General features: G+C 48.1%; 1 protein-coding gene across 1 annotated transcript; it reads right to left on the bottom strand.

The window, feature by feature from the left end:
• Window positions 1-469: 469 nt before the first annotated feature.
• On the bottom strand, window positions 470-51,744 carry ARMH4 (armadillo like helical domain containing 4). The gene is made up of 8 exons (XM_058850770.1): window positions 51,698-51,744; window positions 44,478-45,846; window positions 43,402-43,614; window positions 41,968-42,186; window positions 31,582-31,836; window positions 5,318-5,349; window positions 1,439-1,573; window positions 470-1,247 (listed from the first exon to the last, which is right to left on the bottom strand). Exons 2-8 carry the CDS (start codon window positions 45,811-45,813, stop codon window positions 1,179-1,181), a joined length of 2,259 nt encoding a protein of 752 aa, XP_058706753.1. The 5' UTR covers window positions 45,814-45,846; window positions 51,698-51,744; the 3' UTR covers window positions 470-1,178.
• Between the last annotated feature and the right edge of the window lie 287 nt (window positions 51,745-52,031).

Genomic DNA, 52,031 nt, shown 5'->3' with positions numbered 1-52,031 from the left:
CATGAATCCCTCAACAGTGACTGCCACCTGCTCCCCAGCCTTTAGTGCCTTTCTCTGTTCCATGACCTGGAGACCGGTTGTCCAGGGAATCTGTGGCTCCCTGGAAGTTTTCCAGGCCAGACTGGATGAGGCTTGGAGCAACCTGGTCTAGTGGAAGGTGTGAGAATTGGAACCAGGTCCCTTGAGAGTCCCTTCCAACCCAAACCATCCTGTGAAACAAGACCCATCCAGACTCCCCAGAGCCGCTGCTGTTCACGCAGCTGTCAGGGGCTGAAAATGCATTTTCCAGCGGGGTAAAGGGGTACAGAGGCTCCACTCTCATCCCTATGGGAATGCAGCCTTGGTAAGAGATGAACCTGGAGCTAGTGTCCTTCCAACAGGAGGCAGAAGCTGGGGAAGTCTCTGACCTGCCTCTTCTCTCACTTCCTTGCACACAAAAGCCAAGAGATCCAGGCAAGACCACCTGTCAGTAGGTGAGCGCTGGTATTTATTGTGCTGTAACAGACAGTGCTGGTTGGACATGGACAAGGAATTTCATGGTGGAATCAGGTGCTGAGGCCATTCCTGCGTCTCCAAGCAGCGTGGAGCAGAGCTGAAGGAAGAAAGGGGTGACAGTGGGGGCACCCAAGGGCAGAAATGTGCTTCAAACTGTATCAAGAGCCCTGAACACGGGCACTTCTCGGGCAGCCAGGGATACAGTTCAGGCTTACAACTCATTAATTAAGCAGAGCAGCTAATCTTAGCACTAATGAACTCTAGCTCAGGTAATGTAACATTTAAAATGAATTGGACAGAAGTCATTCACAGTAAAGATTTCCATTCCTGGGATGGGTGAGAGCAATTGTTATGATTAGATTACTGCCAGCCAGGACCAAAACAGTACACCAGGGCAAGAGGAAAATAATCATCCACGTGGATCAGCTCCAGCTGTGGCTCTGAATGAGGCGCCGGGGGCGAGTGTGAGATCTCCACTACTGTATCAAAACAAACATCACGGGTGGCACACGTAGAGCATAGCATTGTCATTGTCATTCGGCTGGGGACACCACCCCTGCCTGGGGCAGCCGAGGGAGCAGCGCTGCAGCAGAAAAATCATCGCTCGTTCTTCGTCTCCCCCTCTCTCCCTCCCTCCCTCCTCTGAAAAGTCACCGGCTCTCCCAAGGACACCGCAGCTCCACTCAAAATTCGTCTTCAGAGCTGTCGGCCAAGAGCATGACTCGGTCCTGCATGCTGTTAAATTCCCTCTGCTGGGGGAGGAAAACAAACATCAGAGAGGTCCACGTGCGAGAAGGAACAGAATGAAGAGAATTCGGATGCCCCCATCCTGTAGCAGAGGCACCCCGGACACTCCAGCTCAGACAGACCCTGCCCAGGCTGTGTTATCTTTACAGCCAGAAGGGTTCACAGTTTCCATACCTTTTCCTGGCAGTTTCCATACCTTCCTTTTATGTCTCTTTGAGCCGTTTCTCCTCCGGCGATTCATAATCTTAATGCTGTAGAGCGCTCCCAGGATGAAGAGGGCTCCGGCTATTCCAACTCCCACAGGAACCAGCATCCCCGACATGTATCCTGCCTAAATGGAAAAGAGAGGAGCAGAGCAACACTCCCAAAGCCATCCTTTCAGTCATTTCCACCAGCCAAGGGCTGCAATATATCCCTACGGTGATTTCCTCAAAGTTTATTGGATTTGAGTCCCCATCACCTGCCTGCATGGGATGATTCCTGCTTCCAGAGACTAAGCTTCACTCCAGGAGCCAGATGGTCACCACCACAACTCAGCTTTTCCTGACAGAAACTGTCAGCTGAGACCCTGCAGCGCTTGCCTGCCTTCAGGAGAGGGAATAATTTGGGTGAGTGCTGGGGTGAAGTGTCTCAATAGGGATGCAGGTGTGAAGGAAAAGCCTGGCTGCCAAAGGAAGGTGATCTCGAGCCACTCCAAGGCCTCCTCGGCTTTGTGCTCCAAATCTTTGAGCCAAACACTGGCTTTGCATGGGAAGGGGTCCCCTGCATGGCAGCAGGATGATGACACAGAGGGAGGGCACACACCTTCAGCTGGCCTTAAGGGGAGCACAGAAAAATTAACCAGGCCTAATTCAATCGCTGGGATCTGTGTGTTTGCACTGCCCATTAAAAAAATAAAATACAGACAGCATGACTAATCTAAAACTACACATCTAAACACTTTAAATCCTTAGGAAAATATTCCCAAGTGCCTGTTATTTTATATTTTACTGCTTGAAATGAAAATGAACATAAGCTTTAAAATGCCAGATTGCTCAGAATCCTCACCTAATTTGGGCTGGTGGGCTCAGTGCTGCAAGGGAGGCAGGTACAGCCTGCTCCCCCCTCTGCAGCCCTGCCTCTCCTCACTGCACCAGAATCCTCTGCTGTGCCACTACAGCTTCACCCTTTGCCTGCTACACCCCCCAGAAGAGATTTTACACCTGCCAAGGGACACAGGCACCAGTGCTGGACCATCAGACAGCTCCTAGCAAGCCTCAGTCCTTTACTTACAACCACTTGTCTTCATCTGTGCCTTTAAAATACAACACAGCACACACCACTGTAACCTCTCTTCCATAACCCACTGACTGGGAGGAAATAAAAAAGCTATTCAGGTGCAGTACCCTGCCTTCATACACTTACCTGGAGAATGAAAATATCTGCCTTCATCTGGGGCAGGCACAATGCCAAGGAAGGCTGGTCTGCTCCCCCAAGATCCTACTCAGTGCTTTTTACATAGTTAACAGCTCTGTGTCTGGATCCCAAAGCTTGAGGGATCTTAAACTGCATTCCCATGCATTCCCATTCCCTGAACACCCTCCCAGAAAACCCAGCCCTGTTCAGCTCAGGTGCTGGGAAGGGGCTGCATCCCTGAGCCCAGCTCCTGAAAAAAGAGGTTAGTGAGGACACAGCTGAAGGCTGTGTCTCCATGAGGCAATTAAGATGCCTTAATTGGGTGACCTAATTAGTGCAGCGTGAGGTTTTCTATTTCTGGAACTTTGCTGCTGGCATGGGCAGTGAGGGGAGGCTGCAAATGGCTTTTAGCTGCTGCCCAGTTGAGTTTCCATGTCAGAAATCACAATGAGATCCTCAGCCTGTCTGTGAGCCTTTATCACGCCTGACCAGCCCATGGCCTTTGACAGGTTCCCCCCAGCCCCCAGATCAATGTTTTATGCCCCAAAACCCTGTGATGTGATGCAAACCCAACCCTTCTGTGTCTTGAAGCCCAATTTCTGAGAGCTTCTGCACTTTCTTGGTAGAAAACCCCCTTTCACAGGCCAAAGCCACATTTTTACCCCTTTATGGGGAAGATTAACTTCTTTAGGGGTGCTTTAAATACACCCAGTCCATGCTTGTGACCTTCCTGGCCCTGCTGGGCTTTGAGATAACACCATGAGAATTTCAGAGGAACTTCATGTCCATTATTTGCCACACCAAATGCAGCATTTGCACAGACTGCAGGAGACCAGACATGAATCTGTCCCTGACCCACAGTCCTGGTCCCACAGCCTCCACTCCTGAGGGACAGGGAAGGACATATCTCTCAAATATGGGCTGGAATCCTCTTCTGGATGGAGGGCTGATAAAACAGAGGCAAATGAGAGGGGCAAAAAACACTGGTGCTGATAAACTCAACTAGGAAGAGGAGGGAATGGGGTGAACAGGCTCATTTGCAAGTGATTCACTACACCAGCAACTGTTTAGGAGTGGGAGTGTTTTTTGTTGGGATTTTCTAAGGAAAAATGTGAGCCAGGTGAAAGCTTTGCTGTTCCCCAAGGGAGGGAGGTGGCTCAGGAGTCTCTCCCTGAAGTGGACACCAGTGGATCCTCAGATACACCAGGGTCTGCCTGGACGAGTTCAGACTCTCCAGAGCTCTGCTGGAGACAGGAACATGCAGCCCCTCTGCCACAGGGAAGGGCAGAGGTGGCCAACAAGGTGACAAGAGGAAAGATGTGAGAGCTACAGCTTCAGTGAGAAGACACCGATGTCCCCAAGCTCGTGCTGTGCCACGTGTTGGCATGAGCAGGTGAGCTGTGCATGCTGCAATCCCTCCAGACACACAGCCAGCCTCTGGCTGCTCTTTACCTTCACTGGGAAAACCATTCTCTGTCCTTTCAGCCTCTGCTCTGGATGAATCCCAGGCCAAGGAGCTCTGCTGTGAGCAGAGCTTGCTCTAGGCTTGCCTCCCTCCTAGTGCAGGCAGAAAGGCAACTCAACAAGGGCTGGGCAGAACCTGCCTTAAACCCTCCCACTCCCCAGCATTAGGAAACAGACACCCAGACCCTGTTTCTCTGCTCTGACTTGATGGTGAAAGTGCTGCTGAAATTTGGTGTGGACCACGTGGGAAGGCTGGGCTGGTTGGGTGAGTTTGCCCAAGCTCAGAGTTGTGTTTTCAGAGATCACTCTCCCTCCTTGGGATGGTTTTTGTTTCTACTGGCTCTGATCCTGTTCAAGAATTCCCAAGGCCTTTTGAGTCACGAAATGTTCCTGCTGTCACCTCATTTCCAGCTTCATGGCTCTGCTGTCAGCAGCACAACACTTGGAAGGCTTCACAACCATTCTGAAATGTCAATATTTGCTCCTGGGCAGCAGAGCTTAAAAAGCCATCACTGCCTGTGGCTGGCACAGCTCTTGATCCCATGGACCAGCCCCCTGTGATGGCAGGGAGGAACGATCAGGGTCTGTTACCTTGCCAGTTTTACTGTGTTTGATCATTGTCCTTCCAGGGATTTGCAGCACGTGGAGGTAGGAAAGGCCTGATCCAGAGGCACTGGCATGGCATGCAGCCTCTCACCAGAGAGCAGCACCAGACCCTCCTGATTTGGATCCAGAACTGAGCTCAGCACTTAGGGAAAAGGGGTGGAATGAAATTCTTTACCCTGGAAACATTCCAGGTCAGGTTGGACAGGGTCCTAAGCAACCTGATCCTGATCTGGTGGAAGATATCCCTGCTCAGTGCAGAGGGGTTGGACTAGATGGACTTCCAAAAGTCCTTTCCAACCAAAACTATTCTATGGTAAATTAAGGGGGAATAAAAGAAAGTAACTCAAGTTATCTGACAAGGTCATTTTCTGGTGCAGAGAAATCAATCAAACACTTCTGTCCCTCCTGCCCTTAGTTACAACCCATCAGGGATTTATTGTGGATCCACTCTATACCAGCAGCATCTGGTTCATTTGCCTCCCAGAGAAAATTTTAAGCCCTTTCTCAACTGTCTGTGTAGAGATAAAGAAGTGCACTGACAAGAACTTATTTATTCCTGCAAGTAAAAGTGGTTTTGCTTTGAAAGGAACTGAAACTCTCAGCTTCCTACCTTATCTTTCAGCTTCTCCATCCAGCTTCTCACTGAAAAATAAGGAAAAATAAAAGCTGTAATCATGTTACTTCTATTAATTTGTAATGAACAATAGTGGTAACATTAAAATAGACAGCAATTAAATTGACAAGCTGGTAAGGCTGAACCTCAGATTTCCTCTTTTCTCATTCATGAGAAAAAGCAAATGCAGCAAATCAATGCAAGAAACTCTTGGAGTGAGTTGGCAGGCAAGTAGCTCACCTTTGCCTGAGCAATTCACATCTTCAGAGTGATTGAAAAAGGAAGATAAAAACCAGAATTTCAGGTTGTGGGTTTTTGACCATCACTTCTCATACACACACTGGGGTGTGTGACGAGGAGAAAACCTCACAGTGCAGTTATCCCCTCCTCTGTGTGGATATTCTTCCCTGTACTTTGTGTAGCTTGTAATGATGGCTAAAAATCTATTATTCACTGCCTTTTATTCCCCTGCTTTTCTGGAAAAGCCACTGCCTGCTCTGAGAAGCCTCCAGAGGGCTGGGATAGCACTGGAGGTGCTAAATCACTAAACCAAGCAAATTTATACCGCCAGCAGTGTGACTTTCTTCTCCTAACAGTTAAATAAGTCCCGTGAAATATGACAGCTGAGAATTAAAATTCTGTAATGTGCTTTGGGATGAAATATTCACTGATCTCAAAGAGCTGCAAGGGCTCAGCAGTGGGTGCAGGAGTCATTGACACCACAGGGCACTGGGGTGTCGAGCGCAGAACACCCACAGGGATCCACCAGGATTTTAACAAATTCCTGCTCAGAGGTAAGAAGCAATAAACAGTTAAATGTTGGGGGTTTTTTAGGGCTCAGCAACTGTGTTTTTTCAAGGATTCCCATCTCTCCAGGAGGACAATGCTAAAGGCACAGGGGACTCTTGGATGCAGCAATGTCCTTCTGAGGGATATTTCTTCCAGGGTGCATTAAATCCCAAATGTAACACACAGTTTATGGACTTAGACCTGATTTCCAAGCCTGCTTTGTTATAAAACGTCCCTTCAAAGCTTGAATTAGCAATATCAGTGCCTGCATGTGCACCTTCAGCACTCAGAGCACCCTTCTGAAAGGAGCCTTGGGGAGGGGAAACGGGAAGGCCAGCAGCAAATGGCTATTTTATGTCTCAAATAGAACAATAAATATAAATAAATAAAATATCAAAGGGCTATTTTATGCCTCAGGACAATAGATATAAATAAATAAAATAGCAAATTGCTATTTTATGTCTCAGATAGAACACAAGTTCAAAGAGATTTGAATACTCCCTTTGAAGTGTTAGCAACACAACACCTTCCAATCAGAAGGATCCCAAATTGGCTGAAGGTGAACACGTGTGGAAGAGGCACAGGTACACTTATCTCTGATGGAAAGCTGAGAAAAAAGATGAATTATCCAGGAGAGGGACACACAGAGCACTAGAAGAGGACAAGAGGTCTTGTTTTATCAGCTCTTCCCACCATTACTCCTGGCCTGCATAGACTAAGCTATGAAAAACTCAATTTATAAAAGTGCCACCACAATCCCTCTCTGCCAGCCCAAGCCTGCATGGCCTGGAGGTGGCTCCCAGCGGAATCCCAGAGAGGAAGGAAACCCATGGCTGCCCTGGGCTGGCTTTGCAGGTGTGACAGTGCCAGGAGGTGACAGTGGCACAGCCACAGAGCTGCAGACCCAGGGCTGGGGGACACCTGCAGTGTGTGCACGCTGTGCTCGGCTGCCCCAAGCTCCAGCTGAGCACAAAGCCTATTTTTACATCTTTCCCAACAATTATATGGGATCAGTGATCTCATCAATAGCCGACCCACTTTCCTGCAGCTGAACAACGGCAGCAATTAACTCCGGAGTATTTCTGCCGAGGCAGAGGCAGGGGCTGAGCTAAGAATATCCTATCACCTATTTTTAATGAACACAGATTCTGCCTTTGCTCCCCTCTGCTCCACACAACAGCAGCAGCATGCCTGCTGGGGTCCACCAGCTCAGGAGTACAAATCTTTATTTGCTATTACACATTTGTTTGCCATCAAACACAGCCTTGTTTTCAGGCGTGCAGAACACGTCAGGTGCCTCTGGGAATCAACCCAGGCCACGGGAAAAACAAGCCAAGGTGATTTCTCCCTGACTAGGCACCTCTCCAGGGGATGCTCTAATGCAGCCACAGCCTCTGACCTCTGCTAGTGGAAGACACTGGCCCCACATTAATGAGATTCAGGCAGCAGGAGATCAGAAACCCTTCAGGGTCCTGGCAGGGCTGCACCAGGAAGGAGCAGAGAGCATGGAGCTGTCACAGCCAAGGTCCCAGACCTGTCAGGCTGGGGCCAGGACAAGTCAAGGAGCACTGGATTACCATGAATTACAAGCACTTCTCACATCTCACCAATGCACAACACTGTTCTAACACCTGGGAGGAAATCACAAGCCACCGTGTCACCAAAACCGAGCTGCTCCAATGATTTACCCATCTGAGGACACCACATGTGTGTGGGGGCAGGAGACAGAGCATCATTTCAAGGTAGAATTGATAGCTATGCTAAGCAGCTACCATCAATTAACTCTGGGCTTCAGACTCTAATTATGCAACAGAATCCATAATTAATATTCTGGCTTGGTCTTGGGAGAGGAACTTTGTGGCTGGCACCTTCCCATGAAAATGCAGCACTCTCCAAGAACACCAGGTGACTTGCCAATGAGGCCAAGCAAATAATTAGTAAGAAATACTCTAGCCCATGTATTTTTCATCATCCCCTTTATTCCTCCTTTCTCTGATCGCTGAATGTCCTGAAGAAATAGCAAGAATCTCTGGGTGTGAATTAGTAACAAGTGTCTGCAGTGCTGGCTCATTTTCCATGGCACTTTCAGGATGGTGACTGCTCCAAACTCTCTGCCTCAGCTTAGTTTTGATCCCTTGGTTTCATGGGGAGCTAAGTAAGATGAGTGTGGAGCACTTCTGCAAATTACATACATAATCTGACATTCCCTCAGTGATTTATATAATGTCTGCATCTCTGCAAATTAATTTTAAATAACATATAGCTTAGGGTTAAGCCAGTCAGGAGCACAGAGGAGGAGCACGGTCCTCTGGCATCAGCCTCAGAGCAGCCCAGGATGAATTCAGACAGTTACAGATGCAATGTGCTATTTTTAGTCAGTTTTACCCAGCTTTCCCCTTTAAAATGTGCAGCTATTCAGATGCTCTGGTGCCAGCTAAAGAAGTGAGGCTCATTTGCAGAGCTAAGCAACAGCCTGTGGCCCTTTCTGGAGGGACCTGGCCCAAAGGGACAGTCACAATTCCCTGTGAGCAAAACCCTTTGGAAAGTTCAGGTTTTGGCAGATGCAGGTGGGAGGCTCAGGAGGGGACAGCAGTGGGAATATAGCCCTGGATGCCCAAAATCAGAAGGTGCTCTGAGGTCACCCCAGAGCCTTCTCTTCTCCAGGCTGAATGCTCCCATCTCTCCCAGCCTGTCTCCAGCCCTCACAGCATCTTTGTGGTCTCCTCTGGACTCACCTGGGTCCAGACCCTTTTTATGCTGAGGCCTTGGCTCCTGCTCTCCCTCCCTGCTGCTGTTCCAAGGATTGTCCATCTTCAGATGAGCTCCTTTTCATTATCCAGGTCTCCTGTGCCCCCTCTGTCCTGGCAGCTGCAGGGGACTGGGTGCCAGAGCCTGGCTCTGCCTTTCAGCCTCACCACAAGGCTCCATCTCATCTCTCACCAAAGGCTTTTCCCTCTCCACCCTCCTCTGAAATCAGGAGCACAAGTCCTCAGGGCCTCCTGCTTTGCCAACTTTTAGTAATCCTAATTGCTTAATTATCCACTCCAATGCAATGATAAAGCTGCTTAATAATTCTGTTCGCTTCTCATTCATTCTTTCCCTTCCCAGATAAGAAAATGCAAAGACTTCTGGTGGAGATTTCAATCAATAATTCATGCCCTACTGCCATCAGTTGTGCCTCCCCCTCCCCTCTTGGATGGCCTGCTGCTTTGTCTTGTCACTTTGGTTTCATCTAATCAGCTTGTTTTAATCATATCCTGGTTTTAATCATCAGTTAAAGCAATTCTGTTTTGCCATGGCACATTATCACTCGTCCCTGCAGATGTTGCCTGGTTTTCAAATCCAGCACTTACAGCTTCATTCCAGAACTCCATCCTGCTACTGATGAAGGTTCATCCATGACTTTTCCTTTTAATAACTCTCCACCACGACCCCCAGGTGAAAATGTGGCACTGCCAGGGGTGGGGGATCCTCAGCTTCTCTGGACAACCTGTGCCAGGGCCTCACCACCCTCACAGTCAAGGATTTTCTCCTAATATCTAATCCAAACCTGCACTCTTTCAGCAAAGGAGAGCTGGTCAAAGTGTAAAAAATAAGGAAAAGATTGATTACTTTCAATCAGTCTGTATATACCAAGCAACCTGCACTGCTCCATTACAGATTTCATCCCTTTCTCTCACAGGTTGAACTTTTTTCCCAAATGAGACTTGTGAGAACAATTTTGCAGAAATGCTTCGTGCTTCATCTGCTCAGCTCTGACAACTTAATGGCACAAGGGTGCATCAGCTCCTTTCCCTTAAAAAAGCACAATTTTCAATTTACTTACTAGCACAAATAAATAATAAAGAAAATGGCATCTGGCTGGAAAGCAGCATATTTTTAATTCCAGAACAACTACACCTACCTGATGGGAATGTTGATTCATGAATTACCCAACTCAAGAAGACTTGAACAGCTGGGATAATCAAACAAATGTCAAACTGACAATTACCATTCATGTTTTCAGATAAAAACTTTGCTTGGGTGAGCTTTGAATTAACCCAGTGACCTTTAATAGCAACCATGGCACTGTCTGGTCCCTGAACTGTTCCATTTCACCCTTTTCCCTGCCTGTCCAAGCCTGGTTGCAACCCAAGACTGCCACAAATCTCTTGGAAAAGAAATGGAGATGGGGAGACAACTCACCACGCTCACCCAGAAAGCAGGACCTAAAATGGGCTTCTCAACTCCTTCCCTGACCTTACCAACCCTTTTGACACTCTGTTCCCTGTGGCATTAGGTCTGGTTCTTCCTTTTCCTTTTCCCTTGCACTTTTTAAGCTGTCTTCCACTTTTTCTGTCCACAGTGAGCAGCCCCTTGCTGAGGCTGGCAAAGGCACTGCCCTTGTGCCTTGGCATTTCTCTGTGAACTCAGCTCTTCTGTGGGGCCTTCAGAACACATATTGACATCTACATATTATTTGTTTCTCCCTCAATTGCCCCAGACAGGCACAAGATGTTAAAACCAAGCCAAGGTACAAAACCTCTTATTATCCTAAAAGGCATCAGCAGGACGCTGCTGAGAACTGGCCGTCACAATTTGTTGTATGATTAAATATTTACTGGATCACACTGCACTCAAAAGCTGTGTCTGCTCTGGGAGAGGAAATGCAAACTTTGTTTATGGAAATGGCAATTTCCATGCTGGAGCACACGTGGGATCAGTTTCTCCCTCCCTCTGCCCTGGCACAGCTCCTGGAGCAACACAGGCGTCACCAGCAGAGAGAATCCACCCTGCCTCAGCTCATGGCGTTCTCCTGTGCTGAAAATGTCCAGATTCACCCGTTTTCAGAGAACCACAGCCTGGGCTGGGTTAAAGGGAACTTAAAACCCATCTGGTTCCAAGCCCCTGCCATGAGCAGAGACAGCTTCCACTATCCCAGGTTGTGCCAAACCCCCTCCAACGTGGCCTTGGGCACTGCCAGGGATCCAGGGGCAGCCACAGCTTCTCTGGGCACCCTGTGCCAGGACCTCCCCACTCTCACAGCTATGAATTCCTTCCCAATATCCCATCTAACTCTGCCCTCTGGCAGTTTGAAGCCATTCCCTCCTGTCCTGTCACTTCATGCCCATGTCTGAAGTCCTTCTCCATCTCTCCTGGAGCCCCTGGAAGGGGCTCTAAGGTCCCCCTGGAGGCTCCTCATCATCAAAGCTGTATCCTGCTGAAGATGAAAAATATGAGCATTGACTTTTCAGCTTTAATAACCTTTTTAAGGTGGCATCTGTGTGCTGTTTATTTACCTACCACTATCCAAACAGAACTACCTAGAAGCAGCAGCTGAAGAGCCAAATTCTATTAAAGAATGCTTTCCAGGCTTTTCCAGCACTTTTTCCAAAGCCCTGATAGACCTCTCACCAGAGTTTTTCTGATCCCTGCACTCTCAATTCTAAATTTTGCTGTACAAATATTTTTTTTTCAGACGTCTCCAATAGAAAATTTATTCATGGTTTATTCTTCCCATGATTTATCCACTGGAGCAGGTGGATTTCTTCAGCCAAAGTGTTTTTTAAAAGGTCTGGGACAAGCACTGTGGAATAATCTTGGTCCAAACACTTACAATTTGGTAAAGTTATCAAGAAGTAGAATAGAACAGACTATAAATCCAACAGATTTAATGGCTCTGCCAATTTACAGGGTGATGCCTTGAGGGGAAACATTTCCTTCCCCAGCAAGTGCAGCCAAGGCCAGGTTGGATGGGGCTTGGGGCAACCTGGGCTAGTGGAAGATGTCCCTGCCCACCCTGCAGAGGTGTGAACAGAGAGGGTCTGCAAGGTCACTTCCAGTCCCAACCCTTCTGTGATTCCATGATTCCCTACTGGATGATTTCTTGGAGCAGCTTTGAGGCCACTGCAATCCTCAGTTTGTCACCTCCCAGTTCACAGCAGCCAAGTATGCTGCCCTGGAAGAGAAATCCTTCCTTGCTCCTGCCAGCAGGCTCCATGGTAAATATAAATATAAATATAAATATAAATATAAATATAAATATAAATATAAATATAAATATAAATATAAATATAAATATAAATATAAATATAAAGTTAGGGTTATAACTATGTTTATAGTTATAGTTATATTTACAGTTATAGTTTAAAAAAATTATTCTATATATTATAACCTCCATTTGGAGGTTCTCTCCCAAATTTGCCCTAAGCTAGGACAAATACAATATATATTCCATATAATATATATATTATATATATATAATATAGATATATATTATTTATTAAAAATTATTTTATATTTATTAAAAAGCACAAGATGGAATTTGGTCCCATGCTACCTTATAATGCCCATTTTTCACCAAGCCTGTTTTTTGCTCCATAGCCCAGCAGCCCCTCCCACAATAGATTTTTTGCAAATTAAAACTAAATGTCAGGTCTCAGTGATAGGAGGAGTGGAAAAGGTGGAGAAGCTGCAGGTGGAGAACACCTCATGGATCCCTCTGCTCCAACAGCATCTCACAGCAGCAAAACGGTGGTGGCTGTAATTTGATTAAATATCTTCCAAATCTCCAGCTGAAGCCACGTGACACTCCCCTATACTGAGAGGAGAGGGCATTTCTCACTCAGCCCTCTCCAAATGCAAACCAGAGAGATCTTCCCACCCTCCTGACAGAGCCCATGGCCTTATCTACTTTAAGGGATCAGCAGCTACGCTGCAAAATTTCTTTTTGTGCTTCAGTTTATGTCTGATATTAATCAGGATTGGAAAAGAATCTTGGTTTGCTTTTTTTCCTTCCATAAAGAACAAAAGTAGTTTTCAGAATCCTATTTCCTGGAGACACTGTATGAAGGATTTGCCAGCAGCAAGGGCTGAAATAGGGGATTTTCTATTTTTGTGTTTAAGAAAAAGATTTTATTTCTCTTATTTCAAGTTTTGGCCTTTATTTCCTCTGTCAAGACGCAGCACTCCCCATGAAATGACATAAAGATCAATAAAGGACTAAATGGTTGGAAACAAAAATGATGGAGTTGACCTTTGAAGGAAAAAACAGGTATTAGACTGTGTTTTCAGCAAACAATTATTCCAGTAATTAAACCACAAAGCCCTGAGCATCGATTAGATGCTAAAAATAAAGTCTGATTATCACAGAGACTCATTTTCCTGCAAATACTTGGGAAGAGCAGCTTATCCAGTGTTAGTCCCAAAAGGAAAATGAACTTGCTTATGTTTGCTAACAGGACAAGTTTTATCCCACATTCCCCCTGCATCCAGAACTGAGCATCAATTCCCACTGTGATTCAATTCTCTTGTGATCAAACACCAAATGGGGCCTTAAAGTTCCTGACAGCTGTCCCTGACTTCTTGTATAACTATGGGCAAATAAATTGATCTCTTACTCCATTTTCCATCCTTACTGTGGGAATATTAAAGATACAATAGATCATGGCTTAGTTGGTCACTTGTGTTTCTTTTCCTTGTGTGACAGCCTCTTCCTTCATAGTTTAATAGTCCCTACTGTAACACCTCCATCTGTGTGGGATCTTCTGGGAGCTAAGACAGTACAAATAATAAATCACAGTAGAATGGGATTTTTGGGGAACAAATGTTCTTTAGGATGCCATTATTTAAAGCATCCTGTTCCAACCCCCTGCCATGGACACCTTCCACTTTCCCAGGTGGCTCCAAGCCCCATTCAGCCTGGCCTTGGACACTTCCAGGTATCCAGGGGCAGCCACAGCTCCTCTGGGCACCCAGGACCTCCCCATCCACACAGGGGAGAATTTCTTCCAAATATCCCATCTAACCCTGCCCTCTGGCAGTTTTGCCAAAACTATTCCCAACTACTTTAAACATTCCAGGTACATCTATGGGAATGGGCCCTCAGAAAATGACAGAGGTAGAAGGGAATGAGCAAAGGGCAAAACAATCCATGAGGAGAGAACATGGACACAGCAGGATCTCAGGAGCTGCACAGTGATTTTACAGTGGGTTTACACTGCCAGCGATTTATTCCTCTGTCTACAAATGGCTGAGTCAGTGGCAGATTTTATCCCCTAAGAAGCCTGGAAAACTCCAGGAATTCCAGCACTCCTTGGAGGGCAGGGAGGTCACAGGAGAGCCAGGAACCTGCAGGCTGCTGCTGAGGCTCTGAGCTCCAGGAAACACTCTGGAAGCCAGGCAGACAGGGAGGTGACGGCACAGGGCACGGAGCCAAAGTGCTGGGAATGAGAATTCCCTGGCAGCAAAGCTCCTGGAAGGAACAGTGGCACCCTGCAGCATGGGCACTGCCGAGGCAGGCCCTGGCATGGCCCTGAGGCCATCATTTAAGAGCAGGCCCCAGCATGTGCCAAGCACCAGGATCTGATGCATCAGGAAGCGCTCCTACAGCACTGGCTGAAATGAAACATCAATCAGACATCCTTCTTGTCCTTCCAGGCTGCTTGGTGCCTACAGGAATCATCCCTCCACAAGCACCAGGGTGATGGATCCATTCCCAGGAGGAAACAGCCCCTCCAGGGGACACGTGCTCACTCCCTGCTGCTGGCAGGCCCCACACAGAATCTGGCAGCTGCCTTAAAATGATTTCCCAGAGGAAAAGGCTCAGGGGAATATTTTGAGGTGGTTTTGGAGTCACCTCTCAGGCAAAGGCTTTGGCCTCACTGCATGCTGTGCCCAACACTGGCAGCAGCCTGGTGCCAGAGGAGCAGAGGGCCTGGGATGGGATGGAACCCAGCAGGACAATCCTCATATTTTGTCACTGTGACATCCTGCAGCCCTTTCCTGACTGGGGACTGCCATCTCCATGGGACATTACACTCTCTGGGCTTGTGTCACAACGAGGCCTTTGTGGAGGAAGGTCACACAGATGTGGGCTCATCCCAAGCCCGTGGTGTGGGGTCAGGTCAGTGATGCTGCACAGCCTCCCATGGTCAGAAGCCTCAGCACTCTGATTTATGACTGCACACACTGGGAACTGTGCAAAGGAAAAGGCAGATTCTGGTGGAGCAGAGAATCACCAGAGTCACACAATGGTTTGGCCTGCAAGGAACCTTAAAGATCATCTTGTTCCACCCTCCTGCCATGGGCAGGGACAGCTTCCACTATCCCAGGGTGCTCCAAGCCCCAATGTCCAACCTGGCCTGGAACACTGCCAGGGATGGGGCAGCCACAGCTGCTCTGAACTGGGATAACTGGGACAAACCAGGAAATCCAGTGCCAACCAAAACAATGGCTCTGCTATCTTTTGTGTTGTGACACTGAAGACAAGAAGATGCTGTCCAGAGGGATCTGGGCAGCTGGAGCATTGCTGAGTGCACTGGGAAAGTCACTTCATGTCTCTGAGTTGGCTCCCCAAATATAGAAGAGGGTTAATGGCATCAGCTGCCTTTGTGCAAGACCTGTTTGGCACACAGAGCTGGATACAGTGACTTGTAGACCCCTCCCTAGAGCTGCACAAGGGGGATAATTATTCAGTTCTTCTATTTCTAAACATGCCAGTGCTTCGTGAGCATTGGAAAATGATAGTATCTTGTTTGCCATAAATGTGGTAATTATAGCTAAGACTCTTCATTTACATGGAAATGACAAACAACAAATTAGAATCAAGCATCTACAATTAGGGTAAAAAGCCACGGCAATTTGTTATTCTTTGCAAGAAATCATTTTTCACATCATTTACTAGGAAGGAGGTCTCATTATATAATGATATTTAGCTCTTCAACTACTTTTCAGCTTCGCAGCTTTATTAATTGCACTCACAACAGTTCTCTAATATAAACAAGCATCTTCATCTGCTGACTGGGAATTCAAAGCTGACAGCAGTGACAGGATGTGTTGTATCCAGCTCTGGGGTGTACAGGAGGGACATTGACCTGCTGGAGTCCAGAGGAGGCCACCAAGATGATTTGGGGGCTGGAGCCCCTCTGCTGAGAGGAAAGCCTGGGAGAGCTGGGCTTGTTCAGCCTGGAAAAGAGAAGGCTCTGGGGTGACCTCACTGTGGCCTTCCAGTGCCTGAAGGGAGCTGACAGCAAAGGTGGAAAGAGACTTTTTACAAGGGCCTGGAGGGACAGGACAAGGGGGAATGGCTTCACACTGACAGACAGCAGGGCTAAATTAGATATTAGGAGGAAATTGTTCCCTGTGAGGGTGGCAAGGCCCTGGCACGGGGTGCCCAGAGAAGCTGGGGCTGCCCCATCCCTGGCAGTGTCCAAGGCCAGGTTGGATGGGGCTTGGAGCAACCTGGGATAGTGGAAGGTGTCCCTGGGCATGGCAGGGGGTGGAACTGATGCTCTTCAGGGTCCCCTCCCAGCAAAACCATCCTGTGATTCTCTGATTCTATTTACAGCCAAATGGAGACCCAAAGCCAGCAAAGAAAACAGAGGGAAAAGCTGCAAACATCTTCAGCACAGGTGTAATTCTGTGGGTATTCCTCAGTAATAATGACCCAGACACCTGATGATGGCAATCAAACAAAAAGGTTTCACTGAGCCTATGCTGGATGAGAAGAAAGCAAGTTTGACAGACAAAAACTCTTGCAGGAGGCAGAACGTGGCTTACCCTGGTCTGTCCAAATGAAGGAGCTACAAATAAACTGGGCAGACCAAAAGGTGGAGAAGGCAGCTCCATTTTTAGCTTGCATGGGGGAAACTGGCTGATTTCAAACACTTTAAAAAACTGAAGGGAAATTCTTTGGAGAGGAGCAATTTTGATTTATGTCTAGATAGGCAGCTTCAAGGTGTGGGCTGTGGTAGGACCTGGCCTCTTCTGATCTGCTTTTCAAAAGGGCACAAGACCAAATTCAACCCCCAGACAAACAAATCCGGTTTCATGGGGCTGATGGTGCAAAACTGCACTGGTGGGACCCAGCAGCAAACTGGAGCAGTGCCTGGCCATCACCTGGAGCCTGCAGCTCCTGGTTCTCCTTCAGATTTTATCTACACCTGAGAGAGGTGCCCTGGCTTGAGAGGGTTAACACCAAACTAAGCACTAGCTCTACCTCCACATCCCTCTGGTCTTGCACCCAAGGTCCTCACATATTGTTTGATTGCAGTGGAGAGGCCGTTCCAGGGGCTGCTGTGAAGCAAAACCTCTCTTTTCTCTGCAGCACCTATTAACAATTACAGGTGAGGATTTGCAGACAAATTAATATCCTAAAATCTTGGTGAAATTTGCTGCCACCCACTGAACTTTATAAAATCATCACCACCTCCCAGAGAAGCTTTGCATGGCCCTGCAGTGAAAGGGTTGATTTACCCTTGGATCCTCTGCTATCCACACTTCCCATTTGCTTCACACTTGGCACAGAGCACTGTTCCTGTGTGCCTCCAGTGCCCGTGGGGTTTGCTGCTGTCCCAAACACACACCCAGCACTGGGGCATTCTCCCTTCCTTCTGCTCAGAAATGAAGAGATCTGGAGCTTCTCCAAGCAGATTAAGATAATCAGTAACAATTTACTTACCCTGAAAGGGCATTACTCTGATTGGAACAGCTCAGAGCCCACTCTCTGATTAGGACAGTGATATGATGTGGCTCTAGGAAGGTATTTTGAGTATCTCTGAGTCAACTCCTGATTTTGCTGCCATCATCTGTTCAAATAATGAAGAAACAATTTGATGCAAGAGAACCTTCACAACATTATCTGGATAAAGCCTCAGAGGTCAATCTGCCTTCAAAGTAGCAGCAAGTGTTTATGGTCTAAGTGCTGAAGGTCACTTGGTACTGCTTGCTTTCCAAGGACCACCAAATGGGCCAGAAAATTTTCTGTTGGCTTGACAAGGGTGCTCTCAACCCTCTAGGAAGATAAACTCTGCAGAGAGACACAGAAGGAAGTCACTGACAAACCATAAGGAAGAAATAAGCAGAGGACACTTTTTTAACTTATTTTTTGTAGTGGCCTGATCACACTGTGGTTTTAAGGGACAAGATACTTAGATGAGATGTCAGGGGAAAATTCTTGATGCTGAGGGTGGTGTGGGACTGGTAGAGCTTGCCCAGAGAAGCTGTGGTTGCCCCACTCCTGGAATGTTCAAATCCAGCTTGGACAGGGCTTGGAGCAACCTGGTCTAACGGAAGGTGTCCCTGCCCATGGGTTGAAACAAGATGAGATTCTATAATTCACAGGTGAACTGCTCTTACCTTAGCTGCAAGAATAACAAAATATTAGTAAGGAAAGAGGTTGGGGTTGTCAAAATCTCTCCTTAATCTTCTGAACAAGTAGCTGCAATTTTTCTGTTTTTAACTGCAAATACTGTGCACAGGGAGTTCCCAAGGGAAAAGCTGCCTTTTCCACAGCACAAACAAAACCTTTATGGGCCACCTGAAATCTGAAATTCTCTGTAGGTACAGAAAACAATGAAACTGCAGAGCACTTCTGATTAAGTCCCAAACATGAAAAGTCGTTTACTGGCCTTACCCTGTAATATTGTGAATATGTTTGACAGCCTTGGGCAATTACTGATCCAGCCTAGTTAAAGGTTTGACTGACAGGCCTAAAGAGCTGTTGACTCAAACCAGTTCATCACAACATCCTGATTTATCAATCTCTCCAGACTGAGAAATGCTTTTTGTCCACATTTCCTTGAACCCAAAGGGGTGCAGGAGCTGAAGTCTCATTTTTAAAGTCCATTTCAAAGAGATAAACAGAACTACCAAAACCAAAGGAGCAACGGTCGATGCATTTCCATGTGAGCTGTGGGACCCATAACCAGCTTTGGGAATCCACAGATAATTTATACATTCAGGAAAGTTCCCATTTGGTATCTGGGAATAGCAAGCAAGACCCTGGGAAGCTGAGCAAAGCAAACCTGGTGCCTTGCTGGAAATGCCACGACTTTCTGTGCTATTGCACCAGCTTTTCTGCCTTGAAGACATGAGATAAGATCATGCAAGAGAGATATTAACTCAGTGCAACAGTGACAGCAACTGCAGGGCAGCCTGATCACAAAAGAAAACAGGCAAAGTTCTCATCCAGGGAAGGGGATGACACAGATTTAAACTGCACTCAGCTGCCTGTCTTTGGTCCCTCAGTTAAGTTATTGACAAGGTCCATCTCTGATTTCAGTATAAAAATGTTTTATGTGGAGCCTGGTGAATTTGGAAGACACTGAAAGTGCTTTGGAAGGTCCCTTCCCTTCCTGAGTCACAGCTCCCTGCCAGAGAGTTTTTGGGTTTTCTGTCCCCAGCACGTGGTTAAGGGCTGTAGGAGGAACCTCGTGCCAAAGGAAGGAAATATAAGGATGGTTGTACTGCATCAGCTGAGCCCCACATCCCATCTCTGAAGGCTCCCAGAGAAAGGCAAACACAGATCTGATACTTCCCTTCCTCACTCTCCTGCCTGCACCAATTCACTGCTGATCCAGCCCCAGCCTTTCACTTACCCAGCTTTTGTCCCAGCAACTGTGAACATTTAATGAGCAAAATCTAATACAGGAGGAAGAGACTGAATTTCTTGTTATTAATTTCTATTATTGTGAGAGCTGAAAGGCCACCTGAGATCACACACACACAAACACTCTACAAACATGCAAAGAAGAGTCAGTATCTGCCCAAAAGAACCTAAAAGAATGAGCCCCCAGAGAGCACTGGAATTGTCCCATCTGTGAACACCAGCACTCAGGCACGGCATGGGGAAGTGATTTGCTCAAGGACTCATGAAAAAGCAACACTTTTCACTGTAATCAGGTGAGGCAGCTTGGGCCAGACCAAAGGTCAGGCTGGCTCTGTGAAGCTGGCAGTGACCAAGAACATTTTTCTAGGAAAAGTTTACAGATGGCACAGATCACACAGCAACACTCCTCCAGCACATCTTCCTGGGGCTCTGGACGAGATCTCTGCCATCATTCCTTGCAAAGAATCCCATTTATCCTTTTATCCTCTGGTTATCCATGTTAATTTATCCTTTTGGTGATCCTCCTTCTTCCTCATACTCTTTCCATCTCTGCTGTTTCCCTTTCCAGAGGAAAAGAGGAAACACTGCACCTCTTGCACAGAGGGGCAGAATGGCACAGAGTATTCAGAGTTAAAATGCTGGCTGTTATTTTTCTCTCTGTTCCTTTATCCCCCACATCCCTCCAGGATCCTACTATATCATCCTCTCCATTCTCTCATACAGAGAGGCTTTAATTTCTACTCTTTGCCAAGAGTCCCCAGTTTGCCATTCAGATTCACTCTCTTGTGGTTACAGGACTAACAATAAAAACAACTCTCAGCCTCAATTTCCCCCTGGAACTTGACTGTCCCTAGGATTTTCTCCAGGATTTCAGAAACACTACTATTTTCAGAAACACTTACCCAGGCAAAATAAGCCCTGTTTTTCCCCATGTATTTACCCTGAACATTAACACCCACACATCCCAAGCCCAGAGTGACTCTGGGGAGCATCTTAGATGGGGAACATCTCTGCCTCCCTGCTCAGGGCTGGGGACAGGGCAGGATGAGTCCAACACTCATCACCTGGGAACCCTGTTAGTGAAATCTGCTTTTAGAATCACACAACTATAGAACTGCTTAGGTTGGAAAAGCCATCTAAGATCATCAAGGCCACCACTCACCCATGTCTCCAAGTGCCACATCCACAGCTTTTAAATCCCTCCAGGAATTCACCCTTTCCCTGGGCAGCTGTGCCAGTGCTGGACAATACCTTGATTAAAGAATTTTTTCATAATATCCAATCTAATTTCTATGCAGTGAAGAGCAGAGGAGGGAAACACCTGAGCTGCAAGGCCATCAGAGGGGACTCCAGCACTCTCAGGAGCAATCCAGGTAGCTGCAGACCTCTCCTGGCTCATCCCAGGGAGATGAGGACAAGGGAACTCTCCTGCCCACCCACACTATATAATTTATCCATGGGAACTGCTGGCAGGAGCTTGAAGCACATCCAGATTATATTAAGAAAACGGAAAGTCCCACTTCTTTAAACCCTCATATTCATTTTCAGAGCCCACACAGTAGTGACTAAGCAAACCTTAATAACTAATCACTGCTGCTGTCAATTAGTACCTCTGAATGTGCTTTTCCTCCTGCAGATGACTCCGACTGGGGTTGCCTGCTCTGGTTTGAGGGGTGGTGCTGCAGCATCTCATGGAACCATTAGGGCTGGGAAAGACCTCTAAGATCATCAAGTCCCACTGTCTGTGCCAGGCTATGTCCATGCACTGTCCCAGGAGCTCCCACCAGCTGCAGTCACAGCTCCAGGGACATCCCTGGGGACAGAATCCCCTGCAGTGCCTTTGGAAGGAGTCACGGAGCTGCACCCCAAGCCCTGCATTTCTGTCCTCCTGCAGCCAGGCAGGGGTGATCTGCCACGGTTTGAGACATTGAAGCTGGGCCAAACAACCACTGTGGCTCCTGCTCTGAGCTTGTCAGGATGCAGAGGCTGAGGTCAGACACAAGGAGACAGTGATGCAGCCTTGCTAAGCCCAAAGCACAACAGCTCCCAGTCCCAGAGAATCCCCCTGCAGCCCCAAGGCTGTGGGACCAGAGCATTCACCAGAGCAATGCTGAGTTTTGCCAGCTTTTGTCTGCTCCATTAAGACATGCACCTTAACAAAATGTGCTCCTGGCTGCCTCAGTCTACCAAAAGTTAATTTAACTCCCTGCCTCTCCTGCTCCAGACTGCAATTAAAGAATCACAGGATTATTTAGGTTGGAAAAGTCCATCCAGCTGTACTGGAGCAGGGTTGATTCACCACAGAGTCACTGCAAACTGTGACTTAAGAGGTGAAACAGCACTCACAGGAACATATTCTGGCTATGGGAGAGCAGACATAACCAGAAAGCTCTGCTTCCCTCAGGACACTCACCAGGTCTGACATGGCACTTGGCCCTCTACCCAACACTCCCTAAAACCAAAAAATCAAATGAGGCTGTATTTCACCAGTCCCAACACATACAGAAAATTACAAAAGCCACGAGGAAGTTATTTTCCTGGATATTTGTACTGAACCCCATCTTACCATTTTCCTGAATTTGCTTATGGGTAAAGAATGCCAGGATTGAGCAGGGCAAAGTAACTCCCTCATTCACAGGAAGAAACAGCTTCTGGTGGGACTGGAAGAGCAGACACTGAGATCCCTCCTCAGTCCTAAACCAAAGCACACACCAAAGCCATTGAGGGGTCTTGGAAATCCTCTGCTGGAGTTAGACCTGTCCCAAAGTGTGCAGAAGGAAATGCTGGAATAACTGGCACCCACAGCAGAAGCACAGGACCAAGATGCCACAAGTGCCAGGGGTGGCTTCCTGGGCTGTGTTCCTGACAGGGACTTTGGGGCATTCTCTGGATCACCTCAGCTTGGGCATCCCTAAGCTGCTTTGAGGGTGCAACAGCACATCCAGCTTCAGGGGACAGTGACAGCAGCACAGCATGTGCTAAACAAAACAGGGACAAGAAACAGAAGGCTGAGCAGCCCCTCCTGTAAAACCAGTCCATTCACACACCCGAGTGAGAAAGGCAGCCTGAGCAGTCAGAGGGGAAAGAGGGATTTGGGAAAAACAGCCTCAAAAAGGACTCAGGCTGGAGAACCTCTCAGCCTCACTTCACATTAATAAAGCCTCAAGCACAGATGGTGCTGCTGGTATATTAAAATAAATGATAGGCTATCAGGGAGCAGCCTGGCTGAAACCCTTTATTACAGCCCAGGCTCGGATGAGGCTGTGATTAGAATTACTCAAAAACAAGGGGGGGAAAAAAGAAAAAAGAAAGCAAAAGCCTCCAGTAATTCTCACCATATCGACCCCTGTCTGTGATTGATGTTGATACTCAGCATCTCTGCAAAACAACAACCGCTGGAGGTCTGAGGTAATTATTTTATTTGTCAGACAAAAATCTGAGCAATTTGCTTATTTCCAATATATGTTCCTAACTCACTCTCAGGCAGAGAATAACTTCTACATATTTATGTATAACTATGTTTACAGAGAGAGAGAGAGCATCCTTCCAGGAAATACCTTGAATCTCCTTTGATTCTCAAGGGGTCTTAATCCGAGTGAACACCAGAGGGGAGACAAGTTTAGCATCAGTCATTTCTGGTTTGCACTGTCCAAGTTGAAAATGCATCTACAGTCTCATTAGGAAGGAACATTTTAAAATTACCCTCTGTCTCCCTGCTACTTGTTGCAAAAAGCTCTTTTGCTCCATTTTTCTCTGACCAGCTCTGCCACGGGGCCAACATTTTAACCCCAAAGATCAGCCTCTGACATAAATCCCCAGAAGGACAGAGGCAATTCAAGGCTGATGAACCTCCACAATCCCCTCTCCATTTTCTGAATGCCATGAAAACAGACAGATTTTTGCACTGCAGTATAGATCACTATTAGGAAATAAATGTGATTCCTCCAACGTAAGGACAAGCCTCTTTTTACACAGCAAAGGCCACCCAGACAGGCACACAAAGGAAAAATGAGCAACTCTCACCCAGGGATGGCACAGCCCTGCCTGTGTTCTTCAATCAAGCTAAGTGACTGCCAAAATCCACAGGGAGAGAGGGGCTCCAAACCAGCTCCTGTGTCTAGATGGAGCCAAGTTTTCTGACATGTAGAAACTGAAGGGTGGGAGAAGAGGCAAAGCACACTGAGAAGTGACACGTGTGTACACTGAAACTGCAGGGGTGGGAAAGGACAAGGATTACTGCAGATTAAAGAGAGAGCAAAGACACTTTGATTTACATTCCAGCAGGGCTGACAGGCCAGGGGACAGGCAACTCAAGGCAGCTGACTGCCCAGAAGGATTCCTGCCTCACCGTGCTGGAGGAAGCCAGATGGAGCTTGGGCAGCAGATGCAGCCCAGCCTTCAGAGCACAGAGCAGGCTAATGGACCCTATCCTTGAATCCAGGTAAAAAAATAACCCAAGATAAATTACCTGGAGCAGTAAATGCAAAGTCATGTTCCAAGGCAGACATATCCTAACTTTAAAGGATGTGTCAAACAGATGGATAGAGGCAGACAGCTGGGGAAGGTCAGAAATGCTCAGACACGTGCCTGAGTTTTCCAACTTGGCTTTCTTGGGCTGACGAGCAACTGGAGCTGCAGCAGAAAGGCTTTTGGAAGGAGTCTTCCTGTGCTGGGAAAGTCCAGGAGCCTGGTGCTGCTGCAGCTGCCCTTCTGTGCTGCCCAGCAAGCCAAGGAGGGAGAATTTCATAGAATCATTAACGCTGGAAAAGATGGCAAAGATCATCAAGTCCAACCACTGTTTTCATCACTAAATCATATCCATGTTTTTTGAGCACTTCCAGGGCTGGTGACACAATCATTTCCCTGGGCAACCTGTTTCAGATCTTGAAAGCCCTTTTGGTGAAGGGTTCCCTTTAGTAAACCTTCCCTAATGCTCTGTGTGCACAGACATCACCCAAGACCCCCCCACCTGAGCCGTGCAGGGGAGTCTTCCACAGATGTTTCCACCAGAGAAGCTGCTGAATCCTCCTTGCAGATACTTCAGGGAATATTTGCCTAGCAGGGTAGTGGGGATTAGGGCAGGCAGGATTGGCAGCAGCCCTCAGACCTGGATTCATCCACGTATTCCTGCATCCATTAGAAACTTTCCCCAGTCACTGGGACCTCTCACACCAACCATGTCAGCCATGGTGACCAAAATTCCTTCTCCTCCCACAACCAGGCAGATGATTTGGATGATTGGAGATGATTTCTCCATGCCTCCATGCCAACTCTCTCCAAACTGAAGAAAAAGAAGCAGAAATGCCGTGGATGGACAGGATCTCTTCACTCCTCCCTGCAACTTCAGTTTAATACTTTGTCTGATGGGGTTCCAACCTCTCCATGGGCAGGGAGAGGGAAGGCAGAGCCAAAACTGAGAAAATGCCTCTAAATCCTCCCCTAGCCCCTGGAGGCAGCACTTAAGGGCTGGTAACAAATGGGCTTAGTCTTCCTCTGACACAGGATGCATAAACTTTGTGGAAGGGCTGGTATTTCAAAGTAATGTATCCAAGGATGTTTTAATGCTGCTGTTTCCTGATACACTCCAACAAAAATGTCAGGGTTAAATATCAGCCTGATTATTGTGAGCAACAGTTTTGTGTCACCTGCTTCTGACAGCAGAGCTGGGAATCACCAAGACACCCTCCAATCTTCTGATTTACTCATCAGATCATAGGACTGTTTACTCTGAAAAGCCCCTCAAAGATCAAGACCGACCATTCCCCCAGCACTAACTGTAGTCAGTGCTACTACTAACTACTAGCCACCACTAACCCATGTCCCCAAGTGCCACACCATAAAGCTTTTAAATCCCTCCAGGGGTGGTGACTGAACCACTGCCCTCATCTCTGTTCCCTTCCCTTAGCCATGATCTCTGCTTTGAGAACAAGAACTGAGGTGGCTCCAGCTCATCAGGGGCTCATGCTCTGTGGTTGGAATCTCCTCATCCCAGTTCACGGAGCAGACACACTGTTCCTGTCCTCCCTTTGAAACACACTGGCCTCATTGCAGTCTTGTGCTGGATGGAAAAGGGAAGAGCACAAAAGGTCAGGGCCACAGGGCTCAGACTTGTCCAAGGTTTGTGTCTCCTGGAAGGTCCCACTGACCAAGATCACAGGGCTGAGCAAGGAGCAAGCAGGCTGAAGAAAGAAGGAATGTTAGAGAGACACACTGCCCAAAACACCTTGGAATTAGATGTGATGAGGAGCAAAAGCCATCTCTGATGTGAATTGTCCCCTCTTGGGAGCTGCTCTGCTGTTGTAACAGCAAATGTCACCCTGAGCTGGCAGAGAGGATCACCACTGCTCACAGACAGGATGCAGAATTCCCTCTGACAAGACAAACCTGATTAAATATGAGTCTGCTCCAGGATTAAGATGCAACCATGAACAATCTCTTAGGTAAAAAAGAAGCAATTCCAACGGGAGTGCACATCCCTCACGAGGGACAGAAACCTGAGTTAGGCACAGATTGATGGTGGGAGCTTCACTGCTGCTTGGGAGAGGGAAGGGGAGTTAGCAAGGAACATATGGAACTGTATAAATTACTTGGGCACCCAGAAAGACAGGAAAAATAATCATCTCTGCTCCTGAGACTGCTCATTTCTGTCTGCAGCTGTCTGGAACCCAGGCCTGGCATGGCCAGTGCTTGGTGCCACACAAATACCTATGATGGGGCAGGATTGCTGCAGGCAGCTGCACTTGGAACATGTGGAAAAGGAAAATTTGCTGGTTATGCTCCTCATCCTGGCTCCTGCCAGCCTCTCCCACCTGGGATTCCTATGGACTGTCAGGATGGTGACTCTCTGAGTGATCCTTTGCTTCCACCCCAGGGAGAAATGCAGGTGTGCCCATCCTGCCTCCAGCAGGGAAAGGCAATGCCCAAGCACTGATTCAATTCCCCTCCTTCAAATCCCCACTCTGCCAAAGGCTCCCTGGTGAAACCAGAGGGCTCACAGGGCCCCTCCGTGGTTTTGCTCACCACCTTTAAAACACAGATGAGCCTTTCCAGGGTGATTAAGGAGATAAATGCATTAAAGATTAAAAGGCACTCCAATGTTCCAATGCCACGAGCTGTAAGAGTACTTAAAATAGATCCATTTGGGGCAGCAATTAAAGAACATATTACTAATTTCTGAGTCTCAGCTCCTGCCTTCCTAATGCTGGTTATTTTTGCCCATAAAAGCATTAATCCTATCTTCCTGTAAAAATGACATTTCAAACATTCATCATCTTCCACTACTGTCCTTCTGCTCCTCTGCCTCACCATCATTAACCAGAGGCATCTGTTCTATGGTTTATGCAGTGTAATTTGTGACCACAGATCTGCAATACAACGAGAGCTATTTTCTCTGTAAGTAGCTGCTCAGAGCTGCAAAAATTTTTTATCCATTATAAAAAAAAAAAAAAAACAACCACATTCCAAAAGTGTGTTTATTATGCAAGTACCTTGTCATTACCTGAGAGAGTTATACGACCTTCCATTATGGTAAGAACCAATGTCCTACCCACAAAAATACATGAAACACAGACATGGTTTATGTTTTGGAAACTACATGTTGAGAATTATATTGTCACACTTCATAACTTCTTCCTAAATTGCTGTTTGTTTGGTTTGTTGTTTTTTTTTAATCTCTAAATCCTATCCACAGGGAAGGTCCAAAATCCCCTGTGTACAATTCCTCCATGGGCAGATGGAAATCAAAAACAAATGCTGTGGAACCAGGCAATTCAGGTGACTTCTCACAAGCTAAAACCCTGTATTTTATATATATATATATAATATATATACCCTCTGGTATTGCCTTAAACAGGTGGGTGCAAGAAACACATCAATGGGTCAGCTATGGGCAAAAATGGATTTAGGTTAAAACAGAGAATAAAAAATTGTACCTTGCATACACACAAGCCACCACAGCCAGTAAATTCAGATGTAATATGGAACTGCAGTTTGATGAAGACAAAGGTGAAAAATCATGTTAGCAAACATACAAAAATTACATCAAGTGGACCCCAAATGGAGAAAACACCAACTCCCTACATTTTAAATGCACAAAGCAAACTACTGCATGGCCCAGTGTGGTAAAATGAAAGGCTTGGTAAATTGCCCTAGACCTCCTGCTGTTACCTACTGTGGATAGCAGGAGTTACTCACCCTAGGATGTGGGTGATAGGCAAGCACTAAGGCATCAGGAAATAGCTTGGAAGTCTGAGGCCATTTTCCTCTGGGCTCATTCTTGTTAAATTAAGAATTCTCACAGAACTGGGAGAAGAAGCCACCACCAACAGAAGCAGAGGGGTTTGATCTCCTTGGAGCTGCAGAGCAAAGACCACCTGCTCTAAGATGCATGAGGAGTAACTAAAGGACCATGAACTGTTCACCAGGTTTGAACCCACCTCAACCAGCTGCAGCTCTCCTGGTAACGCAACACAAAAGAGGGAGCAGGGGAAAATCAGGTATTTTTATCTATTTCCTGAAAATCCGAGTTATACACCTGGTCTTTGTGTTCCTCTGACGCTCTCCAGGCGTTCAGTGTTTGCCTACCACACACCACCTACACACAAATCAAAAAACAAGTACAGAGACACCAAAGTCACCTCACAGAGAATGCAGACAGGTCCAAAAGTGCTGCTCTCTCCTTCACTGGCAACCTGTGAAAGAAAAGCACTTGAACTGGACACCAAACCAAACCCAAATCATATTCAGACCTTGCTTCCCCAGAGCTGCAAGCCTCCAGGACAGCTTTTGGAGGGTCAAATTCTATTTTATAAATGCCCAGGTTTTCTCATTTTCTGCTTTACTCTTTGTCTATATATTGCTGGTTAGAGAGCCAGTTGATGGGCTGTAAAACTGTCAGTCTCGTTACTGGTGCTTATAAATGACTTTTGCTCAGCTGGAGTTAATGTAAGACCATCTGACTGCCCAGAACTGACATTTTTAATGATTCTGTTCCTCCAGCGCCTTCTCACTGACCACTACAAAAATCCAAACTGTCTCTTGCTCTGCCAAGCTGTTTTGTGGATCAAATTCCTTGTTCTCCAGGGATTTGCAGCATGTCAGCCATCAGAACAAGCAAACTCAATAATAACTGAGCTGAGAACAGCAATTCCAACACTTCTGGGCTCTTCTGCACTATAGATTTTAGCATTAAATGTCAAAATTCTGAAGGCTAGAGGACAGAAGCATCCCTGGAAGGAAGACACAAGTGCAAAGTATTTTAAGAATGGAAAAATGTCAACTGTAAAAGTTTGGTGCTTGGATGTTGTCCCCTCACTCTGTTCTGTGTTGGGTAGTGTCACCTTCCTTCAGGTCTCACTCTCCAATGCTGTATCCCAGGTGAAATAGAACAACTTCCCCTCCCAAACCCTGCTTAATTTACACAATAAGGGAAATTCTTCACATCTCAGCACTATTTAGGGAAGGAAGAGACACACAGAGCTTTTCTGGGGATGTCCAGCAGTTACAAAGCTGTCCCCAAATTAAAAGAACAGGATTTTCAAAGACAAAAATCACCTAGAGAAAAAAGGTCTCGAAGAAAAATAGCCTGTGTACCCATCCAGCAGATCTAAAGCTTATCAAGTATTTTACAGTGAGTTTGGTCTCTCCAGGTGCTCCAGCAGAACAATGGGAGCAGCTCCTCCAGCTTCCTGACAGGTTTGGGGGATTTCTTGTGTTCTTAACCACCACTTCCTGCTGACACAAGCTGTGTGCTTTTTCCACCTCTCCTGCTCTCCCAAGTACACTCCATAAAGAAGAACACAGGACTAGGAATGGACACAGATGTAGCCTGATGTGTGCCCATCAATCCAGAGCTGGGAACCAGGGCAGAAATCCTCACCTGGCACAAATGAGGAGGGGAAGGGCTACACTCCTGCAGAAGCATCTCCCATTCCTCACTACTCCCAGGAAATCAGCTCTCTCATCCCCTGGATTCAGCTCCTTCCATGGTCTTAGCTTATCAGTGTGAGTTCATGCAAGTCCTTGGTTTTCACAGAATCACAGAATGTCTTGGTTTGGAAGGGATCTTAAAGATCATTTAGCTCCAATCTCCTCATCTATTTCCATTTTCTTTGTGCCTCTAAAACATAAATAATTTCCCTTTCTCTTAGGAGTAGCACACTGCAGATGGGGAAGGAGCAGTGTCACAGAGCCACTGAGGTCATCTAGACAGGCAAAGAATAAATGGCTCTTTACATAAGTGTGTGCCTGCTGGAATCAGAGGGGTGAGTCACAAGCAGAGAGGCTGATCCCACTGCATCCCCTCCTTTTTTTTTTGTCAGCACAGCACTGCACAAAAGTCCCATCCAATTCCTAAAAATGAACTCAGCTCTGCCACAGCCTCATCCTCTCCCTCATGGATGCTTGCACTGACTGCAACAGCCTAAAAACAAAAGACAATCCAAACAACCTGGATCTGGTGACTTCCAGAGAACACCAAAATCCTCGTCTGCCCAGTCCTTCAGGTGCTCAGACCCATCTCTCTGATGCTGACCCAACTCACACTTCACAGGGGCTCCTCCAATGTGCACAGAAGTCAATAAAACATAAGCTGGGGAGAAGAATCCTGCCTTTTACCACATAGTCTGTTTATTGCTTGTCTGAAACTTTTGGAAAGCCGCCCTTTCCAGGCTCTGAGGAACAGCATCTGCTGCTGGTCACTGCTTTCTCACCTGCCTGCTGCAGCAGATATGAAATTCCTACCCTGAGCTGGAAATGCAGCTGTGGCTCCAGTCCAGACCTGCATAAACCCTGAGCTGAGTGTGACACAGAAGCTCCTCTGTAACCCCAAAGGTCATGGCAAACATTGTCCTGTACAACAGCACCACAAACTTCCTTCACCCAGCTTGCCAAAGACAACCAGACACCCTTGTGGACTCGGAATTATTCCTCTCCCACAGCTCCTGTGGGACAGCAGGACATGTGAAACAGGCCTGACACAGCCACCACACAACAATCCTGTGTTTTTCAAGCAGGATTTAGTGTGACAGGGAGGAATCAGTCCTGCTGCAAACTCAATCTCCCCTCAAAGGCCAACCCTCCCACAGAGTTCTGGAAACACAACCTTTGATTCAATTCAGGAAGCCAACATCACTAAAGCAGGCTGGAAACAGCATCACAGAGGAGAACCTCCAGGTTAAATCAGAATTACACAGTCAGGGGAAGTGATGGAAATCACACAGATATATGTAACAGACAACATACAAAAGACTTTGGGTTTTTTTAATTTGATGAGCTTCTCAGAACAGCTAACTCTAACAGTCAGATATAAGGACCTTCTGTCTAGATGTGGTTCAGCTTCCACAAAATCACCTGAAACGTTCCCACTGCATTTGACTGGGCTTGGCTTGGGAACTGGGTATGCTGGGAAATTACTCCAGAGCCTTTTGCCAAGCTGCACAAGTTCCCTTCTAAGATCCCCCTTGTCCCATACCAGTTTTGGCTTGCATCACATGGACTCCACACATATAAGCACTGACTCTTGGGTGAAGTAATTAAACACAGTCATTAAACACAGGGCCTATACAAACAGCAGGAATAAATTGTTTAAAGCTCTATAGAGGCTTTGCAGGTTTGTCTTCACACTGCCAGCACAGGCTCCCCTGGCTGGACCACACACCTCTCAAAAGGTCACAAAAGTGGAACTCAGACAAATGCTGCTGCAGTAACAAACGGGCTGATGAGCAAAAACCCCACTCACTTTGTCCCCACGGGACAAATATCCCTGCACCAACCCATCTTAGGCAAAGGGAACTGAAATTTCCCCAGGAATCTCATCTTAGGAGTCATTTTTTTGTCCATCCCTGGAGCAAGACAACACTAAGCTCTGGGAATGAAGGAGCAGGTTTGGAATATCCATATTCTCCCCAAAATGCCAAGTCAGGTCACACTGCCTGGGACACATCCCAGTGGCACCAGTAACCACTGGTGAACTGGGTTTCCTCATGAATGGACCTGCTTTGTGTTTAGCTTGAGAGCCAACCCATGGCTGGTAGGAGGGACTGTCTCACACAGAGTGAAGAGCAGGAGATGTGAAAGGCAAAGGAAGAAGGGGCTTTTCTCTTACCCAGACCCTGGTTCTGCTGCTCCCACTCAATGGTGTCAGGAACCTGGTAGGATACCCCAGCCAGCTGGGCCACAGGGTTTTCCAGGCCAGCCAGGGGCTCCTGGGAGGTCTCTCCTGGAAGTGTGAAGCCTGGCAGCTCCGTGTCACCCTCCATGCTTTCATCCATCAGGTCAATGTCTTTGTCCTCCTCGTCTTCCTCCTCCTCCTCTTCTTCTTCCTCCTCCTCCTCTTCATCCTCTTCCTCTTCCTCACCCTCTGGCCAGGGAGACAGAAAAGGAACATCAGCAACCATCCCACCAGGCAGAAGGTTCACAGATCCCCCTAGGTGAGCACCAGGCAGTGCAGCTGAACACACTTGTGCTGTTCTCTGACACCAAAAACACCCACAGGGCTTGGTTTGAAGGAGCTCATCACCACTGGGAGCTGCTGGGGGACAAGGAGATGTTGTCTCAGACCCTCAAATTAGTAGGAAATACAGAAATTTTTGGCTTCCTAGCAGCAGGGTGCAAACAAGGATGTGGATGTTTACCAACACATCTGTAACTGCAGAGCTCGCTGCTCAAGCAGTTCCAGCTCAAGTGAGAGCTCCTTCCCTGATTGCATCTCTTGGAGGCAGCTCTAAGTAACCCTTAACTCTTACTGAGGCTTTCCCAGCTCTGGAAAGGGCTTGGCTTTCAAGACCAGCTTGCTCCAAGTCCTATCCCACCTGGCCTTGGGAAGTGTTGGAAAGAAGGCAGCACAGCCAACGCTTCACAGGAGAGGTGATATTTTAATTTGAGGAAATTTCTATTAATTTAGTGCAAGGTCTCCCCACCCATTGAAGGAGGGGGTTGAAACAAGATGATGCTTAAAGTCCCTTTCAATCAAAACCATTCTGTGACTCCATGAATTCTCTGCTACAGCAGAGAGCCATTTATTCCAAAACTGTCTGTAACTGTTAACACATGGAAAAATAAATATTTAAGCTGTATTTCATCACTAGAATCTAAAATGGCAACACAGGAACCACTGTACTGGATCAAACCAAAGGTTTTTTTCTGTCCACATCCTATTTCCAGCCACAACTGGAAAATTTCAGATGCTGAAAGAAGTCTAGAGCAGGGCAAATACAGAGCCAATCTTCCCACATTTTCCCAAGTTACCAAAGTCTCAGGGACATCCTATGCCAGAATTTGCACTGGAGCTATTTAATAGCTACTGATGGAGCCACCCACCAGGGAAAGGTAATATCTGGAACAATGGCATGCTTTGAATTTCTCACAGTTAGTTTTTCAAGGCTAAGAATCAAAACATTATATTTATGCACTTTTATGTAATTTACACCAACTCTGCTCAGCCCTGTAGAAAAATTCCCCGCTGGTGTAGTCAGACTGGGAGAACCCATCACCCTGCATCCAGGCATTAAAAACCAACAATCCAGCCAAATCACCCTTTGTTATCCAAATATCCCTGTAGTTGTACCTCATGCAGGCTGGTGGCAATCCATCCTGGATTAAATGCCCCCCACAGACTGGAATATCATATGAGGTGAGAATAAGAGAAATCAGAGCATGTTATAAACCCACTGATCCACTGTGCTGTGCCATGGCATCTCCTTCCCCTGTAACTCAGGGATTTGCTTCCAAACACTGCACGTTTTCCTCAGCTCAGCAGACAAGACAATCCTGGTCACTGCCTTTCAGTCCTAGCCCTGTGTTCCATACAAATGAGCTGCTGTTGGGATTTAGCTGCATCATGCTGCTAGAGCATGCCTTTTGGTACCTGGAAAGATCATTCCTGCCTCAATGACACCATACAGGGCATCTAATGGAGCTCACAGGGATGCAGTTAGCCCCTTAAATTCCCACTGCATTTTACAGGCAGTTTCTGTATTATAATGTGCCTGTCATTTAGAGCTGAGATCAGAATTTTCTCTGTTAAAATGCATGTTTGCATATAAAACACACAGCTGTGGAGCTGAGAGTGGAGCCTGGAGAGTGCTCACAGGAAACCTGCAAAGAAAAGTTAATGTAGGTCTTTTCCCTCTGCTCAGAGCAAGACAGCTATCAACAATCCCAAAATTTAACAGCAGAGACTCTGAGCAGCCAGAACACCAGAGAAGAGGAACACAAACAGAGCTTTTCCCTAGACTGGGTGGAAAAGCCAGCCAAGAGAGAACAGGCATCGGATTTTTATCTCTGTAAAACTACTCTGGGACAAGGGTTTTAGAAGCTTCTCGTGATTTTTAGCAATCCAAGTGACACACACCTGCCAGATCCAGCTCTGAAGCCACAGATAGCCATCTCCCTGTCTCCAAAGGCTCGAAGGCAGCCAAGCTGAACACCCAAATTGAAAGTGCTGAGACTACTTATCACATCTGATGATCACCAAGCTCCATCCATCACCACGCAGCCACAGCAGAAAGCTGTGAATAATGAGATCCTGGCAGCACAGCCGCTGCAAGGGGGAAGGAAAAGACTCCCAAGCTTCTTTCCTTCTCCTCTCTGGCTCATTCCCACAACTGAAAACAGCTTTTTAAACCCCATCCCAAAATGCCAAGAGCTTGCCTTGCTGCAAGGTGCAGCGCAGAGCACCACTTGGTGGTGACAAGGAGGAATCTGCATTCCAAAAAAATAAACCCCACAAAGTTGTCAAGTGTGGGATTTCAGGAGCAGAGGCACAACAGGCAGCCGTGGGCAGGCTGTGCATAAGGCTTGGCAGTCTCAGAAGGTGGAAAATGGAAGTGAGCAGCACACAGCTGAACCTCAAGCTGGAGGTTTGTGCTTCACACAACAGACTTCTACAAAAGTCATGTTTCCCCGTTTAATTCTCCTCCTTTTGGCCTTCAAAAGACCTCAGCAGCAGATTGAAAGAGAACTATTGGGAAAGACTGAATGCAGCAAGGAGGGAAAGTGTAAAGCCCAGCAGATTCAGAAATAATCCAGAGTTTTATGGGCATTTGCAGCTCAATGTGAGCTATTTTTGTGTATCATGGAATGGTTTAGGTTGGAAAAACCCTGTAGGATTACTGAGTCCATCTGTTAATCCAGTTAAACCACATCCCCAAGTGCCACATTCACACATCTTGGAGATCTCTCCAGGGATGGGGACTGGGCAGCCTGGCACAATGCCTCACCATCCTTTTGTTAAAGAAATATTTCCTGATGTCAAATCTACACAGCCCCTGGTGCAGCTTGAGGCTGTTTTTTCTTGGCCTATCATTTGTTTTTGTAGTTATTAATATATGTTATTGTATCATTGTAGGGGAGGCCCAAGGGAACAAATCTGAGATAAAATAACAAGTTTTAAGCAGAGCTTGTGGGGGATTCCAACTTTATTAGTAGAAACAGGCAGCACTGGGCTTTATCATGGGACTCTGAATGGATGCACAAGTGACACAGATGAGATCCAGAGGTTGGGATTTGCTGTTTCAGGGGGGTAAAAGCACCTTGTTCTTGCTCCAAATGTGAGGTTTTTCACCACAAAACTACACATGATGACATCTGTGGCTTAGGCAGGAGAAATGAAACCACCTCACACCTCCCTTGTGAGGCACTTCCCTGACCCAGCAGGAACCCACAATCTGTGGAATCTGAAGGAATTGGACAACTCCCAGCAGCCAGCAGCTGAAAGCCTCAGACTCAAGTTTTGGGGGTGTGATGGCTTGAAAGAAGCTGTAGCTGAAGCCCCTGGGCTCATAACCTTGCTGAAGGTAAATGGGACTACACCAGGCTTCAGCTGAAGAAAACTTCACTGCAGAATGATGTTTCTACATTTAGATATTTTCCATTAATGTTTGCAAGCACTTGTATTCCTCAGGAGAGCCAGGAAACCATCAGGTTTGTCAGGCTGAACACACAGGAGAAAGATCTTGCTGTGCCCTGAGCAGCGAGAGGCTGGCAGTGGAAGGTGACAGATTCACTCACAGGCACAAAATGAATTCAAAGCACCACCAAAAATAAAAGAAACAACACAAACTAAAAAGGAAAGAAGTTGCAGGGCAAAACCTGGAGCTGTCATTTGCACTGACCTTTCCCTTCCCAGCCTCCCTCACACCAAACTCGGTTCATAAAGATGTCTAAATGATACCAGAGGACTGCTGTGATCCATGACAGTTTGAGCTGTGATTTTTTTTTTTTAATGTGGTGTTCAGTGCTGCAGTCACCCCCATGTGCTAAAAACACCACGTAAATATGTAAATAATGCTGTGGAAATAACAGGATTAGGGATGGGTGGGGTCCATGACTCCCATCTCTTGCCAGAGCAGGAGGGAGAGACATTAAGAAGCCTCTGCCAAGTGTTTTCTCCCACTGAGGTTCACTTTCTGCACTGCTTTTGTGATCACAGCTGACTGTCAAGGCAGGAAGGCCTTTCTAGGACAACTCTTTCATTATTAATGTGTTGCCTTCACGTGCTCAGTCACAATGTCACCATCCAACAGCTCCAAAAGGCTGCCAAGGGCCTCTGAGAGCCTGGAAGGAGAGAGCTGGGTAGGAAGGTGGACAGGCTCTCACCAAGGAGTGCTCCTGGAAAAAGTACTGGGACTTTTGTGGTGGGAGAACACACCCAGGCACAGAAACTCTGCCAAACATCAGGGTAAATCCCCCCTGGGGTGAGTTCTCCTAAGCCAAGCCATCCAAGCTATTTGCAGGAGGCGGTGTTGTCTTAAATGCTGGGCTCTGGAAAAAAAAAATAAATCAATCTCTTGGGAAGTTCCAGCATCTGGGCAATGGCACAGACAGGGAAAGGGACTGCTGGGAGGAATGCACCTCTTGGGTCTGACCCTACCACACAAAGCAGGATAACATTACCCTACCCACAGAAGCTTCAAGAGAAGAGGAATTTACACATCACAGGATCATTAAGGCTAGAAAAGCTCTCAGATCATCAAGTCCAACCATTCCCCCAGCACTGCCAGGGCCACCAGCCCATGTCCCCAAGTGCCACATCCAGGCATCTCTTAAATCCCTCCAGGGCTGATGACTCCAGCCCTGCCCTGGGCAGCCTGTGCCAGTGCCTGACCACCCTTGCAATGATTAAATTTTGCCCTAATACCCAATCTGGTGGAACTTAAGTTCATTTTCTCTTGTCCAAGTTCAAGGATTTCCTGCTAAAACAAAAACAAACTGCATCTACAGCAGCATTCACCTCAAAATTGCTCTCACACTGAGCCAGGCTGGAGTCAGTTTAGCAGGACAAGACTATTTTAAAGGGGAAAAAAATACCCAAAGTGCTGCAGAATACACTGCATGCACTATAACAAGTTTGCTCCCTGGCTTGCTGCAGAACCCTCAGTGTACAGGGGTTGAACCAACCAGTAAAAAAAAATTAAGACAGGAAAAAGGTGAGTTATGAAGCAAGGGCAGTCAAATCAGTTCAGATTTAATGACCATGACCTGTGAGTGGACAGGGCAGAACAAAACAGATAAAGGCAGATAAAAAGTTTACATGTCTTAACAAAATGCTTTCCCCAGGAAAAGGGCTGTGGGTATAGGACTTTTTTTCCAAACCACAAAAAAACCCAAAATAAACAAACCCCAACAAAAAACTAACTAAAAAAACACCAGCAGAGACACTAATTCCATTTTCATTAGGAAAGGCTGTTGGTGTTTTTTTTCCAGAGGCATTCAAGCCCTGTGAGGACTAAGAGGAGCCAAAAGGAACATGACTGAGTCCACTCAGTTCACTTCTAGTCTGAGCTCCTGCTTCTTCCCAAATCCTTCATCCCCCTCCTGCAGCATCCCTGCAGAAAACAGCTTCCAAAAAAAGCCCCATGAGCAACACTCTCCCACCTGGCAAGGGACCCCAGCCATGAGCAACCGCAGCAGAAAATGTTCTTTGCAGAGCCTTTCTGCCACATCCCTGCTTATCTGAACCCACCTCCCCTGAGCCAGGAGGGTAAACTGCTTAATCCTCAGATTAAAACAAACAGAAACTCATTAAAAACTTTCACTCACACAGCCCAATTACATTTCAATAACAGCAACTGTGGGGGTTTATCTGCTGTTTTCGTTCAAGCTTGGAGATAAGCATGGGAAAGCTACAACATTAAAGGGATATTTAAGTGAACCCCTTTTTTTTGGACAAATGAAAAATCTAATACAGTTCAAAATTCAAACAAAGCTTGGCCAGAACAGGAACCAAGGTAGGTCAGACTAAGAAATGTCATCCAGCCTGCTGGAGGCACAACAGTGCCAGAACATCACAAAGAACAGAGCTGGGGGTGCTCAGCCTGGAGATGGGAAAGCCTCAGGGAGACTTTAGAAAACCCTTCCAAGTGCTAAAGGGGGGTCCAAGAGAGCTGGAGAGGGAATTTGGGCCAGTGCATGACAGCACAAGAGAGATGACTTCAACCTGGCAGGGTTAGATTGGAGATTAGGAAGGAATCCTTGTCCATGAGTGGAGTGAGGCCCTGGCTGAGGCTGTGCAGAAAAACTGTGCATGTCTGTATCAAACACTTGCAGAAGAGAGGAGAAGAAAAAAGAAGTTTGGTTTGATACAAGGAATTGTCACTTTTTCTTACCATTTTCTGCTACAAAGGAGAATGAGGGATGAGCCACCACCTACTGTGATGAAGATAGAGGTCAACACAGAGCAGTTCCCATTTCAGTGGTAGCAATAAACAAGAAGCAAGAGAAAAGTGTGTACCAAAACCATTTAATAATTCATTTTGCATGTGCTTTGTTTTAAATCTTCTGTTCCTTGCCAATTTAGTTGATATCCAAAGAGCTGGTAAGGAATTATAATATCAGCCTAGTTAACCATGCTGGGTTAAGTGCCTGCTTTATTTACACCTCTGCATCCTAATTCAAAATTTTAACAGGGTTGTAGAGATTCAGCGAGGCAGATCTCAATCCATACAGTCAAGGTCCAAACAGCAATCCCCTTCAGAGCCTTAATTTCTGGAAAAAATACCCTTCACAACCCCCAAGTCAAAAAGAAAGTCCCTTCTACTGTGACACAGCTCTGAAAGAAAATGGGGAGTTGCAGCATCTTTTATAAATTTATGTAAATGGCTACAAATTCTGAAATATTCAGGAGGAATTTCTTCACAGATAAGGCGATTAAACATTGGAAGAGGCTGCCCAGGGAGGTGGTGGAATCACCAAGGAAAGACTGGACGTGGTCTGGTTGACACAGAGGTAATTTTGGTCAAAGGTTGGACTCAATCCTGAAGGATTTTTCCAACCTAAACTGTTCTATGGTACACAAAATGGTTCACAGCAGGCTGAAAACACATGAAACTCCAAACTCTACCAGCTGAGAGCCATCCTAATTAATTGGGAACACTCCAATTAATTGTTAAGGCCTCCTCCTCTGGAGCAACTGATTTTAAGTTGCCCATTTTCAGAGCTATTGGCTGCTCCTGCCACCACACAGCAATCAGAGCAGCTCCTGCTTTAATCAAACTCTGAGCACCCTCCACAGCCAGCAGCCCTCCTGAGCCCTGAACTGTGTGAGCAGCTCAGTCCCAGCAAGGGGATCAGACTGCAGGAGGAAATTCTTCCCTGTGAGGGTGGGGAGCCCCTGGCACAGGGTGCCCAGAGAAGCTGTGGCTGCCCCTGGATCCCTGGAAGTGCTCCAGGCCAGGCTGGACAGGGCTTGGAGCAGCCTGGGGTAGTGGAAGGTGTCCCTGCCCACAGCAGGGGTTGGGATGAGAGGCTCTTTGAGGTCACTTCCATCCCAACCCATTCTGTGATGCCATGATCCTCTGCTGTCCAGGCAGGGTGGTGGCACACAAGAGAACCAAATCTTGAGCCTGCAGGGCCAGATACAGACTCACCCTCACCCACAGGAACAGGACCAGAGTCTGGTGTGCTCTAGCCAGCAGGTTTCAGCTGAAAACTGCAAGGATTCTGCAGAAGAGGGAGCATGGCACACGTCCTGCCACTTCAGAAAGCCCCACCTGCCAAATGCTGCCACACTGGGGGTGTGCAGTCACCTCTGCCAACACCTACCATGGCAGATGTTACAGCACAGGAATCAAGTTGAAAAGGAATGGGGTTTCTTTCCAAAGAGTCACTTTTTGAATGGCATTGGGAGGTGGTCCTCAGTAAGGCAGCTGAACCAGCGGCTCTGTGTACCCAGAAGCCCTACAGAGAAACCTGCAGTGCTCAGCTTGCTAGAGAGACATACAAATTCTAGGCAGAGACAAAATACATAATCAATTCCCCCAGACAAGCAAGTCTTATCCTCTGCTGTGCCCTGTCCCCATATCCTATAATCCCTTTATAGGATTCCTCTGACTAGGAAGGGCGAGTAGAACCGAGCTCACCATGGAGTCAAGGCAGGAGGGTATTTGTTACCCAGCTCATCTCTCCAGAGTCCACCAGAGAGGAGGATAAGCTCATCTAGACATATTTTCATTCTGTCTGTGCAATTTGATTTTTTAAAACAGTTTTGCATCCGAGCCAGGCAGGTGAATACACAGATGCAATTAACCACAGGCAGTTTGGCACAGATGGTCCCCAAGAAACAGAGTGAGCTGAGCAGCAGGGGTTTATATTTAATGATGAGCCAGGCCTTCAGTGAGGCAAGTCAGCAGGACCCCACTGAAGGCAGCAGAGCTCACTCAGCTCCTTGCACTTCTTCCAACAGTGAGCCAGGCACAGCCTCTCCCCAAAGGGCCAAGATCCCTCATTAGGGACCCAATCACGTGCCTGCAACAGCATCCCCCAAAAACCTGAGTATCCTGGGCTGGAGATCTGTGTAGCTTTAAAGGAAAACACCCCCAAACAGATCTCAGATCTGGGAACATCCAGATATTCTGAGAGTGAACACCAGAACTGTAATTTTGGGAGCTAAGCTTCCAAATGCCACTCCACCATGAGGATGGGATACCCCCCCAATTGCTATTAAACAGAAAAAGATGTTAAGGGAGCAGAGTGGTAGCTCAAAAAGCTTTCCTTTGTGTTTAACTGGGGCAGCACCATCCCCAGGCAGAAAGCCTTCCCCCAAATTGCCCCATTTTACAAGATGTGGATTCATGATGCCCAGCACCAGGGAACCTTCTGGCTCCCTGCACAAAGGTCTAGGCTGAGCAGAGGAGGTTTAGCCCACAAAAGCTGTGCCAGCTGTCAAATCCACACAGCACAAAGAGCCCCATGTCCCTTTGAGAACAGGCACCTGCAGAGCCAAGAAACCCAGATCTGCACTTGAGTCCTCATCATTGAGGGCACCTGGTTCCAGCTACAGCCCACAATTGCCTTTAGAAGATCCCAGAGCACAGAAAGCTGAGGGCAGTAGGAATCCAATAAAGTTGCATCAGTCCTGTACTGGAGCAGAAAGGCTTTTTTAATGCCTGTGCAGAAGGTCTCAAATCGAGAGAGACCAAAGCTCAGCTGAAAGTGAAATCCCTCTTATCTTCCCATGCAGAAACCCAGGCTTCTAAAGGAGATCCCAGAGGGCTATAAAACACTTTAGCCTCCTGAATCACACTGCTCTTGCTGAGCAGAGACCTCATTTCCCAGCCTGAAAGATGAGGTTTTCCCTGCACACACGACCTTTTCCTCCCCTGCTGCCACTCTCCCATCAGCACCACATCCTTGCCTTGCCAGTGACATCCAAGATTCATCCTGGCAAGGGGAGAATGCTGCAGTTGGAATCCCAGAGAGCTCAGGGAAGGCTTCAAAGCCAGCAGCAAGCCAGGCATACGCAGTGGGGGGGAAGACTCCCAGCTTCTGCTGCCCTCTAAACTTAACAGGAGTGAGAGTTATTGCTTCCTGCAGAGAAAAGATGCTGATGAGCTGTTGTCTACAGCACCCCACCTCTACTCAGAGGAGAAATACCATCTGGCAATGCCACCCTGGAGAGCTGCCAACCTTTGCAGTAAAATACTACGGCAAGAGAAGGTCAAGATAAAAGAAGGGGAGCAAAAACAGGCAGAAAGATTAATTCCTGCCAGGTGGTATCAGCCCAGACACTGGAGCACAGAACTGGATGGATGAGCAAGCAGAGAAGAGTTCAAGCAGGAAAAGGAGCAAGAAACAGTTCTCTGCAGGAAAATTGTGGGTGAGCTGAACAGAAGGCAGATCAGAGCTGCAGAGCAGCTCCAGGGCAGGATCTGCTTTACCTCAGCACCCCTTGGTGGGTGTTCCCTGGCACAGAGCTCTGCAGTGCACGCACACACCATTACAAACCCTGCTGCAACAGCAACACCACTGCTGCTCCCTATCCAGGAAAAAACCCACCCCCACCCACCACAGCCACTGGAATTTCAGGCATCCTCCAGGACACTGCTCATTGCTTGCTTCCTGTGCCTCCTGGGAGAGGACAGGCTGTTCAACAACTTTATTTGGAACAGTAAGATGTGCACACACAGGTGTAAGCCAAACACACAAACTGGGGGCTGTCAGGGCAGGTGTGGCACTCCACAGGAGCCCACCTGGCCCTGGGGCTCAGCGGTACCTTCTGACTCCAGGCGGTCCAGCCCGTAGGTCACGGCCGTGCTGATCCTCCTCACAGAGGGGAGAGCTGTTCTCCTGACAGAGGAGGCCACTGATGCTGGAGTCACCAGGACCACAGTTCTGCTGGATGGCTCCTCTGTCTGTCCAGCTGGGGTAGAAGACATCCCACCAGTGGCTGGAACAGCCTTCTCACTGGTGACCAGGATCCCATCTGTGAGATCTACAGGAGACGAGAAACATCAGCCACTCAGCCTAACAATATTTTTAAAAAAAAAAACACCCAAGAAACTCCTTAATGAAAATTTAACTCAAAGGAAGTCACTAAACTTTCGTTTCCTTTGAGATGTGCCTCTGCTATAATGATTCTCCTCAAGGGCAGCCAGCAAAAGAGGTTCCCTCTAATGAGGGGGGAACCCTTAAAGGTTTTAATTCCATTGCTTTAAGGAGTACTCATCACCACGCCCTTGCAAGATCAGAGCACCAAGACACCAGCTGAGAACTGAGCCAAGTGACAGACCTAATAGTTCATTACAAAGATAAAAGTTGGTTGAATTTATAATTAAATCCCAGAAGCAAATTCAATTAGTGGGAACTGCCAGAAGAACCTTCTCCCCCTTACAAATGGACCCTAAATTTAGGAGATATAATGCAAACAGCTTTTTTCTTCTGATGCCCTGCAACACAAGAATTACCAGAAAAGCTGCCCAGCAGCATTTTCATTACAATGGTCCCCACCAGCACAGAAATACACTCCAGCTCAAAGTCAGCCTCGTGCTGAGGGACCCTTTGCCACACTCCTGTTGGGAAGACAGGCTCCAACATGTACCTGCCAAAGTGACACCAAACCAGCAGGCAGCAGCTACAGGAACATGACTGCTTAGAGCATTTCTGTATGAGCTACATCAACCTGAGAACAAGCCATCATTGCTCAGGAAAAGTGAATATCAGAGCAGGTTTCCACACCCAAGGGCTTGCCAGGCTCCTGCAGGAGGGTGTCTTTCCCCCACCACTGGCTCCCATGTAATCTTGATGAAATATTTTCATCCTCTGGACCGAGCATCAGCAAGCTGTGACTGCCTTGGGTTCCAGAAGTAAGAACTCTCCCTCCATAAGTAAAAAACTGTTTAAGTGTCAAAAGCTAAAGGTACCTTGCTAACAAGGACAGATGGGGGGGTTGTTTGGTTGGGGCATTTTTTTTTAACCTCTACTTCACTTATTTGGGGCAAAAAAATCCATGTGCTGGCAAATTCTAATGTGGTGGATCTCAGTGTGGGCAGAACACAGCAGTAGCCCAGGTTTAGAGGCACAAACTTAGCAATAAAAAGTCACTTCAATAAGGATGTTGTGTTGAGATTGGAGTGCCCAGGCTCTGACACTGGTTTCAGATGTACCACCTCATCCTGTGTGGAAATGAGTCCCTGAAGCAGAGTCCTACCTTCTGCATGCACAGGATTCACTGTGGAGGAGGCACCAGGTGCCACCAGCACCTCGGTGGCACTGGGAGCCGTCAGCATCTGGGTGTCCTCCCCGCTGTTCTCCTGAGGAAAGCTGGCAGCCCCTGCTCCCTGGGTGGCACCAGGCACCTCTGTCACAGCTGACAGAGCAGCATCAGCCTCCTGGGCAGCTGTTGTCACCTCCTGAGTAACACCTACAGCAAGAACACGTGTCAGGGCACACTCACAGGACAGCTGACAGCAGCAGAGCACACATCTGATGCAATATAAAAGGAATATAACTCCATGCATTAACAATTCCAGAGCCACAGTGCCAGCAGCAGGTCCAGCCTTTAGTGACCAGCTCCCATTGAAACCTCAGCTATGCAGAAGGGTTTATTTTTGTTGCACAAGTCCTAAAGACGGTGTTGCTTCCCCAACATCTGGGAAACAGCAGAGAGGGAACCTGCTGACAAGTCGAGGGCTTATAAATTAATCTAGAAATTAATCAGTCAGGTTTCAGCACCAGCCTGCAATTATCTTCCCTTCTTTTACAGCAAAAATTAGGTCTTTTGGATGCAATGAAGGGAAATCATCATTTTGCATCTGCAGCCAAAGAGGGAAGAATAAAGATGCCCAGCAATTAAAAAGTCCTCATCAATCTAGAAACATGTCATTGCCCAGCACCTGACCAGCCTTTTTTTTTTTTTTTAGCATTTCCTTTATATTTTAAACACTAAGTAGGAATACTGTCATGAGGCTGCAGACGCCATCTCTGGAGGCATGTGCAGGGCAAGGTGACACCATCAGCCTGTGGCAGGCTGTCCAGGAGGAGTTCTGCCTGCAGGTGAGAGTTGGGACAAGCACTGGACAACACAGCCTGGCCAGAGCTTTGCTATGGGGGCAAGGAGGCAACACGAGGAGTTTGTGACAAGGGCCAGCAGCTCTCTGCACAGACCTCTTGACCTCAGCAGCCTTGTAAAGGCATTAAAAACATCAATGGCTCACAGGCTGCTTGGTACAGCTCACTTAAAATCCCTGAAATGAGAGGCAGGTGCCTGTAACAGGCAAGTTTTACCTTCCCATGAACTCCCCAGAGTGGGAGAGAGCTCAGGCTGGGTATCTGTCACCACAGCAGCCTCCGGCTGTGACGGAGGGACGCTTTTCTCCTCCTCTGCTGTGACTGCACTTATGTTTTCCAGTGAGCCAAGATCAGCTGTGTCTACATTTGACAGGTTCCCAGTGTGGAAGGCATCATTGCTGCCTGTGGAAGTTGTTGGCAGCTCCTCCCCTTGCACTGGCACTGTGCAGTTGCTCTCCTTGGCAAGCCCAGGCACTGGTGGAGGGGACACTGGGGAGGGCACTGCTCTTGTGGCATCCTCCTCCTCCTCCCCCACATCCTCCTGGGTGGTCTGGGATGGTTCTGTTGTCCCCAGCTCCTCTGTCACCTCCTGGTGAGACATGCTTCCCCCTTGACTGATGTCCCCCAGTTTTGTGTCATCCCAGTCAGGTGGCACAGTGTCCATAGGGGTGATGGTGACAGTGCCAGCCGTGGGGGGCAGCTCTCGTTGTGTGACACCTGTCCCTGCTTCTGGCTGAAGGGAGGCCTCAGTTGCCACAAGGGGATGTCTGGCAGCCACAGATGTTGGTGGAGCCAGGGATCTCAGAGGGCTTCCTGTGCGGGGTCTCAGCATCTCCAGCTCAGAGGTCACACCCACAGCCTGGGGAGTTGGGATGACTGGGTGGTCACTGGCTGCTTCCCAGCTGGGAGAGCTGGGGCTCAGTGTGGGCTGGGAGCTGTTCTCTGCTTCCTCCTCCTCCTCCACAGTGGTCCCAGAAAGGGGGTTTGCTGAAGGGCCAGCAGAGCTGGGCTCCACTGCCACAGCACCCTCTGTTGTGGTGTCACCAACAGGGACACCAGACTCCTCCTGGACTGGAGGGCTCAGGGTGGTCACAGCTGTGGTCAGCATGGCCCCGAGTGCTTCATCCTCGTCCAGCTGTGCCCCAGTGGGAGCCAGCTCCTCCTCAGGCACAGCAGGCAGTGCCCCAGCAGAGGGGTGAGCCCCCAGGGCCTGGCTGCTGGGGACAACACGGCTCGGGCTGGCAGGGAGAGCTTCTCCTCCTGCAGTGAAAGCTTCATCCACAGGTGTCCCAGACAGCTTTTCTGACACTGCACATGGCTCCTCAGAAGCTGCCTGCTCAGAAGGGCCCAGATTGTTTTTCAAGTCCACCATGCCTGTCCTTTCATCTTCCAGCCCATTCCCTGCCCAGGGGCCATGCTGGACCTTTGTCACACCAGTCTCATCCAGAGGCTGAGCAAGGCATGGAAAGCTGCAGGACAAGAGCAGGATGCTGCAGGTGACCACACAGATATTAAATCCTTTTGATCTCCTCATGGCTGAGGGAAGATGCATCCAGAAGCCTGCAAGGCTGACAAATCCACAGACCTAGAAGGGGAAAAAGGAACCAAGGTTACACATTCCCATAACTAACCATGGACCCTGGGCCTTAAATAACCGAGAGACCAAGCCAGTTGTGACCCCTCCTACACATTCCAAGCAATGAATTCCCCCATCTGTTTTACTGTTCTCAGCCTACCCTACCTGAAGATGCCAGACAGAACCAAATGCTGCTCTGAAACCCAGGACAGACCTTGCCCAGCTCTCACCCCAGCAGCAGAGTGCTATGCTCTACCCAGCAGGCATCACACCTGCAAGCAAAGCTGTGGATCAACCTGTTTGTCCTGAACCAAGTCCAAGAACGATGCTTGTCAGGGCCATGAAGTCTCAGGTTTTCTATGGCCAGCCCTGCTCTGTGCACTGGCACAGGAGGAGAGCAAGAAACCTGCACAGAGAACAAGATGGGTCTGTGGGGGACAGCACGGGACCAGAGCCACACCAGGAGGCTTTAGGGCTGCATCATGTCCTGGCTGAGGTCCTTGGCTCCACAGAGGAAGCTACAGCCCAGCCAGCAGCACTGCTGCATTAGCACAGTGCCCATGCTGCACTGCACCATGGAGGCACTTCCAGAAAGTTCCACACCCAGAATCACTGTGCCAGTCAGGAGTTTCCAGGAGAGCACTGAGCCTGTAGCCCAGCAGAGATCCAGCCAGCTGACAGCCTGCCCTTGGCAAGCTCTGCTGCCTCCAGGCACACAGCCCCAGCTCTCAACCACCTCCCCTGGGCACGTGCCTCAGTCCTGGGATGCTTCTCCAGTGCTCCAGAGCAGAAGCCCATGCCATCCAAGGCCCCACTCTTTGGTCACACCAGTCCCACACACACAAACATCCCTCTGTCACACACATCCTGGGCTGGTGCTCCTCCTCCCAGCTCCAGGAGGCAGCTGGGCAAGGGCACAGTCAAGCCCCTGCTGCAAGAGCCCACAGCCATCAGCAGCTTCAAGTTCTTTCACATGTGTTCCTCCAGTTCTGGGGCTCCCAACATGAGAAAGACCTTGAGCTGTTGGGGTAAGTCCAAAGAAGAGCCAAGTAGATCACAGGGCTGGAGTACCTCTGCTACAACACAGGCTGAGAGAGTTGGAGAAAGCTCCAGGAACACAGTGGAGCACCTTCCAGTGCCTAAAGTGGCTCCAAGAGAGCTGGAGAGGGACTTCGGACAATGGCGTGGAGTGACAGCAAGGAGAAATTGCTTTCACCTGACAAAGAGTAGATTAGATATCAGGAATAAATTTTTGACTGAGGGTGGTAAGGACCTGGCACAGGTTATCCAGAGAATCTGTGGTTGCCCCTGGATCCCTGAAAGCATCCAAGGGCAGGCTGGATGGGGTTTGGAACAGCCTGGGATAGTAGAAGGTGCCCCTGCCCATGGCATTCCACCGAATGAGGTGAGATTTTATCATTCCCAAGCAAACTGCTCTTCCCTTTGGGCTGCAGGAATAACAAATATCAGTAAGGAAAAAGGTTGGGGTTGTCACAACCATCCCTAAGTCTTCCAAAGAACAGCAAAGGTCACCCTGTGCAGTCTCACTGCTCATGGGCACCAGGATAAATCCCTAAACTTGCCACACTCCCCCTTTCCCCACCCAAACAGCACAGGCAGAAGGATCACTCACATTTGTACCCACAGAGTGCAGCAACACAGCTCAGAATCAACCACTGCAGGCTCCAGCATCTGGCTGAGCCTTCAGGGCACACTGAGTCACTTTTTCCATTCTCCCTGAAGCCTCATCCCAGTGGTTTGAGCTACTAGAATAATTCCCTGTCACAGGCCACACACATGCACCAGGTGCTCAGGGACAAGCAGAAGCCACCACAAAACTCTTCACCAGCCTAGATTCCTTCCACTTTATTTTTAGCATCTTCTATCTCTGAAGGATGAGGAGCCACCCATCTATTTTCTCTATCCCCCCCTCCAATTCAAAAAATAGCTGAAAACTGACAATATTTAGCTCTTCTTCCAGGCTAACTCTTTATACATTCCTGTAATCAAAAAGCACTAAGAATATATTATGGAAGTTAAATTGTTAGTGCCTAACTACTCTGCCTTACCATGCAGCTGAATATAAATCATGTTCACCTCAACACCCCTTCAGCAAGTGCCTGTTCAGAGCAGGCATATTGAAACATCAAGAAGTTGGGTTTTTTTCTACTTAAAAAATAGTTTGGCTTTAAATACAGCTTCTCAAGAAGCCAGGAGCATTTAGGTGGCACAAACACTTTCAGCAGTGCTTAAACATAAACAGAACTCCAGCTGCACTTGAAAAAGCACTTCTCTTGCAGTCATATACATTATACATATGTATATACACATCTGTACAGATATTTTGTAGCTTTCTAGCTCTAGGCTCTCAAATAGCCCAAGATATTCAGGACAGGTTGGCAGAGCTAAAATGCTCATCTCCTCCCAACAAGCTTACTCCATCTTTACTAGAACCTTTCCTCCTTCTGGGTGGTAGATAATGTAGGCAACTCAATACCAGCCTGATAAAAGAGTTCTGGAGTCCTCCAGGCAGCTTCATATTGTTTATACCAGTCTGAAAAGCCCTGCTGGTCATAATCCTGCATTTCTATAGGGCAAAAATCACATTGGAGACTTATTTGCTCAGGAAGTCCGCAAGAGCCAGATGTAAGCTAACCTAGACCTCCACACTCAGTGAAAGCAGGAGATAGCAGCACAGAGCTTGCTGCAGGATAATGGCACGGGTTCACACTTCAAAGAAGATTAGTCAGGGCTTAAGATCTACTTAGCTTTAGGAAGAGGCTGGATTAGAGAGTGTATGAACAGCAGTGACCTGGCTATCTCCTTAAGCAGAGTTTGACACCTTGCTGAAGCACTTCCACTGAATGCAGGAGCTGCAGGTACCTGGCTGCAGAGCAGTCTGTTCCCCAAGCCGCACTGAGTTATACATTTATCCTCCCATCTGGCTATTTTTATAGTCAGCCTGCTCTCCAGCCCCAGCCAGGCTGTAAGAGCAGGCTGGAGCACACTGCCCTGACCAAGCACCTCCTCTGTAGTAAACCTGAGCTCTTCTGTTACCTGCTTGAAGGCAGTAACTCAGTATTTCATGCTGCAGGAACTCCTTGTCCCCAGATTTCACCTGGCATCCTCAGAGCTGAAGCCCTGGAGACCAAGCACCAGCCAGGCTCAGGGTGGAAAACTAATCCTTGCTTCCAATAGGAAGCACACACTGAGGGCAAGAGACAGTGCCAGCTACTTTCCCTGCACTTAATAACAACAAATCCCAGGAGATGCAGTTCCTCCAGCCGCAGGCAGCCAGGGAGCTTTATCTTTAGCATGGAAAATAATAACTTTTCTTTTAACACCTGGTAGGCTGGAAAAATAACACAAAGGACTGCGAGGCTGAAAACAGGGGCAAAAGCTGGACATCTCCAGGAGCTCCCCACGAGAATAAGAGCCAGCTACCTCAGTGGGGAAGTCAGGAAGCTGAGGGACAATAAATATAAATTGGTCACCAGCTGAAGCAGTCTCAGACTCAGTTGGATCTTTCTGAGCCAGGCTGCTTGCCTGCTCCATACAATTAGCACTTGCAGTAGTTATTAAACCATTAACCCCTCTGAATCAGGGAGACCTGTTTGAGATCAGCTCTTGGGGGGCCCAACAAAAGCCAGCTCAGAAGGAGCCCCAGCCTGTTATGGTCACTCCAGCAAGGCAGGCTTGCAGGGGATCTGCACAGGGCAGAGCAGATGTCTCTCCTTCAATAGCTGCTCCTTGCATGGACCAGTGGTTTGTGGAGACATGCTACAAAGGATAAAGCTCCCCCTCTGCTCCAGCTGTGTGCAGCTACTCCCTCTGAGAGCTTTTTAAGAGTTTCACCCAGCCAGCTTACTTGGGGAAAACAACACCCCTCCCCCCAGGAAAAATAAAAAAATAAATTAGCTGCTTTTTTTTCTGTCTTGGGCAAGTTACAGCTATGTTTCTACCCAAAATCTTGAAACAGTGAGGGGAAAAAAAAAAAAGCACCAAGTTTTAAACACACTTGCATTAATAACTCTGCTCTGACAATCCCTCTGACACAGGCAGGACACTCACACGCTAAAGCAGCTGCATGCATCATAAAGCAGAGAGCAGGAGATGAACAGGTCAGCCCCAGACAAACCTGTCTTGCCTTTGACAAGAGCTTCTCACACCTCCAAGCACAAGCTTGTTATCAGCCTGGGCTGGCTGAGCAGTCCTGGGTGTGCTCAGCTCTGCAATTCACCTGCCAATTCACAAGGGAACCGGAACAAAAAAGCCGCAAATCTTTTAATGTGAAGATTTAGCCACAACATACAAGTCAAACAACTGCCAGCCGTCAAGTGCTCTGTTACAGGGTGCTAATGTATGCCGTCCAAGCCTCATTACTTGTGCTGAATACAAAAGGCAGCAGATAATACACTGCAGAGCTCCAACTCCTACTTTTGTGCACAAGCCGAGAAAGATGCCTTCATCTCATCTGGCTTTATGTCCTTGCCCAGTTCAACCGAGTGAACTGGGGAGCTGATGCCCTTCCAGCACACACTTCAGGTAAACAGACCTCAACCAGCTCCAACAGCTCAGTGAAATCCCAGCAGGGACACAACTCTACACCAGCCACCGACATAAAGTCAGGTGAGAAAAATTATGTCGAGACAAGCACACATCAGAGGGGCACATCCTCGCCTACCCTTGAGGACGCATCCTTAAAAGCAAACAAATGAGATATTAATATTCTGTAAGGCCAGCTTCCCACCAGTCCCAGTGAGGTACCTTAATACATAATACATCACCTCCACTTCCAGCCTCGGCACTCCAGCTGTAGTTCTTTGAGGAGCCAGAGACATGACATGTTTTAGGCATTATTCCCCCAACCACCAAGCGATCACTTGCTTTGTTCAGAGCAGCACACGGACCACCTATGGAAATCCCTGCCGGGATTTGCAAGTAAAAGCTGCACAGTTCTCTGTGGCTTCTGACCCGTGCCAGCTCCCCGGCACCACACAAGTCTAAGGTCTACCAAATTCCTGAGGGATTAAGATAGGGAGGAGGGGGTGTTTGAGAAGGAGGCCAAAGGGTGCAGCAGTTTTCAAGCAGCAGAAGGACAGAAACGCCGCTCCCCAGCCTGCCTGGGAGCACAGGGAGAGCACTCGGGTTCCAGGCAGCGAGAAACGCTCCACGATTTCAGCGCCTCACCTAATGCTGACAGCACCACCACACAGGAGACCTGGGGGATCACAACTCCCTGCGGGTGAAGCTTTAAGAGCAGATTAAATGCACCTTGCCAGGCCCTTTCGGCTCGGGCAGAACCTGCGTGGGGTCCAGGGAATGGGATTAGAGCTGGCTCAAGGCTCGATTAGACCCAGCACGCCCGCTTGCCGGGCACGGGTCCATCTCCCCGTTCTCCTTAGTCATATTCACAGGTGACTTTACACCCCAGAAAGTGCACTCTTACCCCAGCGGCCAGGGGATCAAGTGCGAACAAGCTCCCGGAGATTCCTCCCGCCCAGGCCCGCAGCAGGACAGAGGGACAGCGGCGGTCACCCCCAAACCACCCCCGCGAGAAACACACCCCCGCCCCCAAAAGCCTTTCCGAGGGATCCCACCGGGACCCCCACCCCGGCAGGACGGTGTGCCCCGCTCGCCCCGCTGCCCCTTCCCCATCCCCCGGGGCTGCAGGGACCAGCCGCTCGCCGGGAACAAAGAGCCGCGCCGAGGATGCGCTGCCCCGCGGGCAGCCGAGCATCGTCGGAAAAACCCAGGGATCGATTCCAAAGGCACAACCCCGCGGCAAACGCGGCACGGGGGAGGGGGTGCGATGCCGGCCGTGTGTGTGTGTGTGTGTGTGAGTGTGTCCCGGCCTCACCTGGCTGTGGCCGCCGCCGCCCGGTGCCTCGGCGCCGCGCTGCCCCAGCCCCGCGGCCGCACGGGCGGAGCGGAGCGGGCCGCCCACCGGCGGGCGGTGTCGGGGGCCGGCCCGCTCCGCCCGACCGCCGGCCCCCGCCGGGATCCGAGCTCCCCGGTACCCGCAGCCCCCGGGAGAGGCCGCCGGCAGCCGCCTTTGCTCCTTCGCCAAAGGGAAGTTTGAGCATCCAAGCGCTCGGCTCCCGCTCCCAACTCTTCCTCAGTGCCTGACCCGAGGAGCTGCCGCTCTTCGCTTACGAGGAGCTGTAAAAACAAGGCCTACGGCACCCCTTAGT

The sequence above is a fragment of the Poecile atricapillus genome, chromosome 1 (assembly GCF_030490865.1).
Source record: "Poecile atricapillus isolate bPoeAtr1 chromosome 1, bPoeAtr1.hap1, whole genome shotgun sequence".
NCBI classification, from domain to species: domain Eukaryota; kingdom Metazoa; phylum Chordata; class Aves; order Passeriformes; family Paridae; genus Poecile; species Poecile atricapillus.
This window is presented reverse-complemented; position numbering and strand designations above follow the sequence as displayed.

What these genes read in the sequence shown, in the direction of transcription:
- ARMH4 (XM_058850770.1), bottom strand. Translation starts at nt 45,813, where the DNA reads ATGCATCTTCCCTCAGCCATGAGGAGATCAAAAGGATTTAATATCTGT. An exon ending in GAATCCTGTGCATGCAGAAG is followed by an intron (nt 42,187 to 43,401) that starts GTAGGACTCTGC and finishes CGTCTCCTGTAG; the next exon opens with ATCTCACAGATGGGATCCTG. An exon ending in TGGAGAAGCTGAAAGATAAG is followed by an intron (nt 1,574 to 5,317) that starts GTAGGAAGCTGA and finishes TTTTCCATTTAG; the next exon opens with GCAGGATACATGTCGGGGAT.